The 72089-nt window shown below is 37.4% G+C and overlaps 2 protein-coding genes and 1 long non-coding RNA gene across 3 annotated transcripts; 1 reads left to right on the forward strand and 2 right to left on the reverse strand.

The window, feature by feature from the left end:
• The first annotated feature begins 4204 nt into the window (after positions 1 to 4204).
• LOC135618214 (uncharacterized) lies at positions 4205 to 7047 on the forward strand. Its single transcript, XR_010488943.1, has 2 exons — positions 4205 to 4596; positions 6781 to 7047. It is a non-coding gene; the product is annotated as an uncharacterized LOC135618214 (long non-coding RNA).
• Positions 7048 to 14503: 7456 nt separating this feature from the next.
• On the reverse strand, positions 14504 to 25290 carry LOC103974734 (uncharacterized). Its single transcript, XM_065121228.1, has 12 exons — positions 24838 to 25290; positions 21340 to 22759; positions 20473 to 20583; positions 20352 to 20384; positions 19196 to 19376; positions 18931 to 19112; positions 18338 to 18474; positions 18164 to 18259; positions 16780 to 16849; positions 16567 to 16641; positions 16415 to 16460; positions 14504 to 14824 (listed from the first exon to the last, which is right to left on the reverse strand). Exons 2-12 carry the CDS (start codon positions 22738 to 22740, stop codon positions 14763 to 14765), a joined length of 2394 nt encoding a protein of 797 aa, XP_064977300.1. The 5' UTR covers positions 22741 to 22759; positions 24838 to 25290; the 3' UTR covers positions 14504 to 14762.
• A 32163-nt stretch (positions 25291 to 57453) lies between these two features.
• Positions 57454 to 58948, reverse strand: LOC103973853 (uncharacterized). The gene is made up of 4 exons (XM_018821602.2): positions 58743 to 58948; positions 58539 to 58654; positions 58330 to 58457; positions 57454 to 57666 (listed from the first exon to the last, which is right to left on the reverse strand). The coding sequence occupies exons 1-4, from the start codon at positions 58792 to 58794 to the stop codon at positions 57531 to 57533; spliced, it is 432 nt and encodes a 143-aa protein (XP_018677147.2). The 5' UTR covers positions 58795 to 58948; the 3' UTR covers positions 57454 to 57530.
• Between the last annotated feature and the right edge of the window lie 13141 nt (positions 58949 to 72089).

Below are 72089 nucleotides of genomic sequence, written 5' to 3' on the forward strand. Positions count from 1 at the left end.
AAAATTTGAAGATCCAAATCTACTTCCTTTGCTTGCTGAATTTTTAGATATATTTAACAAACCGCGTAACCTACCTCTTACCCGTCGGCATGATCATTGTATAACGATTCTTCTAGGCAAATCTCCAGCAAATGCTCAGTCATATCAGTATTCACATCTCCAAAAGGATGAAATAGAAAGGATTGTAAATGAGATGCTCAAAACAGGAGTTATTCGGCCATGTTGCAGCCCTTACTCTTCACCGGTGCTCCTCATACGAAAGAAGGATAGAATATGGCGATTATGTGTTGATTACCGAGCTCTCAATGGCATAACCATCAAGGATAAATACCCTATTCTAGTAGTAGATGAGTTGCTAAGGGAGCACAAATCTTCACAAAGCTGGACCTTTGATCCGGGTATCATCAAATACGAGTATGCGAAGAAGACATACCGAAAACCATCTTTTGAATACACAACAACCACTATGAATTTTTGCTTTCTTCAAAAGAAGGTGGAATATCTTGGGCATATCATATCAGAGGAAGGTGTGGCAGTAGACCCATTCAAAATTGGAGCAATGCAAAACTGGCTGACCCCGAGGAACATAAAATTGCTACATGGCTTTCTGGGTTTAACAGGCTACTACTGCAAGTTCGTGAAAAACTATGGAGAGATTAGTGCACCAATTACTTCCTTATTGAAAAAAGATGTCTTCCAATGGTCGGACAGAGCCTCCGCTGCCTTCGACAAACTTAAGATAGCCATGACGACGACGCCGGTGCTAACACTACCAGATTTCAACCGACCCTTCATTATTGAGGCCGACGTATCTGGAGTCGGAATTGGAGCCATTCTCATGCAAGATGGTCAACCACTCACATATACTAGCAAGGCATTATCTCCCTCCCATCAAAATAAGTCAACATATGATAAGGAGATGCTTGCCATTGTGCGTACAGCAACGAGGTGGAGACCCTACTTGATTGGTCGACGATTTCAAATTAAAACCGACCATAAAAGCCTCAAGTACTTTTTGGAGCGAAAGATATCATCCCCTGAGTAGCAAAACTGGGTAACAAAACTTCTTGGATTTGATTATGAAATAACTTACAAAAAGGGGAAAGAGAATGTTCTTGCAGATGCGCTTTCGCAGCTACCCGAGCAAGCTGAAGTTTTTGTCATTTCACTTCCGACCAGCGACTTCCTTGAGGATATTAAGATGGAATGGCAAGATGATTCAGAGACTAGTAAGATTATAAAAAAATTGGAGGAAGCACCAAGCTCCGTAGCTCATTACAATCGGGACTCAAAAGAATTATGCTATAAGGGACGCATTGTGCTTGTGACAAATTCTACTTGCATCTTCAAGAGCAGATTTTGGACAAAGTTATTCCATATGCAGGGTACTAAATTAGAAAGGAGTATGACATATCACCCACAAACCAACAGCCAGACGAAAGTTTTAAATAGGTGCTTGGAGACAGCCCAAAGCCACCCACCAAATATGACTGCCCAAAGAGAACTCCAGACCCAGCCAAGTGCCATTATTGATCGACGGATCGTGACTCAACGACGACGACCCACTAATGAAGTGCTAATACAATGGACGAACCTACCAATAGAAGATGCCACTTGGGAGAACTATGACGACTTGAAGATCAAATTCCCAGAATTCACGAATCATCAGCCTCGAGGACAAGGCTGATTTGAAGAGGGCGAGTCTGTTAGGACTCTAGCTTAGAGAGTCCTAATTGAGAGGGACATTCATGTAAACTATTAGGACTCTAGCTAGGAGAGTCCTAATTGAGAGGGACATTCTGTTAGGACTCTAACTAGGAGAGTCCTAATTGAGAGGGTCATTCATGTAGGAGGTGTTTTCTTAGAGAAGAATTAGGAGTTGTAAGGGAATAGGAGTCTTGACTAGGAGTTGGTTAGAAGTAAGAGTCTTAAATAGGAGTCCTATTTAGAGTTAGGGTTTAGAAGCCCTATAAATAGGCATGTATTCCTTCTCTTTTGATAAGCAATAGATGAATCTTTTCTACAGCCTTTGAGCAGCAACTTGGAGGGAGGAACCCCTATAGAGTTCCAAGGAGGCCGATCCCCTAAAGAGATCAATCCCAAGTTTAGAATCTGCAAGGGTTCTAACAGTGGCACCACCTGGGCTAAGTCTCCGAGCGAGACTGGGCGGTGCAACCGCCCCAGCCAGGAGGTGGCACCGCCTGGGCTCAGTCTCCGAGCGAGACTGGGCGGTGCAACCTCCCCTGACAGGAGGTGGCACCGCCAGAGCTCGGTCTTCGAGCTTTGGCAGGAGGTGCAACCGCCTCAGTCAAGCGGTGGCACCGCCTGAGCTCGGTCTTCGAACTCTGGCAAGAGGTGCAATCGCCCTTGATAGGAGGTAGCACCTCCCAGAGGCTTAGTCTTCGAGCTCTGCCAGGCGGTGCAACCGCCTCAGTCAGGAGGTGCAACCGCCAGATCCCGGAATTTCGGGAATTGACAGTTTTGAGCTCCAAATTCAAACTGGGTTGGGGCCTATAAATACCCCACCCATTCAGCACTGAAAGGGCACTCAAATACACCGAAATCCTGATCTTGTTCTGTAATTTTTAGAGCTCAAAATTGTTGTAAAGGCCAAAAGTTCTTCTCCCTCTTTTCTTCCAAGTTCTGGTCTTTAAAGAGATGAGAGAAAATTCTGTAAGGGTTGTCTCCTAAGCCCGTCAAAAGGAGTGAAACGGTAAAAGGGTGGTTGGCCTTCGCCTATTGAAGGAAGGCCTCTAGTTGACGTCGGTGACCTCGTCGGTGGAGGAAGCCAAAAGTGGAGTAGGTCAAGATTGACCGAACCACTGCAAACCTCCTCAATAGGTTACTGCCTATTGTGCTTTTACGAACGTGTTTCAAAGTTCAATGCTTTCCGAATCGGCGTTTAGACTGTAATATCCCTCGCTTTTAAAAATTATTAATAAAGATTTATTTATAAATCGGAGGACCTATATGTAAATATAGAAATTTTAAAGACTAAACTGTTAAGTTGTAAAAAGAAGTAAATAAAGAAAAACCGAAAATTTCGGTTTTATCCCACCGCCTCCCACGCACTCTCTGTTTCTTCGAGAAACAGAGAGGAGCGGTGGGGCATGAGGAGTGAAGAAAAGAAGAAGAAGAGGGAAAAGAAGAGAGGAGGAAGAAGAGATGAAGAAGAGGGAGAAGAGAAGAAGAAGAAGAAGAGGAGGTGGCTGCAGCGAGGGCTGCAGCGAGGAGCTGTGGGGCGTGGGGAGAAGAAGAGAGGAAGAAGAGGGAGAAGAGAAGAAGAAGAAGAAGTAGAAGAAGAAGAAGAAGAGAGGAGGATAGCTGCGGCAAGGCTGCAGCGAGGAGGTGTGTGGCTTTGGGTAGGAAAAGGGAAGAGGAGAAGAAGAGAAGGAGAAGAAGAGGGAAAAGAGAGGCAGTTGCAGCAGCCAGGGCTGCAGCACCTCTGTTTCCCGCAGGTGGAAACAGAGGAGAGGATGTGTGGGGCGTTGAGGATGAAAAGGGAAGAAGAAGAAGAAGAAGAAGAAGAAGAAGAAGAAGATAGCTGCGGCAAGGCTGCAGCGAGGAGATGTGTGGCCTTGGGGAGGAAAAGGGAAGAGGGGAAGAGGAGAAGAAGAAGAAGAGGAAGAGAAAGAGGTGTGATACCTCTGTTTCCTGCAGAGGAAACAGAGGAGAGGGTGTGTGTGACGCCGGGGAAGAAGGGGCTGCAGCTGCGGCGATGGCAGCTGCAGCTGGAAGAGAAGAAGAAGAGGAAGATGAGCAGGGGAGGAGGGAGAGGTTGCGGCCGTGGCTGCGGCCGCGACTACAGCAGTTGCAGCGGGGAGAGAAGAAGAAGAAAGGAAGGAGAAGGAAGAGGAGAAGGGAAAGAAGTAGCTGCGGCTGCGGTTGTGGCAGCTGCAGCTATGGCAGGGAAAGAGGAAGAGAAAAAGGAAAGGAAGAAGAAGAGAAAGGGAAGGAGAGGAAGAAGGGAGGAAGAGGAGAAGGGGCTGCGGCTGCGGCGATGGCAGCTGCAGCTGTGGCTGGGGAAAGAAGAGAAGGAAAGGAAGAAGAAGAGAAAGGGAAGGAGAGGAAGAAGAGAGGAAGAGGAGAAGGGGTGGCAGCTGCGGCAGTGGCAGCTGCAGTTGGAAGAGAAGTAGGAGAGGAAATAGAGTAGCAGAGGAAGAAGAGGCTGCGGTTGTGGTGGCTGCGACCATGGCTGTGACTGCGACTGCGACTGCGGCAGTTGCAGCTGGGAAAGAAAGGAAAGGAAAGGGGGAAAAAGGGGCTACGGACGGGATTGCGGCCGCAGCGGCAGCGACTGCGTATGCAGCAGTTATGTCTGCGAGAGAAGGGAGGAAGGAAGGTAGTGCGGTGGAAGGGGCTGCGATTGTAGCAGCGGCAACGGCGGCGGCTGTGGCAGCTGCGTTTGGGAAAGAAAAAGAAGGAATGAGAGTAAGAGAGAGCAGGTGACTGTGCCTCGATGTTCAACACGTGGTGTAGTTGCGAAGAAAGGAAGAAAACGGGAGCACAAAACGAAACAGAGAGAGGACACGGAGGAAAAGTAGAAGGATTTGGGCTGGCACCTTCCTTGGATCTTCGGATCGAAATCTTTGAAAGGCAAGTTTCCCACTTGTTTCGATCCTTTCTATTGCAAGTTCTCTGATCGTTTCTCCTATAATTGCTCTGATATGTCTTATTGCAAGTATCCTGATCTTCCTCACTGCCATTTTTATCTCTACATTTGCTTTGAATATGAGGAACTTTGAATTGTTCTAGCCTTGCATTTGTTATATCTCCTGTTTAAACGTAACGATTCGAATCTGTGCAACTTTTGAGATTCTGACCTTTTGATACCGAGCTGCCTATAAGTCTTTGTTGGAAACTCTGATTTGTTCAAAACTGATTTCATTGGAAACTAGACTCGTAGACCTTTCTTTGATATATGGATTGAAAGATTTGGAATCCAAACACCTGCCCAGTTATCTGTTGAATCTGACATTATGAATTCTGCCAATAGAGATTTTGTTCTATGACTCTTGCTTACCAAATTATTTGTAACTCTCTCTGTTGGACAGTTCAATTCATATAAAGCCTGTCTTATCTGAAAATATTATCCAATGATTATTTCTGAGTAAATTGGAGCACGATTGATAGTTTGAATCATTTGTTCAATGTGCCTTCTGTATTCTGCCAGAAATCGAGCTTTGGTCGATTTCTCATATTCTGGTTTCATTCCTTTGGAAATTGATATCCTTTAGCCTTCTTATTCAATTGAGCTTTATATTACTACTTTGAATTCTTGTATGCTCTTGTCCTTAAAATTATTGCATTCTTGAAAACTGTTGTGTAACGTTTATGCTATATCGTATTGACTCATATAGGCACATGTATATCCTATTGTTCCGCATTTGCTTTCGATATGTGCCTATTCCAGTTTCATTCCTTTGGACATTGAATTCATCAAATCTTCTTATTGAATTGAGTTATTTGTGATTGCTTGGATTCCATATGTGCCCTTGCTTTCAATTCCCTTCAAATCTGAATATACTTGTGAAAGATTATTGCTTACTTCGGATTGACTCGTAAAGGCACATGTACGTTTGTTGTTCCGCGTGTGCTTCCGATATATGCTACTTATTGTTGAAACTATCCTTTTGTACTCTGGTGTGTGGGATTGTCTGGACCTTTGCTAGAAATGGTAAAAGGTATGCGCTGATTTGCCCGCTTTGTGGGGTCCCGCTTTGTGGGATATTCTGGTATGCGCTATTTGCCCGCTTTGTGGGGTCCCGCTTTGTGGGATATTGCTTAGAGCCTGCGATGCTCTGCCGGCCCCTTTGACTTCACCTAGACGTGGGTGGATGGAGCTCCCAGACGTGGGAGACTTTTGTCAGGTGGTCATTCAGAAATGGATGAATCACATTCTGACTGAGATCCCACTACACCTTCTGTATGTTTGATATGATATCCAGAGCTTTGGTTATGTGTTTCTGTACATGCTTTGGATAAGATTGATATGTTTGCAACGTCAAAGACGACGTTTGAGCTTCTGTACGATATTTGTTTTCGATATGCTCTGAAATGCTTCATTCACTGATGATATGCTTCGAAATGTTCCATATGCCGTTGATATGCTCCGGAACATTTCATATGCCATTGATATGCTCCAATTACTCTGTGCTCCATTTGCTATGAACTGATATGTTCTGAAATGTCCTATCTGCCATTGATATGTTCCAATTACTCTGTGCTCCATTTGCTATGAACAGATATGTTCTGAAATGTCCTATCTGCCATTGATATGTTCCAATTACTCTGTGCTTCATTTGCTATGAACTGATATGTTCTGAAATGTCCTATCTGCCATTGATATGTTCCAATTACTTTGTGCTCCATTTGCTATGAACTGATATGTTCTGAAATGTCCTATCTGCCATTGATATGTTCCAATTACTCTGTGCTCCATTTGCTATGAACTGATATGTTCTGAAATGTCCTATCTGCCATTGATATGTTCTAATTACTCTGTGCTCCATTTGCTATGAATTGATATGTTCTGAAATGTCCTATCTGCCATTGATATGTTCCAATTACTCTATGCCCCATTCGTTATGGATCAAATATGTTTTGAATGACATGATACGTATGATTTGGTATCTATTGAGATGGTATCCTTGAGAATTCTTGTATTCTGCCTTGCATTATGATACCTTACTCGTTTGAAACCGTTCCTTTTGTTCTGAATATGCTTTGTCACTTGCTGAGCCGTTTTTGGCTCACTCCGTTGTTATATAAATCTTTCAGGTCAGCTTGTCACTCTTCGAGATGTTTGATTTGGGCTGAGGCAGTGGATAGCTATTCAGAATAATGGGCAAGTCTGGTTGGTTATTACGATATTGTTGTATAAGTATGTCTTGTATGTAATGAAATGTTGTCGATGAACCGAAATGGATATACTGTGTCAAAGTGTTAGGAGATCTCTCTTATTTGGAATTTCAGAATGTTAAGTCTAATTTATGGTGATATGAACTTGTGGTGAATAGTTGGAGTTCTGATTGTATAATTTATTTAGCTTGTGGATTTATAAATGTTGTTCATGTTTGTTAAGTTGGCTTGGGTTGCCATAAATGTGAATTATCGAGTGATATGATATATGATTATAAACTGCACAGGTTTTATGGATGTGAATATGAATAGAATGTTTTCAGTGTCCTCAAACGTTAGTTTGGATCCTGGATTGGTCTGTGACGAAAATTTTAAAAATCATGGATATTTTGAGGGGCGTGACATAGACGCAAATCAGTTTTATCGTACAAACGTCGTATTTCAGTTTGCGCTTATATTCTGATTTTCATCATAGCTGCAAACTGCCTTCCTAGATTTACTTTAACATCATCTCGCTTGATCTTAAGTTAAAGTAATCTTAGAATCGGCTTTCACACCAAAATCGCTTTTATCGTTCGAACCTTTTTTTAATCGTAGAAAGATTTCCGCTGCACTAATTCACCCCCCCCCCCCCCCCCTCTTAGTGCTCTTGATCCTAACATAGGTAACAAATCCAACTTCTTTATTGAAGATATTTTATTGGTTGATGGTTTAAAGTATAATCTCTTAAGCATTGTCAATTGTGTGATAAAGGATACATCATTAGATTTGAATCCAATGCTTGTATTATTGAAAAACTACACAGAAACACATCTATGATTGCCTTAAAACAAAATAATATATATACTATCTACATTAATGATCTATGTAATGAAATATGCTTTTCGGTTTTGAATGACGATGTGTGGCTTTGGCATAAGAGATTTGGTCATGATGGTAGCATGAAACTAATCTCTCAAATCTCATCTAAAGAACTTGTAAGAGGAATTCCTCACATTAAGTTCATTAAAGACAATGTGTGTGATCTAATCTATATGTTGAGAAAAGTGTGCATGATTAACTACAATAGCAATAAGACATAAAGCAGGTGTTGTGTCGGAGTCAAGATCGAGATATTGTTGGGAGTTCAAGAGTTCATCGGAAGTCTGGACGTTCATCAGAAGTTCTACCGAAATCAACCGAAAAGTCTAAGAACTCACCAAAGAAGCTCATCAGAACTCGCCAAGAAGATCGTCGTAAAGTTCAGGAGCTTGCTGGGAGTCCGCCGGAACATTACCGAGAGTTCGTCGGATGTTCGCTGAAAGTTCGCTGGAAGCTCGTCGGAAGAGCAATTAACGCACCGGAATAAGAAGAGCTATGATTATGTCTTAATTATCATAATTAGATCATAACTTAAGTTAGGATTGGGAGGTAATCCCACTAACTTAATTAGGGGCCAACTGAGCCCTTAACAGGGCTGAATTGGGCTGAATTGAGTAGCTCATTCAACACATAAAATCTTGCCCAGCGGTGGCACCGCCCGGGAGACCCGTTCTCCCAAGTGGTTTGGGCGATGGTACCGCTGGCAGTTAATGCTGCCAGCGGTGGTACCACCCTTGTCAAGCGATGGTATCACCTGGTGTCAGACGATGGTACCTCCCAGTATCAAACTACAAGTGGTAGTACTGCCCAATAATTGTAGTGGTACCGTCAGTACCCGAAAAATATGAGATGAGACACTTTTTGGCTCCATTTTTGAAGCCATTGGGGCCTATAAAAACCTCACCCTTTCCTGCATGAAAGGGCACGAAAGTGTAAAATCATTCTTGAATTGTTGGGGTGAAAGTGTTATAAAAGTGAGAAAGAGTCCTCCCCTCCCTCTCTTAGCTTTGTAAACATCCAAGAAAGAGGAATGAGGCTTGTAAGGGTTATCTTCTAAACCCGGTAAAAGAAGAAAGAGCTATAAAAGGTGGTTGGTCTTCGCCTATTGAAGGAAGGCCATTAGTGGACGCCGGTGACCTCGATGAAGGAGGAATCCGAAAGTGGATGTAGGCCACAAAGATCGAACCAATCTAAATTCTGGTTTGCTTTTCAATTTGTGCAAGTTACATTACTACAAGCTACATTACCTTCTTATTGTCTTTTCTACACTCCCATATGCTTTCAAGTTGAACTCCTTATGAAATGATTTTCACCGGAATCGATTTTAATCGAAACGAAAACTTTTGAAAGTTTTAATTTTTCCGTTGTACTAATTCACCCCACCCCCCCTCTTAGTGCTGCTCTTGATCCTAATAGCCTCGATGGAAGAGGAATCGGTACAGTGGATGTAGGTCATTATGATAGAACCAATATAAATTGATTTGCATTTCATTTTAAGAAATTTATCGAGTCAGTATTGTGAGCGGTGGTACCGCGAGGACTTGGGAAACTCAGGATGAGACCTTTTTAGGATTTAAGTTTGAATCAACTTGAGGCCTATAAATACCCCTCTCATCCCTAGTTAACCAACACACAACTGAGAGCAAAAAGAAAAGAAAACACTATTGTAATCTTGTGTGAACTCCTCAAACTCTAAAGTGTTAGTCTTACTTAAAGAGGAGTGAAGGGGGTTGTAAAGGTTCTCTCGTGTACCTATCAAAAGGAGAATAGAGTTGTAAGGGTAGTTGATCTTCGCCCATTATAGGAAGATGGTTAGTGGATGCCAATGGCCTCGACGGAAGAGAAATTAGTGGAGTAGATGTAGGTCACGACGACCAAACCATTATAAATTGATTTGCATTTCGTTTTGAGCAATTTACCTTTACTACAAATTGTTTTACCTTCTTATTGCTTTCACTACACTTCCATACTCTTCTAAGTTAATATCTTTACGAAACAATTTTCGTTGGAATCAGATTTTTATCGTACGAAGATTATCAAACCGATGTACTTTTCCGTTGCACTAATTCACCCCCTCCCCCCCCCCCCCCCCTCTTAGTGCCGACTTTTTCCTAATAGGTGGTACCGCCCAGGATAAGCGGTGGTACTACTAGGACCCGGGAAACCCGAGATGAGACCTTTTTAGGCTCCAAGTTTGAATCAACTTGAGGCCTATAAATATCCCTCTCATCCCTAGTTAACAAACACACAAGTGAGAGGAAAAAGAAAAGAAAACGTTGTTGTAATATTGTGTGAACTCCTTAATCTCTAAAGTATTAGTCTTATTTAAAGAGGAGTGAAGGAGGTTGTAAAGGTTCTCTCCTGAACCTATCAAAAGGAGAATAGAGTTGTAAGGATAGTCGATCTTCGCCCATTAAAGGAAAATGGTTAGTGGATGCCGGTGGCCTCGACGGAAGAGGAATCGGTAGAGTGGATGTAGGTCACGACAACCGAACTACTATATATTGGTTTGTATTTCGTTTTGAGCAATTTACCTTTACTACAAACTGTTGCTTTCACTACACTTCCATACTCTTCCAAGTTAATATCTTTATGAAACGATTTTTGTCGGAATCAGATTTTTATCGTACGAAGATTATCAAACCGACGTACTTTTTCCGTTGCACTAATTCATCCCCTCCCCCCCCACCCCCCTCTTAGTGCCGACTTTTTCCTAACAGGTGGTACTACTAGACCGGGTGATGGTATCGTCGACAGTTAATGCTGTCAAGCGATAATACCAATATAGCCCAGTCCCGAGGCTTTGTCAAGCAGTGGTACCGCCTAGATAAGGTGATGGTACCACCCAAATCGGGCAATGGTACCGCCCAATGTCAATCTGTAGGTGGTGATATCACCCAATACTATCGTTGGTATCACTAGTATCTCGGAAACCCGGGATAAGACACTTTTTGGCTCATTTTTGAAGCCATTGGAGCTTGTAAATACCTCACTCTTTCCTGCATGAAAGAGCATGAAAGTGTGAATAAAAATCTTGAGATTTTAAGTTGTAAAAGTATTGAAAAGGTACTAAGTTTCCTCCTCCTTTAGCTTTATGATCATTCTAAGAGAGGTAAGGCTTGTAAAGGTTTTTTCCTAAATCTGTTAAAAGGAGAAAGAGTTGTAAGAGGATAGTTGATTTTCGCCCATTGAAGGAAGACCGTTAGTATACGCCGGTGGCCTCGACGGAAGAGGAATCGAGAGTAGATGTAGGTCACAATGATCGAACCACTATAAATTTGATGTGCACTCGGTTGAATCTTAGATTTTGATGATGAAGTCAATTGTAAATTATTTGATCTAATCTATATATTGAGAAAAGTGTGTAGGATTAACTACGTTAGCAGTAAGACATAAAATAGGGTTTGTGTTGGAGTCAAGATCGAGATCTCATTGGGAGTTCGAGAGTTCGACGGAAGTCCGGACATTCGTCGGAAGTTCTGCCGGAACCAACCAAAAAGTCTAGGAGCTTGCCAAAGAAGCTCATCGAAACTCGCCAAGAAGATCATCGTACAGTCCAGGAGCTTGCCGGGAGTCCACCGGAACATTGTCGAAAGTTCGTCGGATGTTCGCCGAAAGTACGTCAAAAGCTCACCGGAAGAGCAATTGACGCACCGGAACAAGCAGCACTGTAATCATGTCTTAGTTATCATAGTTAGAGCGTAAATTAAGTTAGGATTGGGAGGTGATCCCACTAACTTAATTAGGGGCCAATTAGGCCCTTAACATGGTTGAATTAGGCCGAATTGAGCACCCAATTCAGCCCTTGAATTCCTGATCGACAGTGGCACTGCTTGGAAAGCAGTGCCCCCCAGGATTTTTGGGCGGTGGTACTGCTGGCAATTATTGTTGCCAATGGTGGTACCGCCCCTGTCATGCAGTGGAACCGCCAGAGCTCGGTCTCTGAGCTCTGTCAAGCGGTGGTACCGCCTAGTGTCAAATGTCAGGCGGTGGTGTCGCCCAGTAATGGTGGTGGTACTGCTAGGACCTCAGAAATCCGGGATTATACACTTTTTGGCTCCATTTTTTAAGCCATTGGAGCCTATAAAAACCCCGCCCTTTTCTGCATGAACGGGCACGAAAGCATTGAGATAATCTTGAGTTGTTGGGTTATAAAAGTGTTGTAAACAAGTTCTCGAGTTCTCCTCCTCCCTTTCTAAGCTTTGAGATTATTTAAGAGAGGTGTGAGACTTGTAAGGGTCCTCTCCTAAACCCGTGAAAAGGAGAAAGCGCTATAAGAGGTGGTTGGTCTTCACCTATTGAAGGAAGGCCTTTAGTGGATGCTGATGACCTCGTCGGAGGAGGAATCCGAAATTGGATGTAGGTCACATTGACCAAACCACTCTAAAACTCGGTTTGTATTTACTTTGAGCAATTTACTTTTATAGAAAACTACCTCTCCTCCTTACTATGCTTTTACTACGCCTATGTCTCACATACGCTTTCAAGTAAACACCTTCCGAGATCGTTTTTTTATCATACGAAGATTTTACGAAACCGACGTTTTTCATTTGTGCAATTTACATTACTGTAAATCTCCTTAATCTTCTCTTACACATTTACGAAAAGCTTTCAAGTTCAAATTCTCTCCGAAATGGATTGAATCAAAACCATTTTCATCAGATCGATTTTAATCAAAACAAAGTCTTTCGAAATCGCGAAAGTTTTCCACTGCACTAATTTACTCCCCCCCCCTCTTAGTGCTGCTCTTGATCCTAACACACTCTCATTCTGCTCTTCATTACTATTGTTCTCTATTTTAATTTCTTTTATATTTACTTCAAGTAAAGCATACTTTCAATATCATTTTCGATATGAGCTTTCTCAAAACGATTTTTCTAAATCATTGACGTTTTTATCATAAGCACAAATTCACCCCCGCTCTTAGTATCGATTTCGATTCTAACAGTATACTGGTTACTTAAGTTGATCTATGAACTAAAGTAAGCTTTCCAAAGTTGGAACATAAGATTTGATAAAGTGATCAGATCTTATGACTTCATTAAGAATAAAAATTAGCCTTCTGTATATAGCAAGTTAAGAGGCAACGAAGATGACCCATGTTTATAGATGACTTCTTGATCATTAGGAATGATGCAGGAATGCTCTCCACGGTAAATGCTTGGCTAACTAGACATTTCTTCATGATGGACTTAGGGGAAGCATCTTATATTTTGGAGATTCGAATTTATAGCGATAGATCCAAGAGGATGCTTGGCTTATCCCATCCACGTACATAGACACCATTGTCAAAAGGTTTAGCATAAAAATTTTCAAGAGAGGTGTCATACCAATGAGACATGGGATATCACTTTCTAGGAGTATTGTCTCTAAAGGATCTTAAAGAAAGGGCAAACATTAATATAATACCCTATGCTTCAACGATAGAGTATATTATATATGTTATGCTATGTACCAAGCCTGATATAGCGTATGCTTTAAGTGTCACAAGTAGGTATCAAGTGGATCCAATCTTGGAGAGTTAAAAAGCAGTAAAGTGTATCCTTAAGTACTTAAGAAGGACTAAGGATCTTTTATTAGTATATGAAAGAAGTAGGGCTATATCAACTAAAGTTTCCAATTTGATATCGATAATAACAAGTCTAATTTAGGGAATGTATTCACCCTGAATGGAAGAGCAATATGCTTGAAAAGTTTTAAGCAAGATACTACTATTAACTCTGCTAGTTATAAGTGCTCTATAAGCCAATCACATAAATGATGGGATATATGACATGATATACACTTTGTTTGCTTATTATAATATTTAATATTTTATCACTTTATACTGATTATATCACTTTATATATATATATATATATATATATATATATATATATATATATATATATATATATGTATATATATATATATATGTATATATACATATACATATGTATATATACATATGTATATGTATATATACATATACATATGTATATATACATATACATATGTATATATACATATGTACATATACATATATACATATATACATATATATGTGTATATATATATGTATCTATATGTGCATATGTATATACATATACATATGTATATACATATACATATGTATATACATATACATATGTATATACATATACATATGTATATACATATACATATACGTATATATATATATATATATGTATATATATATATATATATACATATTATATATATATATATATATATACATATGTACATATTATATATATATATATATATATATACATATGTACATATTATATATATATATATATGTACATACATATGTATATATACACATATATATACATATATATATATATATATATATAAATGTATATGTATATATATATATATATATGTATATATATATATATATATATACATATATATATATATACGTATACATATACATATATATATATATGTATATATATGTATATGTATATGTATATGTACATATTATATATATATGTACATACATATGTATATATGTACATACATATATATATATTATGAGGTTTGCCACGTGAATCCTAAGTTGATTGCTGCATGGATTCATTAGAAATATAATGATGTACGAAAAATTGCAACACAACATCACCCAATTGCGAGCAAATCGAAGGAACACTCGGATGCAACAAAGATAGCGATAAGAAGAATGTTCGACATACAACATTTGCAACCGTCCTTTATCAGCCATTGCAGCATTATTGCCCATGTATCATGGATGTTACCAATGATAACCAAAAAATTAGGATGCAAAGCCGATTTACTTGCTCATCAACAATGTCTTTTGATAGCAAAACTAGGCAGCTGGATAACCAATATAGTTGACAAGGAAGGGTTTTTTTTACTAGCAAAGATCATGAATTCACAAAATCATGATGAATGTGCATTCTGATGCAGTCACCAATGAAGACACTCAGAATTTCATGTCGGTCATTGGTTTTTAATCACCTGGAGCAAATTCACAGTAGGGAGAGGAGAAAGAATCTTTCAACTCTGTCGCTTTATATGTACAAAGGTTTTGAAAAGCTTTTCCTGTGCATGCTCATGAACTTCGCTATAAATTCTGCAACAAAGTTAACAGTCATACTTGTGTCATGTATCAAAGACCAGACTACATTGAAAAATAGAATAAATGGACAGCCAAAGAGAATAAAAATAATCAGCAGTGGAATTTAGCTTGTTTCTACTGTCAAATAATTTTTTTTTTTTTAAGTCTCATTTAGAATCATAGGGATGGGTATGGATTGACAGAATCTCATTCAAACTGCTAGGTCTAATCAAAGGGCCTCTAGATCCCAATCAAATTAAAATTACTCTCCACCATAATTACAAAACCCAAACCGCACCCTCAATTGGTCTGGTTAACTAATTAGATTTAATTTTTATTTACATTAAAAGACATTTGTGCTTTAATCTCTATTTCAAGCACAGTTAATAAAACCTGAACGGTTCGCTACTTAGACGGTTGACACTTAAGATTAAAATGCCCATAATTTTTATATATTTAAATTCTCATGGAAATTTAAGTATTTCTCATTTTAAGTTTGAATGAAAAGACGGTTCAATTATATTTGTTATTCTATCATCTTATCAGGTGTCTACTTCGGCCTTATATTATTCATATATTTTATATTTAAAGGGGTAAATTCCCTAGAAAAATCTTAATTTTGAATTTTTCCTACACAGAATGTTGTCTTCATTTTTTTCCAAAAGAGCCCCTATTTTTTAACAAGGATTTTAATTTCGAATAATTACTGCTCGTACCGAGCAGTACTTAGCAATCCGCCAACAGATCAATATGAGAACCGCCTATTACCAGGCGATATCAGCTTGGCTGCGATGAGAGAAGAAGAAGCGTCGAGGGAGAAGAGAGAGAACCGCAACGCTTTCCGATTCGGTGCCACCCTCCCTTGACGATCTTGATCTAAGAGGTAACGAAGAGTCGACGGTTCGGCTTCTTCTTCGCCGAAGGCTAGAGATGCCTGTGGCCTTCGTCGAAGGCCGAAGACGTCTGCGACCTTCGACGTCTTCGCCGAATGCCATAGATAAGAAGACCGCGTTCTTCTCCTCGTTTGATGCAACAAGGAGAAGAAAAAAAGGAGGCGACGTCGTTGAGGCAACGTATGCCTCCTTTTTTTTAATTTTTTTATATTTTATACATTGATTTTTATATTTTTAGTATATATATTTAAAATAATATGTTGTTTTAAGAAATAAAATCTATGGCTTGACCAATTAATTCACCTAAGAATGACCCGAAGGGCTTTTTTTTAAAAAGAAAATGAAAATAGGGGACTCTGCTAAAAACACAAAAAGTAAAATTTAAAAATTTTCTAAGCAATTTAAAATAATATATTTTTTAAAAAAATAATATCTACGGCTTCCAATTAATTCGCCTAGGAAAGACTCGAATGACTCGGGACAGATGTTCGGTTTAATGTCAATAATTATGAGTACAATGTCAATGAAACATGTGTTGTAACCAAAATAAATAATTCGCACAACAGTAGCTGCTAGGTCCCTAACAGATTGTTTTGATAATTGAAAACTTAATTATTGCTTCAACTCAGTTTAAGTGACATTCTAGACTAAATATTTTAAAGCGAAAAATTGCATAGTAATAAAAAAAAAACACAACATTTTAACGTACTACCTTCTAATTTCAGCAAGGCACTTGTTCCAACAGGCAATCTCTTATCCTGCAAAATTTGATCGTATTGATAAATCCTTATAACTTTCTCATCCATGAAATGTCGCTCTCCCCTTCTCCCGAAAGAAAAAACAATACAGTAAAGTGGAACTTACATAATATGCATGCCAATAGTACAGCCCCCTTTTTAGACGAGCTTCGATTCCCTTGAGGAACTGTTCCACAAGTTTCTGCATCGAGGATAACAACATTCAATATGACATATTTCTAGGTCAGAGTTGATATCCTATTTGTGAAACCCTCAAGGATCAAGACAATTAGAAAAAGTTTCAAGAGACATTTATATTATGAAGGGGCAATATATTTACCTGGAGAATCAATCTTGGATGCACAAATTCCACCAGCAACTTCTGTAATTTTCCACGTGTCGAAACTAACCTACATTGTTGATCTCACTATCATGAATAAATTCAAGATTCTGCATTATAATTTGTATACAAACAACAACAACAACCTTATGGTAACTCTGGCAAGCTCAGTTGGGAAAGAAGATCTAGCAGCATAATGCTATCAAGTATAAAGACAAGTAGCTACTTGTACTCTGAACTCGGAGAAAAGCCAGAAAACATGGTGATATCAGACAAAACATGTGAACTTTGATAGATCTACTCCAAAATATAGTTTGGTATATTTACCGAGTCTAAGCCCAACATCATTCTTCATCAACTTTCGTATATGTTCATGTATATATAACATAAACAGAAATGAAAATCATGAAGCTAGCAAATTACACCTTATTCTAGGCTTATGGTTTACAAGTCCCAGGTATTACTTGTGCATCTTCAAACATTGAAACCTAGAAACTTGAGTCTTAGTAAGGTTACTACTGATAAAGAATGAATTTATGATTAAACATCCAAGCAAACCAAAAGTAGTGAAAATCATTCGTGAAACATCCCCCAACAAAACCTATGACCCAATCTTGTCAATAATTATTTAATAAATCAAACTGTCACAACCCAATCCGATAAAACTACTGACCCAATAGCTTGGATACAACAGACATAGACCATATGACCTATAATGCTTAAATCCAAAGTATTGATGATGGTCACAGTTCATACCAGTCCAAATCCACCACCAACTCTTGATATGAGACTATTGGGTTTTGCAATCTCCTGCATGCAAAGGCTTGATGACATCATCAAGATTTAAAACAATCCATAATTATTTGCCGGTCCATGCTATGATGTATGTCTTTCCTAATTAATGACTTGTTTATCCAAGAATATACGAGGCTCAAGGCTCCATGCTATGAGTAACTCCCTTTTGAGGTATATTCGCCATATATTGGTAGTCCAATTTTGAATACACAAGTCATTAACTACTTGGTCCAAAATACATAATTTATCATCAATAATAAGTTCAACAAGCTTTATATGCCCATCCCACATCCAACGTGAAACTTATTAACGTGTCATACAAGTATTGCATGTGACACATATCCCAAGTATCCTACAAGTATTGCATGTGATATATATCAATGCAGCAAATAATTCAGAATATCTGTGTATCATAGAATTTTAGTTAGCTTGTATGCATTTGCTCTGCAGAAAATGTTAGTAAGGGATCATAAATCCAAGAAGATGAAAACAGCAGGACAAAAAGTGGATGAAATCCAATAATAAGGAATTGCAAATGAAAAGAAACCACAAAAGAACAATGAACTTTCTCACAATATTGATATTCAACCTTTTAGGTGATGGATCAGCTAAAATCTCAGCTGCAATTTCCACCAGAACCTCCTCCCAACCAATTGGTATCGGTTGTCCATCAATAAATGGATAGCTGTAATTATGTCATGCACATTAGAAAGGATAATGGTATTAAATGTAAACCCATGCTGTAAGCACAAAATAACCATACTTGTGCACTTTGCATGCTTCAAGGGCCATAATCGCCTTCCTCAAGTTCTGCTTGCATTTAGTTGCAACTCCAGTAGCAAACTTTGCAGGCAATTCAAAACCCTCGTTCATTGCTATCTGAAATAGAACCTCCTTTATCTGAAAAATGTAGTGGAAAAATGATTTACTTTGGATCCTATATTCACTTAGTATGCAATCTTAGTGGAGACATCATAGAAGGAAAAAAGATTTTATCATAAACTTAAAGGTTCATGTAGATTAGTGAGGCATGACTTTTAATTCGAAGAGCTTAATCCAACATAAAATTGAAGAAAATATACCATGGTAAATCCCAAAGCTTTACTATATATTGATACTGCACTAATATTTATTTCTTTTCTAATTAAGAAATCATCTCAAAAGAGTCCATCATAATATGTATTATTTAACACCTATGAAATCACATATTATGGAAATAACTTATTAAATCAAGCAGGAAATTGCATGATCAAATTGATATCTCATGCTTAATTACATCAAAATAATTGAATAGTTGACCAGAACACAAATGAAAGCTAACAGTCTTGCTATGCATAAGTGGATAATAGAGTTTACCTCATGAGTAACTGGGGCATCAACGTAAATAAGTTCGCAACGATTCTTAATGCAGTCAAGGATATCAGCATCATCTTCACAACAGATGATGATCTTGCATGCATGAGTGTAGCATTCCATTATCCACTTTATCAAGTTCTGGACATTTTCTGTAACTTTGTTGACTTCATAAAGAACAATCACTGCATCAATTGAAGGATAAATATTATATATATCATGGGAGTTTGGATAATCTTAAAAAAAAACTGAGTGACAATTTGTTGACCTTTAAAGTCCGTCTTGAAACTTGCATCACTAAATTCAGATGTATCCACATAATTTTCAGTTATCTCCTTGACAATAGCCATTAAAGCATGTCTAGCATTCTTTGCTAGTGACTTTAAATTAAGTTCCAGATGATAAGCACTTGAAGTTAATGGGACTACAATTTGCATTGGGCTGGATCCCTGTGGAGAGATTAGTATATCAAAAGCTTCAGTCTTTTAATTTATCCAAATGCAGGAAATTTAGAAATCAAACCAACTGCAATATGTAGTCAGCCAAAGAAATCTATGCTTGGAATATTGTGAAAGGATTATAAAAAGGATGTCAAACTATTGCCATCAGTTGCCATTGGCAAATTTGCAGAAAAATGAAGGTGCTGGGCTAAAGACTTTGATAGTCATCACTCGAGTCCCACCTTCACCATTTATCCTTTGTAAATAAATAAATTTATGATAGATGGACTTTCGTTTAACAATCTTCTTAACCCAAAAACCGAAAAGGAGGTGATAGTTTAGCATTGGAAAAGCTTATATGGGGCCTAGAACCTGTTAATTGGAACAAAGGTTTTGCAAACCATGCTCGGCACATTCTGGTCCACAGGAGAATGCAGACACCGCCTGATTTCCACTGGTCCACTTGCAAACAGGCTGGTCCAAATTGTTGGTCTACTTGCAAATCTCCTGAACCTGATTTATAGTTGGGTCCAAGCCCAATTCCGGGCTTGGACCGAGCAGTAAACCTGATCTTTTAACTTTTATTTCTAACCCAAAAATTCTTTCTCTCTCTCTCTTTCTCTCTCTCTCTCTCTCTCTCTCTCTCTCTCTCTCAGTCTCTGCCGGGTCCAAGCCCAATTTCTTTCAGGCTTGGACCGAGCAGTAAGCCTTATCTTTTAGCTTTTATTCCTAACCCAAAAATTAAATCCCTCGAGGGATATACTTAATCACCAATTGGACAACAAATATGCGAAAAAAACCATGGAACTAACTAACTTTTTAGTAGTCAGGTCCAGAAATGCACCTCAGAAGTGTATCTAGGACTGAGAATAGATTCACTCCATTGTACAAATATTTAGAACTGCACCTCAGAAGTGCCTCTCAGTTGCCCATTCAAACCAATAAATAAGGAGAATTTTAAGTTAGGTACTAGCTCAAAGTTACCTGAACATGGTAATGTCTTAACTCATGAGAGACCTACAAATTTGATCAAGGTTAGCCATCTTGTACACTAAGAAAAGAAATTCAGAAAGGAATATCCTGAAAATTGTCACTTGCTACATACTTTTGAAGCTGAGTCACCAAATAGTTCATGTAGTAATGCCATACACAATGATTTCTTTCCAGAGCCCATAGGTCCCTTGAAGAGGATATGAGGACACTTGTTACAGGATACCTAGCAGAAGAACAAGCAGTTCACTGAATTAATCCCAGAGCCATCATGTATTTCACAATTGTATAATAAGTAACTTGCTAAATCAATTTGCATCAACATTTCGACAAGGTTGAAGCTGGTAACTAAAAATTCTGTCCATAATTAACCTAAATATCTTTCGTACGTTAGTGAACAATTGATTTGATACAACTACATAGAAAATAAAATGATCAAATACATATCATATTAAAAACCAAATAACAATTAGAAGCTCCATTAGACAATGACTCACAGGTGGTTCAGAAGTTACCACTAAAAGTGGCTAATGTAGAAAAGTGATAACATCCGGTATGAGAGTCAGTTTATGTATCAGACAGTAACTGATCAGAAAACAGTTGGTAGTTATGCAAAAGAGAGGCAGCACAAGAGTTGCAGAAATCACCAAATTAGTCACTAGTTACTGCTATTCTGCTCAAAACTCGAGAACCAGGTATTTATCTTGACAACAACTATCCAAAACAACAAAATCTGAAAGCAAGGCTTTAAACACCTGCCAAAACTAGTTTCGGTAATCCATTGGACTGTCCGAGTATCATTTATTATAATAACAATGAGATTGTGAGTATCAGTATCGAGCTATACAGTTTTTATATCAGTACTTAATCGAAACCAGTAATTCTATATGACACATACTGATCCAAACAGTATTTAAGCACAACTTTTCTTAAAACTCTAAACTAACCAAAAACAATCGAAACATGGGATGGAGAAAATTACTAGCTCTTTAAGATGATGTGCTTGATGTTTATGACAAATGAATCCATCCAATGATTTTGGACGATGTTTATCAGCCCAAAATTGCCTCAGTTCTTCCACAACGAATGCCTTTTCAATCAAAGAAGCCTCGTCAATTGTTGTCTGTTCTGGTGGTTTTGACTTCCTGCAGGAAACTCCCTTCACACATGAAAACCATGCATCTGTTTGGTTTTTCTGTCTGATTATAGAAAACTTCATGATACCTCCATCAAGCTTTCCACTATCGTCGCTAAACTTACTGCTGCGACTACTGATTCCACCATTATTGAGCCGACTGTTAGCAGAAACAAAAATTGTATTTGTCCTACCACTACTAGAATGACAAATGGCAGAACTGGAGCTAGTATTTGTTCGTGACAAAACATTGCGAACTGAAATGCCTTGAGTTTGACCAGAACAACCAGTCCCTCTAGAGTCCTGATGAACAGTAATATTACCCTCTGAAATCACTTGTAAATTTTGGGCAAAGGATTCTGCATTATTGCCCTTATCCATAGCAAAATTCTTCTGTGGAACCAGCCGATTCTGGGAAAAGAAGATATTACCAGGGGAGATTGAGTCTGTGCTCTTCAGTTCATAAGCATCATAAGAGGGAGACTTGGATAACTTATTTCTAGAAATCATATCTCTGATATCAAGGATGGAAGAATCACTTGCATCTGCATGGTCCATTTGATTGTGAATCATGGTTTTGACTAGTGGTGAGAGGATCTGTCCTGCATTACCAACTGTAGGACCAGTGCTGACTTGCAGCTCCTCCTCCATTCGTTGTGGTTTTGGGGCAGACTTTGACCTGTTTCTACTGTAACTTGATCCACTCACCTTTGAGACTAATTCAAATTGTGAATGGACATTATTATTTCCAGACTTATGAGACTTGCTAAGTGTTCTATGGTTCCTCTCCGGGACTGGACTGTGGAGCTCACCATTTAGATTATTTGATTCCTCATGTATGATGTTGTATGAAGAAACTCGTCTGTGATTATCTGAGATCTTCAGAGGACTTGTATTTTTTCTTGAACCAGAACCCACTTCTGAAGTATTACCATCACCAGCACCTCTGACTGCTTTATAAGGAGATCTACTGTGGCTTCTAGAGCTTGGGTTGACTCTAGAAACCTTTACCAAGTCTCTGCTGTTATCTTCCTTCAAAAAACGTGTCTGATTATGATTTAAAGGAGTGACGATTCTAGCATGATCAAGAGTTGTTGGTCTGCTCGAACCCGATATCCCATCATGCCAGGGGCTTTCCTGCCATTCTGATTCTGTGTCAGATGGTTCATAGCCACTTTTGTTGCGTCCAAGTGAAATGTGATGCTGATGAGATCTATTGCGCCTTGAGGCATTATCCATCACTAACATCCGGGTAAGGAGGGCTGGTCTGCAAATTTAGAAACTTGAATAAGATAAGCACAATGTCACCCTCTGGATGGACATTATTAAATTTTAATGGAACAAGACACTAGCTCATAGTTAAAACCATGAGGATTTAGTAATTATCCAAAAATCTTCATGTGATTAGTTTGGTTTACTTATGTGACTACCCATCACCAAAAGCATATAGTAAATATCAGTCAAATCCTATGAGAATAATTGTTAAATGAGGTAATGACTTATATTTGTAACCCAATGTGTTTAAAATTGACATACTAAATACAAGCGTACCTCATATAATAGACAACAATCTCTTAGATAACTAAATACACAAACACTCCAATTTTAAGTTTACCATTGCAAGTGCGTATATGGTTCTTGTTTCAACAGAATTATGCAAATAAGCAGGAGGTCAGCTTAACTTGATAATACTCGATTCCTTGAGGTTAAACCTTATAGACTTTCCTAAATGTTTTAGCGATGACACGCATGTGAATATTTTTAATTATTTTGTACGTAAACCACAAAGGAATGAAGATATTGGTTGTTACCACAAGAAAAATATAAGTATGCAGTTTAGTAATTTCTGACATTCTATACTTTCAAGAGCAGACATTCCATTTGGTTTGACGTTTTGCTTTTTCTTCTTCTTCTGTGAGAAGAAGGTTTCAATTTTTTTCCTCGTATGAGCAAAATCCTCCTCCAAAATTTTCTTTTGGTCTGTATCAAAGCCAATTATATGCTTTGTTCTTTTCTTCATCTAGCTTCCTGACATGGGTGATCAAGATACTGTTGTAACAAAAGTTAAAGTATATGAATTTGATTAAAAAAATAATAAAGTAACAATTTAAAAGATAAAGTTTAAAAAAAAAAACCTAAAGGTATGTAATCGACATATTAAGTTGAAATCTCATCTCTACATGCATGAATTGATCCAAGTTTATAACCCAATATTTAACCATATTCTCTTGTGAGCACTATTGTAAAAGAGATTTGACTTAGTCTTTTCTAGATAATGAAGTAGTAAAACGAAAATAAATGCATAAAATAGGAGGAACAAGAGGAAAATTTTATATTCATCTCAAAATATCTAAATTGAGGCTATCTAGAACTCTATTTGTAGAGCGTAAAATTCCCCAAAGTACGGTTTAAATGAGTATTACGGTTTAAATGAGTATTACCTCAAGGTGGTTATTATAACTTTTCTAATTAATTATATAAAAATTTAGGTTTTTAATAAAAAAGAAATTATAAAATTATTAGAATTTTTATTAAGAACTCAAATGTTTAAGTTAATTGATTAGGCTAGTTATTATTACCACCTTAATGAAAGGATATGTTGTATGAAAACAACACCCATCAAAAATACCTTTCAGGACATTTTAGACTATAAATAGGATATAAACAACACCAATTTAGACATTCAAAGATGAATATAAATTTGTCCTCTTATTCCCCTTATACTTTTTACTCTTTAGTTTTTTTGTTTTGCATCTTGATTCGTTTAAAGAGATGAGATCAAGTCACTCTATCTATGATCATGCGAAGGATCAAATAATATTGATTGAATCTTGGGTGAAAATTATAATTAATTCCTATCCAAAGGGATAAATCTAATTTCATATTGATACTGATTATTATTATTTAAAAAATTCTTTATTTTTTTGAAGGACCAAAAAAATTCTTTTTTAAACTCTATCTTTTACTATATTATTTAAAAAATTCTTTAGTTTTCATAGTCATGTCCGTATACTTAAAAGATTTCACCCCAGCAAATCCAACTCCCACGGAAGCAGCGTCTGCGTTTGCTATCTAATATTTGAATTAGTGGAAGCCTCGAACACAGCACAGCCCCTTGTCTATCCTTTGTAAGTTACTAATTTTACCAACATTTTTGGCCTCGATAGTAAGGTAACAGTTTTTTTTTTATCCAAATACGATAGAATAATCAGAAGTTTAGAGCCTGAACCATCAGAAGATATTAAAGTTTCCACCATTCATCGAAGCTCTCAGCGACAAGAACTCGAGAACGCAGGATTATGAAAATTTAATGAACTCAACATTGATGAAGGAAGGATAACACACCTTAGGAACTATAGTTATGGACAGAACGCCCCGCCAGCGCCAGTATGCCACATCAAGACACCCCACTCTGGAATCCGATTTCCCCGAGGAGGCGCGGAGACACGGTTGTGAGGGAGAGGGGGATACGAGAAGCGAAGAGATCTGGAAGCAGGGTTCGCGACCCATCTCGGAGAGAGGGGGGAGGAACAATATAAAAGACGCAGAAAGCATTGTCGATGAGGACGAGAAGGGGAAATAGAACCAAGGAAAAACCAAACAAGAAGAGAAGAGCCGTCGATCTCGTCCGCATCGCTCTTGTTCTGGATCAGCCGCAAGAATCCTGTCGAGGAGGCGGAGGAGGTGCCGGAGGATGCGACGAATTCTCTTGCGTCCCTTCCTGCAATCCCTAAGCCCTGTTCCTGGACACGGTCGTGGTTGTCGTCCCGACCTCTTCCGCTGATAGTGCTGCCACTTGTCCTCTTTCGAGTTACGTGAAATCTCAGCCCAATAACGATCTAGCATATTCCCATGCAGCAGATATCATAATCTCGTGTGCGTCAGCGATGACGGGCTCGGTCGCTCCCTGGAATCTTTGGGATGAACGTAAAGCGACATATGATGTCGAATTCTTATAAAAGGACATATGATGTTGATCTTAAAAACTCGAAGCAGGTATGACATATCTATAAATTCTAGCATCTCCACTTAAACACTTGGAACAGTTAGGAAATGATATGATACATCTTTGAACAAGACTTAGATATGCTGTGTAAATCTAAATGAGAAACGGATATTGCATGTGTCAAGATTGCAACTCATGATACGGTGTCATATCATGTGAAAATGATTATTAATTCTACGAGTAGTCATGGAGATAGCATTTCCTGTGATAAAAACGCGAGTCATTCTCACAGTATGACCAAACATCCTCAATAGTTATACTATCTAATGATAAGTATATTATTATTAAATTAGATTTAAATATTTTGAATCTATGATTTAGACTCAATCAAATCAATATACATCTATATATAGTTTTTATATTAATTACTTGACACAACTAATTTTCTTATTACAGAATGAGAACCAGCTGAGCTTTAGTTTCTACTTTCTGCCGGTAAAACCTTCTCAAGTTAAGAATCAGCAGGTTGTTAGCATAAAACCTATCTTTTATATCAGAATTGAAATCAAATAATTTGATTTGATTTTACGATGCGTAACTTTTGATGTCATCTGAAAAAAAAATCTCTATTTGATCTATAAGGGCATCATCTTTAGATCCAAGATCACTATCAATCTGCAAAGAGGAACTAGATCATTTTCCTCTTTTTCTCTCCTTTTATAGAACCACTTAGATGGATGGTTAAGGAGAAGAGTCGAGAGAGATACTTTAGCCCCTCAACTATAATCTTTATTTTTTTTCATTAGTAGGCCAGAGCAGTCGAGGATTTGATTTTCCTATTGGCCAATATGTGCCATCAGAATCTAATTAGTTATATTATATATATCTCATCCAATTATAAAGGGCCATTAATTGATAAGATATCAAAAGGATATTCAAAATCAAAATAAACAAAACAAAAATTGTTTGAAAATAATTTTATCTAATTGGATTCCAAAAAATTTTGAAAAGTATTTTATATATGGCTATGAATTTTAAAATAAGCTAATAAGTCTAACAAACATAATAATATTATATTAAGTCCAACTATCAATGTGAGTCATAGTGGTTGTATATCATCAATGTCATACTCCCTTCTATATACCATAACATTGTTAGTTTTTCCTAATATAGTCAATAATGACCCATATAATTTATCTTGTCAAGACAATTGTGTTATTATATTTAACTATAATATGCACAAACATAAATGTAAACAGGATAGTAAAAATAAATAATTTTAATTAAGTAAGAAAAATATCAATAATAGCATCCACCTAAACATGCATCACCATATCTTTTATAACTTGCTCATAAGCCTCGTTCTAAGAATATGTTCTTTAAATATTTTACACTGTAAAGCTTTTGTTAATGGATCAGTAATCATCGTAGTGGTGCTCAAGTTGTCAATTGACACTTGTTGTTTTTGGACTCTTTCTCTAACCACCAAGTACTTTATTTCGATGTTGCTTGGAACCACTATAGTATTTGACATTCTTAAAAAAGAAAACTGCTGCGATGTTATCACAAAATATCTTGAGCAGCTTGGCAATTGAGTCGCATACACCAAGTCCTGAGATGAAATTTCGTAGCCATAAAGCTTTATTTATGGCCTTAAAGCATACCACAAATTTAGCTTCCATTATTGATGATGCAATAAACAATTGCTTTGCACTTTTTCAAGAAATTGCCTTACCAACTAACATGAATATAAATCCTAAAGTGGACTTCTTACTATCGAGCCAATTTGCAAAATCAGCATCCGAATATCCTATTATTTCAAGCTGATCTGGTCTCCTATATGTAAGCATATAATCTTTCGTCCCCTATACATATCTCATTATTTTCTTTATAGCTTTCCAATGTTTTATTCCTAAGTTGCTTTGGTATCTTCCCAACACTGCAACTGCAAAACTGATATCTGGTCTTGTATAGGTTTGAGCATACAATAGACTTCCAACTGCACACCCATAAGAAAGATTATTCATTTGATTCTTTTCTAAGTCATTTTTTTAGCACTGGTTTTGGCTGAATTTTTCACCTCTAGTAATAGATATATCATTGGCTAAGCAAAGCAGCATATTAAATCTCTTCAAGATATGATTAATATATCCTTTCTAAGATAATCCTAATAATCCTTGAGATCTATCCCTGAATATCTCAATGCCAATAACATAGGCTGCCTCATTCATATCAACCATCATAAAATTCTTGTTAAGAAATATCTTGGTTTCGTGCAATAAACCAAGATCACTACTAGTAAGTAAAATATCATACACATATAAGACCAATAAAATAAACTTGCTCCCACTTATCTTCAGATATATGTATTGATCAACAGTATTTTCTTTAAATCCGAAGGAAGTAATGGTATTATAAAACTTTATATACCATTGTCTAGAAGCTTGTTTAAGGTCATAAATGGATTTCTTAAGTTTATAAGCCCAACTTTCTTTTTCCTTTTCTATGAATCCTTCAAATTGTTCCATATAGATTTCCTCATCTAAATCCCCATTCAGAAATATTATTTTCACATCCATCTGATATAACTCAAGATCATAATGAGCTACTAATGTCATGTGTTAGGAACGAGTCGGCACTAAGAGGGGAGGGGTGAATTAGTGCAGTAGTAAAATCACGGATTCAAATCGTTTCGTTTTGAATAAAATCGATTCCGATAAAAACCATTTCATAAAGATCTTAACATGAAACACATTCGTAAATGTATTGAAAATAGTAAGCAAGTAAAGTGGTTTGCAGTTAAAGTAAATTGCTCAAGACAAAATGCAAACTAGATTTTATAGTAGTTCGGTCATCGTGACCTACATCCACTCCACCGATTCCTCTTCCGTTGAGGCTACCGGCATCTACTATCGGTCTTCCTTCAATAAGCGAAGACCAACCACCTTTTACTATTGAAAAATCTTCGGGGCGACATCACATGTGTTGGAAAATCTTGGGGGTGACATCACATGCGCAATGGAAGAACAAGAAAACAAAATCCCCGATTCCCAAAGAGATGTTCGTCGTTGTGCGAAGATTGGTGCGCAAAATCCGCGAAATTTAAAACTGTGTATAGAGTAGATTGTGTTACCCACGGAGTTCGTATTATTGAATCTCAGATTTTGATGATGAAGTCAATTATCATTTGTTATCTAATCTATATGTTGAGATAAGTGTGCAGGATTAACTACGATGAAAATAAGATATGCAGCAGGAGTTGCGCCAGAGTCAAGACGATAATCATGTTGGGAGTTTGAGAGTTCGACGAAAGTTCGGACAGTCGTCGGAGGTTCTGCAGAAACAAATCCGAGAAGTCCATGAGCTTGCCAAAGAAGCTCGTTGGAACTCGCTAAGTGGATCGTCGCAAGTCCAGGAGTTTGCCGGAAGTCCGCAGGAGCATCACCGAGGGTTCATCGGATGATCGACGGAAGTTCGTCGGAAGCTCGCCGGAAGAAGCAATTGACGCACCAGAGTAAGTTGTAGTAAATGTCTTAGGGAATATCATAGTTAACACAATGATTAAGTTGGAAATGGGAGGTGATCCCATTAACTTAATCTTGGGGCAATTGGGCCCCTGAAAAACCCAAATTGGGCCGAATGGATCAACCCATTCGGACCCTGATTTTTGCCAGGCAGTTGAAACGCCCAAGCCAGGCGGTGGCACCGCTTGGGCTCAATCTCTGAGAGAGACTGGGCGGTGCAACCGCCCCAGCCAGGCGGTGGCACCGCCTGGGCTTAGTCTCCGAGCGAGATTGGGTGGTGTAACCACCCCTAACAGGAGGTGGCACCGCTTGAGCTCGGTCTTCGAGCTCTAGCAGGAGGTGCAACCGCCCCTGACAGGAGGTGGCACCGCCTAGAGGCTCAGTCTTCGAGCTCTGCGAGGCGGTGCAACCGCCAAATCCCGTAATTTCGGGAATTGACAGTTTTGAGCTCCAAATTCAAACTGGGTTGGGGCCTATAAATACCCCACCCTTTCAACACTGAAAGAGCACTCAGAAACCATCGAAATTCTGATTTTACTTTGTGATTTTTAGAGCTCAAAAGTGTTGTATGAGTTGAAAGTTCTTCTTCCTCTTTTCTTCCAAGTTCTAATCTGTTAAGAGAGGAAAGAAAATTCTGTAAGGGTTGTCTCCTAAGCCCGTCAAAAGGAGTGAAACTGTAAAAGGGTGATTGGCCTTCGCCTATTGAAGGAAGGCCTCTAGTTGACGTCGGTGACCTCGTCGGTGGAAGAAGCCAAAAGTGGAGTAGGTCAAGATTGACCGAACCACTCTAAATCTCGGTTTGCATTTACTTTGAGCATCTTATCCTTATTGTAAATCTCCTCAAAAGCTTACTGCTTACTGCTTTCTGCGCATATACGATCGGGTTTCAAGCTTTGCACTTTCCGAATCGACGTTTAGATGTAAATCAGTTTTATCGTACGATCATCATATTTCACTTTGCGTTGATATTTTGATTTCTATCATAACTGCAAACTGCCTTTATATCCTTTCTTTAACTACATCTCGCTTTATCAAGTGATTTACAAATCAGTATTTAGACGTAAATCAGTTTTTTCGTACGAATATCATATTTTAGTTTGTGCCTACTATCTGATTTAAACCATAACTGCAAACTGCATTTATATCTTTGCTACATCTCGCTTAATCAAAAGTTAAAGTGATTTACGAATCAGCTTTCTTATCGAAATTACTTTTATCGAACGAACGTAATTTTTTTTATCGTAGAAGGTTTTCACTAATTCACCCCCCCCCTTTTAGTGCTCTTGATCCTAACACATATATCCCTGTTTCCTTGCAGATATTTAGGAGAGAGTGAAGGAGGTCAAGCGTCCTCCTCTCTAGCGGTGATCCACATAACAGGGTTGCGACAACGCTCCTCAAAACTCCAGGCCTGCTCTGAGGTGGAGAGGGGGAGAAGAATAGGAGAGGCAAGCAAAGGCTCTAGCCTATGAGGCTTTGAATCCCTCCTATTTATAAAGGTCCCCTGTTAAACCCTAATGGATCCTCCCCTAGTGGGTATTGGATCTGCATCCAATAACCCAACCATTTTAGATTAGTGGATCTCTATCCAATAATCTCTCATGGGCTCTTATTGGATCTCGTCTATGGGATCCAATAATTCAGGGGCTTATTGGATATCCAATAAGATAAGGGCTCCGTCGGATATCTCATATCCGAACCTCTACTCATCGCAATACCTACCATATGTGTGTGACCCTCTAGGCCCAATATCGAGCTGGCCGTGAGTCATACCTGTCATAACTCCTTCTAACTCAGTGAATTATTATCTATGTAATAATTCACTTGACTCATCGACTATAGACGTACTAGGCCACTACTCCGTAGTCCCCAAACGATACAGGGGAATCCAATCCATTGGACCTATCTGTCCTTAGTTACCGTGTACCTATAGTCCCTCATCCATCTAATATCCCAAAGACCGTATATTGAGCATGGTGCTATCAGACCCATACGGTTTCTACTCGAGTCTCGCTCTAATCAGATTCTGCCGGAGAACTCTTTTTCTCTCAACCCGAATGACCCTGGCCAGGGATTTGTTTGAGCAAGAACACATGGGATATTCCTCTCATGACGCCGAGAGTGGATGATCCTCTATTGACACTCAATAGCCCTCATAAGGTCGACTACCACTTCCAATGGCCAGCTGTACTAGATCTGGGACAACCAAACCTATAAGTCTGATATTAAAGAGTGGAGCACTCATACAAGACATCTTTGGTGTCTCAAGTCTAAGGACCAAATACACCACTAGGACTACAGAATCGCTGTCTGACAATAAGGCATCATCAATCATCCAGCATTCCGTAAGCGGATCAATTAGTGAACTCATTCTCCAATGAGCACCTGTACTGTATCCCTAGTGTTCCTACACGAGCAGCTATGAGACCAGTTGCATCCATCATATGGACGGGTATACAGCACACCAGTCTATCTAGTTATTACGGTGTCCCTCTCGAGTAACCTATGATTGGAATTATTTAGGATATGTATTTAAAGGTGAATCAATCTCATTATCGTGATCTCATCATGATCCGATTCCCATTGCATAAATCCAAAGATATCACAATATATATATATATATGCAATAGTTATAAAGTGATATATGCCAAAATATAATAAGCAAAAAGATTCTATATCAAGTCACACGTGCCATCACTCACGTGATTGGCTTGCTGGACACCTATAACTAGCAACATGCGTAGTAGAAGAATAAGAAAATAAAATCCCCAATTTTTGAAAATGATGTTCGTCGTCATGCGAAGATTGGTGCGTAAAAATCCATAGAACAAACTGCGTATAGAATATATTATGTTACCTAGGGAGATTGTATATCCCTATTTCCTTGCAGATCTCTAGGAGAGGGTGAAAAAGGTTAAGCATCCTCCTCTATAGCGGTGATCCACACAGCAGGGTTACAATAACACTCCTCAAAACTCCAAGCCTGCTCTGAGGTGGAGAGAGAGAGGAGAATAGGAGAGACAAGCAGAGGCTCTAGCCTATGAACCACTGAATCCCTCCTATTTATAGATGTCTCATGTCAACTTAACTCTAATGGATCCTCCCTTAATGGGTATTGGATCTACATCCAATTACCCAAGCCTCTTAGATTAGTGGATCTCTATCCAATAATCTCTCATGGGCTTTTATTGGATCTCGTTCATGGGATCCAATAATTCAGGGGCTTATTGGATATCCAATAAGATAGGGGCTCCGACGGATATCTCATATCTGAACCTTTACTCATCGCAACACCTACCATATGCATGTGACCTCCTGTCACGCCCCTCGAATTTAATTCTCATTCAGGAGGTGTGAACCTAACTTAAAATTGATAATATTATAATTTAACAAACAATCCAGGATCCAATCACACATTTGAGGTTACTAAGAAAAACATTCAAGTTATTCACCTCTACAATCCACAATTCACAAAACCTGTGTAGTTTATAATCATATATCATGTCACTAGATGATTCTTAAAATCCAAAGGTAACTTAACTAAACCATAACCACATCATAAATTCATAGTTGTGAGAATTCTATACAATTACAAAACCAACATGTACCACATGTTTATATCATTAATTACATAATTTTAACTTAGCATTCCCAAAATCCTAACATGAGAGGTACTTTTCAAATATTTACAAGATACATCAATCTAGATTTGTCGTTGATACACACAAAAGGAACATATACAACATCAACATATCAAGTATAAAAGATTTGCCCCAAAATCTTCTAGCTTCCCACTGCCTTAACCAAAACTACATATTTTAGCGAGCGGTAAGCTATCCTAAAAAATTTATATATCAATAGGGTGAGCATATAAAGCTCAGTAAGCGACTAACATATCCATAGCAAAGAGGACAGTTTTTTCAAACAAATAAGGTATCAAAAATACAAAGCAGAGATACAAGATGAAACAGAAGCATGTGTTGTTTGAATGCAGAATTATGATGTTATTTCATTCGAAGCATGTTTTATTCATATAATTGAGGAAGGGTAATTGGAGCATATCATTGACATAAGGAGCATATCCATGGCATATGGTAATTTCAAGGTATAACAAAGACTTATAACATTTCGAAAACATATCAAAGAACAAACCATGAATAGAAGCTCAAATGTCACATGACGATGCATTCATTTCATTCTTATCCAAAGCATGCATAGAAACATAGCCAAAGCTTTGGATATCATATCAAACACATAGAAGGTGAAGTGGGATCATAACATAATATGGTCCATCCATTTCTGAATGACCACCAAACATAAGTCTCCCATGTTTGGGAGCTCCATCCACCCACGTTTGAGTGAAGTCATAGGGGGTCGGCAAAGCATCGAGGGCTCTAAGCATAACTCCCTTTACCATTTCTAGCAAATGTTCACATTTATCCCACAAACATCAGAGTACAAAGGGATAGTATGAACAATAATATTAGCATATATCGGAAGCACATGCGGAACAACAAAATATACATGTGCCTTTCGAGTCAATACGATACAAACATAATCTTTCACAAATGTATTCAGATTTGAAAGGAAACAAAAGTAAGAGCATACAAGGATTTCAAGAAATCACATATAACTCAATTAAAATAAGAAAGTTAGATGAATTCAATGTCCAAAGAAATGAAACTGGAAGAGGCACATATCGAAAGCAAATGCAGAACAATGGGATGTATGTGCCGAATCATTACAATGCAAACATGAACTTTAGATGATAGCTGCAGATGTACAAATAAATAAAGGATAAAAGTATACAAGAATTTAAAGTAATAATATAAAGCTTAATTGAAGTAAGAGTTTTTGCCGAAATCGATTTCCAAAGAGAAGAAACAAGAAAAGCCGAAATCGACCAAAGCACGATTCTAGCAGAATTTGATAGGAACATTGTATGAAATATTTGGATAACCAATTATGCTCCAATTTATACAAGATAGGTGTCATTAGAAAGCTTTGTCAATATAATTTTAGGCAAATCAATTTTACAAGAGTTGGAATTTACAATAGGGAGTTACAGATAATTTCGTAGCGAAAGGTCTGAAAATATTAGCTCTATTTTATTGAATCTATAGGGTTGATGAAAGTAGATGTTTCAGTTAGTAATTGTACTCCAAAAATTTTAAATCAGATATAAACAGAAAGCATTTTGAGTCTAACTTTGAATAAATCATACTTTGTATGAATCTGAGTTCATAGTAGAAAGTTATAAGTAGTTAAGCAATAAGAGGTCAGAAATTTCAGTCCCTATTTTGCAGAATCTATAGGGTTAATTTAAACAGAATTCTTAGTAGGCATTTAAATTCTAAATCATTCTATCTTAGTATCAAAATAAATATTTTTTTGTCTACTTTCAAATGGAATAGGTTTTGTCTAAATCATAGTTTATTATAAAATGTTATGATCGAAACATTGCATAGAGGTCAGATTACCGAAAAATTATAGATTCATGACTTTGTATCAAAACGAAAAAAAGGTCTGGTTCTCAGTTAAAATCTCTCAAATTTTGTAGAATAAAAACAGAAACAGAGATTAAGATTACTGTGGGATGGGGTTAGAATACTTGCCTTAAAATTATTTGAATCCAAATGTGAAAAAATTATTGAAAAACATCAAGCTCTTCTTCTTCTTCTTCTTCTTCTTCTTCTTCTTCTTCTTCTTCCCTTCTCTTCTCAAACTCTGGCTGCAACTCTTCATGTTTGTTTTCTTTAACCTTTCATCTAATTCTTTATTTTTTTTTGGGTTTTGGCTAATGCAAAAGTTGCAAGGTGTCATGCATGCATAAAAGAGGCTAGGTGCCATCTTTAGAGTAAACATAAGTGGTACCATTAGGTTAGCTAGTGACACATGTCCACTATTATTTTTTTAACTTAAATATGGATCTTTCATAAATTATATCAAACTTCTAATATTTACTCTTAGGTCCCTAGCCATAAACTTTTAATATAATATTATTTAATATAAAATAATTATTAAATAATCCTTATTTTTATAAACAAATCTTTTACTAAATTTTCAAAAATGGGGGATGTTACAAGGCTCAATATCGAGCTAGCCGTGAGTCATACCTGTCAGAACTCCTTCTGACTTAGTGAATTATTATCTCCATAATAACATTATTTTTTTTTAGAGTAATTATAGATGTTTTTTTGTGTGATTTTTCTATAATACAAGTATTAGATTCAAATCTAACAATATATCTTTTATCACACAATTGACTAATGCTCAAATGGTTATGTTTTAAGCCATCAACAAACAATACATCTTCAATAAAAAAAGTTGGATGTGTTACCTATAGTTTCTTTGCCAATGTTTTTACCCTTGTTGTCTCCGAAGGTGACATATCCTTCGTCTATGTTAGTGAGCTTAGATAATTGAGATGGATCTCCGGTCATATGCCTTGAGCATCCACTATCAAGGTACCATCTCTTGCTCCTAGCTTATGATGGTATACTACCAAAATTTTCTTGATTAAATTGGACATCCTTGCTGTCATATAAACTGAGATTTTGCTATCAATTTCTTTCTCAAATTTATCAAGTTTTTAGTAGATATTTCATCAAGAAACTGATGTTTCTTCGACGACAATTCTGCTCTTACAAGACAACACATACCTGCAGCAACTTCCATTGATTTCTATCATACCCTTGCTGCCATTTACCACAAATCTAAAATTTTAATCCATAGCCCTAAAACTCCACCAAACCACACCCTCAAACTGCACCCAAAACAACTACAAAACAAGCCTAAACCGTAGCCTACATCCATCAATCCACCAACCCTTTCGACCATCACTTTTCTCAACCTATACATGCCTTTAACCCAACAACAAAAGAGATACCTTAACATCACATATTTGGAGGCATATACTATGGCATCTGAGGAGACAATCAATGCTAAATTTGAAGCATTCGAGGTGCGAATGGAGGATAAGATTCGGACGCTCTTTACCAAACTCAGATTGGGCTGACCACTAAGCCCGAAGAAATCACATCAAGGAGAGAGCTTTGCCCAATTACACCAAGCCCAAAGAGATGACTTCCAAGGGAGGGTATGCTCTATGACCAACCCCAACTATCCACGCATGAGGGTGGACTTCCCTATATGGGAAGAAGGAGACCCGATTGGTTGGATCTCATGCGCGGAGCGATATTTTCGGTACCAGAAAACCGTAGACGCATCTATGGTGAAAATTACGGCTATACATCTTGAAGGGGATGTCATACAATGGTTTGACTAGTTTGAACACACTCATGGAATCCTCTCATGGCGACAATTCAAAGAAGGACTACTGATCCTCTTCGGACCAATCGATTACGAGAACATTGATGGGCAACTAGCAAAGATCCGACAAACCTCCACCATTCAGGAGTACCGAACCAGGTTTGAAAGGTTATCTAATCAAACTCATGATTGGTCTCAAAAATAGCTATTGGGGACCTTCATTGAGGGCTTGAAGCCAGAGATCTGGGGAGAAGTTAAAACGCGACAACCGTAAACGCTTATGGCAGCCATCTCTTTCGCACGATATCAACAGGAGCGATTGAACCATGAAGCTCAGAGGACTAGGGTCACTCCTTGACCAGCAATACTGAAGCCCTCAACCCCCCCTATTATTGACCGAGTCCCTACATCAAAAAGGTTGACAAGAGAAGAGCTTCGGGAGCGATATTCGAAGGGGTTATGTTGGTATTGCGATGAGCCATAAAGTCATGAGCATCGCTGTAGTAAAGGGAGACTTCTTATGATTAAACTGCTAGTCATAGGTGCTCAGCAAGCCAATCACGTGAGTGATGGCACGTGTGACTTGATACAGAATCTTTTTGCTTATTATATTTTGGCGTATATCACTTTATAACTATTGCATATGTGCATATATATATTGTGATGTCCTTGGATTTGTGCAATGGGAATTGGATCGTGATGAGATCATGATAATGAGATCGATTCACCTTTAAACACATATCATAAATAATCCTGATCATAGGTTACTCGAGAGGGACATCGTGATAACCGGACAGACTGGTGTGCTGTATACCCGTCCATATGATGGATACAGCTGGTCTCATAGCTGCTCGTGTAGGGACACTAGGGATACAGTACATGTGCTCATTGGAGAATAAGTTCACTAATTGATCCGCTTACGGAATGCTGGATGGTTGATGATGCCTTATTGTCAGACAGCGATTCCGTAGTCCTAGTGGTATATCTGGTCCTTAGACTTGAGACACCAAGGATGTCCTGTATGAGTGCTCCACTCTTTAATACCAGACTTATAGGTTTGGCTGTCCAAGATCTAGTACAACTGGTCATTGGGAGTGATAGTCGACCTTATGAGGGCTATTGAGTATCGATAGAGGATCATCTACTCTCAGCGTCATGAGAGGAATATCCCATGTGTTCTTGCTCAGACAAATCTCTGGCCAGGGTCATTCGGGTTAAGAGAGAAAGAGTTCTCCGGGAGAATCCGATTAGAGCGAGACTCGAGTAGAAACCGTATGGGTCTAACAGCACTATGCTCGATATATGTGTTGAATCTCGTATTTTGATGATGAAACCACTTGATATGTGTTTATGATTTAATCTATGTTTTGAGTGATACAAGTCTACTCGATTAGGATTAGACAGTTAACGCAGGAGGAATTGACATTGCGCCGGAGGAGATCACGTTAGGATATTGGATGACAGAAGGCTTCGGACGTCAGGCATCGGCCTAACCAATGACGTGCCGGACAACAGAATGTCAATTCGCGTTGTAATAATTGTCTAGATCGGAGTAGAGTTTTGGCTTGTGTGTGCAGGATTAACTACGATAACGATGAAGACATAAAGCGAAACAAAGTGTCAGAGTCAAGCGCAAATGATTTGTTGCGAGTTCGAGAGTTCGACAGAAGTCCGAAGGTTCATCAGGAATGCTGCCGGAACTAGCCGAGAATGAGTAGGGAGCTTGCCGAAGGGTTTTTCGGAAGCTTGCCGGAAGGTTCGTTGGAAGTTCGCGAAGCTCGCCGAGAAAGATCGGAGCTTGCCGAAGAAGCTCGTTGGAACTCGCCAAGATCAAATCGTGAAGTCTAGGAGCTTGCCGGGAGTCCACAGAATGGTTTCCGAGAGTTCGTCGGAAGACCGTCGGAAGTTCGTCGGAAGCTCGCCGGAAGAAGTCTTGACTTGCAGACTTTGTAATAGCTTAGGAAATGTCTTTAAATTCATAGTTAGCATATTAATTAGGATTATGATTAAAAGATAATCCTATATCCTGGTTATGGGCCAACTGGGCCCAAAATTAGACTTAGTTTGGGCTAAATTTAAAGCCCAACTAGTGAACCGAAGGGTCTAGCGGTGGCATCGCCAGATTGGGTGGTTGCACCGCCCAACACCCGAGAGCTGGGCGGTGGCACCGCCAGTCCACTGTCAGTGTCAGACACGTCAGCGATGGCATCGCCAGCATCGGGAACCAAAGAGAATTCAAATTTTGGAGCCCAAATTTGAATCCTCTTGAGGCCTATAAATACCCCTCAAATCTCAGCTGAGATTACAACTTTTTGAGAAGCAATTAATTGAGAGAAAGGTCTTAGAAAAGTCTTAGCTAGTCTTGTTTTCAATTTGCTAGTGTTCACCTCCTTCTTTCTTGCTAAAAATCTATAAGAGAGTGAACCGCTTGTAAAAAGTTGTAAGAGAGATATTTACCCTTCCCCTTCAAGAGATTTGCTAGTAGAAGGTGGGAGCCTCATCGAAGAGGGGCCTCGCAAGTGGATGTAGGTCATTTGACCGAACTACTTTAAAATCGGCAAGATCTCTGGTTTGCATTTTATTATTGCTATTTACATTACTGCAAACCTTCGTACGTACTTTATTTCCTCATTACCTTTGCTGCATATCTTTATGAACACGCGTTCAAGTTAAGCACTTCCGAGTTCGATTTTTATCGTACGAAAGATTTGTTAAAATCGACGTTTTAATCCGCTGCACTAATTCACCCCCCCCCCCCCTCTTAGTGTCACTCCGATCCTAACAATATGGTCTCTAGGATATTAGATGGATGAGGGACTATAAGTACACGGTAACTTAGGACAGATAGGTCCAATGGATTGGATTCCCCTGTATCGTCTGGGGACTACGGCGTAGTGGCCTAGTACGTCCGTAGTTGATGAGTCAAGTGAATTATTACAGAGATAATAATTCACTGAGTTAGAAGGAGTTCTGACAGATATGACTCATGGCCAGCTCGATGTTGGGCCTAGAGGGTCACACACATATGGTAGGCATTGCGATGAGTAGAGGTTCGGATATGAGATATCCGACGGAGCCCTTGTCTTATTGGATGCAGATCCAATACCCACTAGGGGAGGACCCATTAGGGTTTAATAGGGGACCTCTATAAATAGGAGGGATTCAGAGCCTCATAGGCTAGACCCTTTGCTTGCCTTTCCTATTGTCCTCTCCCTCTCCACCTCAGAGTAGGCCTAGAGTTTTGAGGAGCATCGTCGCAACCCTACTATGTGGATCACCGCTAGAGAGGATGACACTTGGCCTCCTTCACCCTCCCCTAAGGATCTGCAAGGAAACAGGGATATATGATCTCCCTAGGTAACACAATCTACTCTATACGTAGTTTTAAGTTTTGCGGATTTTGCACACTAATCTTCGCACGACGACGAACATCTCTTTGGGAATCAGGAATTTTGTTTTCTTGTTCTTCCACTGCACATATGATGTCGCCCCCAAGATTTCCCAACATAAACCAGTAGAAGAAGATGTCATTAAACATCTAGAAACAAGCCTTGAACATGAAAAAAAAGATGTAGAAGAAGAGCCACAACCGACCGAAGTTACCGTACATGCACTAGTCGGCTACTCAAACCTACAAACGATGAAAGTTAGAGGCCTTCTCAAACAACAATCGATCACTGTTCTCCTCGACATGGGCAGTACTAATGACTCTCTAAATAGTAAGGTTGCTGTCTGGATGGCCTTACCTATCGAGAATTGCAGTAAGTTTGACGTTAAGGTCACCGATGGATGGATTTTGAAGTATGATTGTAGTCGCCCGCGAGTGAAACTGTTGTTGTAGGACCAAGAGATAATTGCATATTTCTTCCTCCTCCCTCTTGATGATCATGAGGCCATGCTCAGAATTAAATGGTTGATGACATTAGGTGATGTTTCTTGAAATTTTATGCAACTAATTATGAAATTTTACAGTAAGGAGAAACATGTGATATTGCACGGGAAACGTAGGGCCGACGTAACGATGAATTGCACACAACAAATGGAGAAGGTTTTGCATAAAGCATGCAGTGGCTTTTTGGTATAACTTGAGCAGCAAATTAAGGAAGAGCCAATAGAATTTGAAGATCCAAACATACTTCCTTTACTTGCTGAATTTTCAGATATATTTGATGAATCGCACAACCTACCTCTTACCCGTCGGCATGATCATTATATAAGGATTCTTCCAAGCAAACCTCCCATAAATACTCAGTCATATCAGTATCTACATCTCCAGAAGGATGAAATAGAAAAGATTATAAAAGAGATGCTCGAAATAGGAGTTATTTGGCCAAGTTGCAGCCTCTACTCTTCACCAGTGCTACTTGTACGCAAGAAGGACGGAACATGGCGAATATGCATTGATTACTGAGCTCTCAATGGCACAACCATCAAGGATAAATACCCTATTCTAGTAGTAGATGAATTGCTAGATGAAAGGAAGCACAAATCTTCACAAAGCTGGACCTTTGATCCAAGTATCATCAAATATGAGTGTACAAAAAAGACATACTGAAAATCGCCTTTCGAACATACAATGGCCACTACGAATTTTTGTTTTCTTCAAAAAAAGGTGGAATATCTTAGGCATATCATATAAGAGAAAGGTGTGATGATGGACCCTCCAAAATAAAAGCAATGTAGAATTGGCCGACCTCAAGGAGCATAAAATTGCTACGTGGCTTTCTGGGTTTAATAGGCTACTATCATATGTTCATGAAAAACTATGGAAAGATCAGTGCACCACTTACTTCCTTATTGAAAAAAGTTGTCTTCCAATGGTTGGACAAAGCCTCCATTGCCTTCGATAAACTTAAGGCAGTCATGACGACGACGCTAATGCTAGCACTACCAGATTTTAGCCGACCCTTCATTATTGAGGCCGATGCATTTGGAGCCAGAATTGGAGTCATTCTCAAGCAAGATGGTCGACCATTCGCATACACTAGTAAGGTATTGTCTCTCTCCCATCAAAATATGTCAACATATGATAAGGAGATACTCGCCATTGTGCACGCAGCAACGAGGTGGAGACCCCTCTTGATCGGTCGACGATTTCAAAGTAAAAGCTACCATAAAAGCCTCAAGTACTTTTTGGAGCAAAAGATATCATCCCCTGAGTAGCAAAAATGGATAACAAAACTGTTAGGATCAGAGCGGCACTAAGAGGGGGGGGTGAATTAATGCAGCGAATTAAAACTTCGATTTTGGTAAAATCTTTCGTACGATAAAAAACTGAACTCGGAAGTGCTTATCTTGAAAGCGTGTTCGTAAAGGTGTGCAGCAAAAGTAATGAGGAAGTAAAGCACATATGAAGGTTTGCAGTAAGGTAAATAGCAGTAAGGTAAATAGTAATAAGTAAATGCAAACCAGAGAACACACCAATTTAAAGTGGTTCGGTCAAAATGACCTACATCCACTTGTGAAGCCTTCTTCGAAAAGGCTCCCAACTTCCACTAGCAAATCACTTTGAAGGGGAAGGACAAATACCCCTCTTACAGCCTTTTACAAGTAGTTCACACTCTTACAAATTTTGAAAGAGAAAGAGGGAGGTGAACACTCAAGCTATTGAAAACAAAAACTTGCTAAAGGCTTTGCTAAGACTTTTATCTCAATCTCTTGCTTCTCAAAGGTTGTATTCTCAGCTAAGAATTGAGGGGTATTTATAGGCCTCAAGAGGATTCAAATTTGGGCTCCAAAATTTGAATTCTCTTTGGTTCCCGATGCTGGTGGTGCCATCGCTTGTCAATGGCGGTGCCACCGCCTGTCAGTGTCTAACACTGACAGTGTACTGGCGGTACCACCGCCCAGCCAAGCGGTGCCACCGCCTGACTCTCGGGTGCTAGGCGGTGCCACCGCCTACACTATTTCAGCTCACTGGTTGGGCTCCAAACTTGGCCCAAACCAGTCCGAACTCGGGCCCAATTGGCCCCTACTTGGGTTATAGGATTAACACCTAATCCTAACCCTAATTAATGTACTAAATACGAATTTAAAGACATTTCCTAAGCTATTACAAAGTCCGCAAGTCAAGACTTTTTCCGGCGAGCTTCCGGTGAACTTCCGGCGGTCTTCCGACGAACTCTTGAAAACCATTCTGCGGACTCCCGGCAAGCTCCTAGACTTCACGATTTGATCTTGGCGAGTTCCAATGAGCTTCTTCGGCAAGCTCCGATCTTTCTTGGCAAGCTCCGTGAACTTCCAACGAACCTTCCAGCGAGCTTCCGAAAAACCCTTCGGCAAGCTCCCTACTCGTTCTCGGCTAGTTCCGGCAGCATTCCTGACGAACCTTCAGACTTCCGTCGAACTCTCGAACTCACAACAAATCCTTCGTTCTTGACTCCGACACTTTGTTTCGCTTTATGTCTTCATCGTTATCGTAGTTAATTCTGCATACACAAGCCAAAACTCTACTTCGATCTAGACAATTATTATAATGCGAATTGACATTCTGTTGCCCGACACGTCATTGGTTGGCGCTTCGTTCGATTCTTCAGCGCATCGTCCTCTCTTGTGGCTTGTTGCCCAATCGGTAGTTGACTTCCGCAACCCCAATATCTTTGGCGCAATTCCGCTCTTGGCCTGATGCCCGACGTCCGAAGCCTTCTACCATCCAATATCCTAACGTGATCTCCTCCGGCGCAACGTCAATTCCTCCTGCGTTAACTGTCTAATCCTGATCGAGTAGACCTGCATCACTCAAAATACAATTAAACATCTAAACACAATCAATTAGTTTCATCATCAAAATCCGAGATTCAACAATCTCCCTCTTTTTTATGATGACAACTAATTGATGACTAACGGAGTTAACCTTAACTCCCCGGAGTTTAACCAAACTCCCCCTATCAATATGCGATTGATAGAACACTTGGATTATCCCAAATCCAAGTAACATTCATCACATGTTATGAAAAATATTTAAACCATCATGCAAATATATATAAAATATTCAATTAAATGCATGAAGTCATCAATATATTTCTCCCCCTATGTCATCAACAAAAAAGGAGAAGTAGCTCTAGCTATCTTAAAAGATATGCAAGTTTTTGCAACATGAAGCTATATTTTCATCACAACATATAAGCACAAAAGCATAGCAAGATTTTTAAGTTTAATCATGGCAATTCAACACTTGCTTCTTGTGCAAGATTGTCCTTTGCTTTTCTTTGCATGTTTTAACTAGCAAAATCTTTCTCCTCTTTGTTTTTGTCGAAAAGAAGAGAAGAGTACAAGCTAGCCAGCATTTGCCTCGAGCTAGCAATCTTTCTCCCCCTATGTCATTGCCGAAAAGAAGGAGAGGAACCAATGATTTAGACTTTTACATAAATTATGAATTTGCATCAATCAATATTTCAATCATCACATGATATATACAAGACAAAAATGCAAAGAAATCATGTCATGAAAGACATCAATTGTTAAACATGATATGATAATAGTCTCAAAATTTTCAATTTGCGAAACATGTGATACATTGCGATACTAAAAAAATTTAATGCGATACTTTTAAGGATGTCAACCTATTTTTGATACAAAGCATGGCAAGAGCAATTATATTGCAAGTTTTCTAAGTTTTGCATTTTTTGCTTCTTTCGAGATAGCAATTCTTTGTTTCTCTATAGGCTAGCAACTTTTACGATATGCAAGTTTTACTATATACAAGCTAGCAAATTTAAAGATATACAAGTTGGCATATTTGCTTTTCTTTGCAATGTGCATGATAGTATTTCTTTGTAATGTTCAAGATAGCAAATTGTACATCATGCTAGCTAGCAAATTAAAGATGTTCAAGAAAGCAAGCTCTTTCTTCTCTTTTGAGAAGTGTCATTTTTGCTTCCTTAGCAAAATACCAAACTAGCAAGGGACCATGTTTTACATGAGGCAAGCAAACAATTTGGCAAGTGTTACATTTGTATCTTTTCTTTAGATGTGCAAGAAAGTAAGCAAGTTTTTACATTTTCTTAACTTGTGCAAGGTAGCTAATTTCTCTTTGAGATGACCCTTTACATCAATTCAAGATAGCATATTAGCAACTCTTTCTATCCCTTTGTCATTGGCAAAAAGAAAGGAAGATTCAAGTTATGAATATCAAAATAATAATTTTATCATGAATATTTCATCACTGCATGCATCATTATTGCATGCATAATACCAAATCATCATATATATTTTCAAAACATATAAACTCATCATTATATGCATGATTCTAAATCATCATTCATATCATTTCAATCATTATTTCAATCATCACTATAACTCATCATGCACAAAATGTAAAATCATCTAACATGATACAAACATTTATTTTCAAAATATTTATCACTATTTTCATGTATGATATAATTTTTCATATTTAATATATCATCACAATAAAAAGCAATTGCATGCAAAATTTCAAATCATAAATGTTTCAAATCATGATGGTATTAACTTGTCAAATTTCATCCTACCATTCATAATCATAACTTTTCATTTGTATGCATCAAAATAATATCAAGAGTATTTCATGCATAATTTTATATCACCACATAAGGAATATCAAGAAGAAAGTAATTGGGTGATGCGATAAACATTTTATGAATATAAGGAATTGCATAAAAATCATATCATGAAAGATTAGAACATGTGAATACCAAAACACATGATTTCTTTTTTAAAAAACCTACTCATAATTAATCAAAAGAAAATCTTAGGAGATCGATTAATGAAAAAATCTTGATTCATAATAAATCTTAATTTGTAAATATCATGGAATCAAGATCATGATTTTGGATAAAACTCATTCAAATTCAAATCACCAAAAATCATTTTTATGGTTCACAAAATTTGTAACATAAGTAGATTCATGATTTCATTAATAATATATTTTCCCTTTTTTAGGTATTTCATTTTAAGTGATTGATTTCATGTTAGCATGCTTTTTCATTTATGTTAAATAAAAAAATGCATCAACGTTTAGGATCGAAAAATGAATTTTATTATAAAACCATCAAGATCAATAGATTCTCAAAAATGAATTGTTAGGATCAAGAAAATCCGAAAATAAAATTTAACACTTTCATGCATTCGGACATGGTTTTGCTATAGATTTTCAAATTCAATCATGAAGTTAAAAATGCTCATGATCATGGATATTTTTGTATCCAAAACACATAATTTCTAACATGTTATTAAGGCATGTAATAGTGTAAAATCATCAAGATACACATGCATGGATTAATCCTAAGTACTATCACATATTGTATAATTATCATCCCTAATGTTGCATACATCATTCAACATTTCAAAACATAACATGCATGAAACCTTAGCAATATACTTTTCATGATCAAATTTTTAATTTTTCAAAGATGCTAAAAAGAAAAACATGATATAATTTTTAAAAAATAATTTTTTATTTCCTATTCTAAATTAAGCACTTAAAGACTTCAAGTAATTTCAAAATAATTCAAGAGAGTTGAGTTACTTATCTTGTAGTCGAAGCCCGTCAAAGCCTAATTCGCCGTTTCACCTTTGGAAGTTCTTGATTCATCCTTGGTTGCCTTCCTCTTCTTTGGCCTCTTCCTCCGTTCAAGTTCATTGTTTATTTTAGATTTTTGTTTAATGAACTTATTAAGATTTAGTGTTCGAAGTTCAAGTTCATCATTGTCCTCATCACTTGAGTCATTGCTCAAGTGGTATTTATTTGTCCGGAGTTCCAAATCCTTCCTATTCTTTAGAAGGTGATTTCATTCATCATATTCATCATATGCATTGTGCACCATTTCATATGTCATTAACAAACCAATTAGTTCTTCGAGTGGAAAAATATTTAAATCTTTTGTTTCTTGTATTACGGTTATTTTAGGATCCCACCTTTTTGGAAGGGATCTTAAGATCTTGCTTACGAGATCAAAATTCAAAAAAGATTTACCAAGAACTCTTAGATTATTGACGACATCCGTGAAACGGGTGTACATGTCGCCTATAGTCTCGCTTGGTTACATTCGAAAAAACTCAAAATCATGCAATAATATGTTAACTTTCGAGTCTTTGACTCTACTAGTTCCCTCGTGAGTGATTTTAAGTGTTCGCCAAATATCAAAAGCCGTTTCGCACGTTGAAATCCGATTGAACTCATTTTTGTTCAAAGCACAAAATAAGGCATTCATAGCCTTTGCGTTTAAAGAAAAATATTTCTTCTCCAAATCCGACCATTCGTTCATTGGTTTAGAGGGAAGTTGAAAACCGTTTTCAACGATATTCTATAAATCCAAATTCATAGAAATCAAGAAAACTCTCATTCGAGTTTTCCAATAAGTGTAGTCCAATCCATTAAACAACGGTGGACGAACAACCGATAAGCCCTCTTGAAAGCCATGAAGAGCTATTTCTCTCAGGTGTAAATCCAAAATGAGAAATACCATGCTCTGATACCAATTGTTGGGATCGGAGGGGCACTAAGAGGGGGGGTGAATTAGTGCAGCGGATTAAAACTTCGGTTTTGGTAAAATATTTCGTACGATAAAAAACCGAACTCGGAAGTGCTTATCTTGAAAGCGTGTTCGTAAAGGTGTGTAGCAAAAGTAATGAGGAAGTAAAGCACATATGAAGGTTTGCAGTAAGGTAAATAGCAATAAGTAAATGCAAACTAGAGAACACACCAATTTAAAGTGGTTCGGTCAAAATGACCTACATCCACTTGCGAAGCCTTCTTTGAAGAGACTCCAAACTTTCACTAGCAAATCACTTTAAAGGAGAAGGACAAATACCCCTCTTACAACCTTTTACAAGTGGTTCACACTCTTACAAATTTTGAAAGAGAAAGAGGGAGGTGAATACTCAAGCTATTGAAAACAAAAACTTGATAAAGGCTTTGCTAAGACTTTTTTTCTCAATCTCTTGCTTCTCAAAGGTTGTATTCTCAATTGAGAATTGAGGGGTATTTATAGGCCTCAAGAGGATTCAAATTTGGGCTCCAAAATTTGAATTCTCTTTGGTTCCCGATGTTGGCGGTGCCACTACCTGTCACTGGCGGTGCCACCGCCCAGCCAAGCGGTGCTACCGCCAGGCTCTCAGGTGCTGGGCAGTGCCACCGCCCAGCCAAGCCGTGCCATTGCCTGGCTCTCAAGTTATAGGCGGTGTCACCGCCTAATCTGGTGGTGCCACCGCCTACACTATTTCAGCTCACTAGTTGGGCTCCAAACTTGGCCCAAACTAGTCCGAACTCGGGCCCAATTGGCCCCTACTTCGGTTATAGGATTAACACCTAATCCTAACCCTAATTAATGTGCTAACTACGAATTTAAAGATATTTCCTAAGCTATTACAAAGTCCGCAAGTCGACTTTTTCCGGCGAGCTTCCGGCGAACTTCCGGCGGTCTTCCGACGAACTCTCGAAAACCATTCTGCGGACTCCCGGCAAGCTCCTAGACTTCATGATTTGATCTTGGCGAGTTCGAACGAGCTTCTTCGGCAAGCTCCGATCTTTCTCGGTGAGCTCCATGAACTTCCAACGAACCTTCCAGCGAGCTTCCGAAAAACCCTTCGGCAAGCTCCCTACTCATTCTCGACTAGTTCCGGCAGCATTCCCGACGAACCTTCGAACTTCCGTCGAACTCTCGAACTCGCAACAAATCCTTCGCGCTTGACTCCGACACTTTGTTTCGCTTTATATCTTCATCGTTATCGTAGTTAATCCTACACATACAAGCCAAAACTCTACTCCGATCTAGATAATTATTACAATGCGAATTGACATTCTGTTGCCTGGCACATCATTGGTTGGCGCTTCGTCCGATTCTTCAGTGCATCGTCGTCTCTTACGGCTTGTTGCCCAATTGGCGGTTGACCTCCGCAACCCCGATATCCTTGGCACAATTCTGCTCTTGGCCTGATGCCCAACGTTCGAAGCCTTCCGCCATCCAATATCCTAACGTGATCTCCTCCGGCGCAATGTCAATTCCTCCTGCGTTAACTGTCTAATCCTGATCAAGTAGACCTGCATCACTCAAAATATAGTTAAACATCTAAACACAATCAATTAATTTCATCATCAAAATTCGAGATTCAACAAAAACTTATTGGATTTGATTATAAAATAACTTACAAAAGGGGAAAGAGAATATTGTTGTAGATGCGCTTTCGTAGCTACCCGAGCAAGCTGAATTTTTGGTCGTTTCACTTCTGACCAGTGACTTCCTTGAGGATATTAAGATGGAATGGCAGGAAGATTTGAAGACTAGTAAGATCATAAAAAAATTGGAGGAAGCACCAAGCTCCGTGGCTCATTACAATTGAGACTCAAAAGAATTATATTATATGGGACACATTGTGCTTGTGACAAATTCTACTTGCATCTTCACGAGTAGATTTTGGACAAAGTTATTCCATATGTAGGGTACTAAATTGAAACGGAGTACAACATATCACCCATAAACTGACGGCAAGACGAAAGTTATAAATAGGTGCTTAGAGACAGCCCAAAGTCACCCACCAAATATGACTACCCAAGGAGAACTCCAGACCTAGTCAAGTGCCATTATTGATCGACGAATCGTGACTCGACGACAACAACTCACTACTAAAGTGTTAATACAATGGGCGAACCTACTAATAGAAGATGCCACTTGGGAGAACTATGACGACTTAAAGATCAAATTCCTAGAATTCATGAATCATCAGCCTCGAGGACAAGGCTGATTTGAAGAGGGCAGGTTTGTTAGGACTCTAGCTAGGAGAGTCCTAATTAAGAGGGACATTCAAGTAAAACCTACCTAAGCTGACCCCTATTAAAGAGGTGAAGAGGTCGGCTAGGGTTAGGAGGTTGTTTCTTAGAGAAGAATTAAGAGTTGTAAAGAAATATAAGTCTTGAGTAGGAGTCCTATTAGGAGTTGGTTAGAAGTAGGAGTCTTGAGTAGGAGTCATATTAGGAGTTAGGGTTTAGAAGCCCTATAAATAGCCATGTATTCCTCATCTTTTCATAAGCAATAGATGAATCTTTTCCGTAGCCTTTTAGTAGCAACTTGGAGGGAGGAACCCCTATAGAGTTCCAAGGAGGTCGATCCTCTAAAGAGATCAACCCCAAGTTTAGAATCTACAAGGGTTCTACCAGTTTTCCTCCAACCCAACAATTCTTCCTGCTTTAATTGTCTCATCCTGATCGAAGCATCCTGCGTCACTTAAAACACATATCAAAATATAAATACTATCAATTGGTTTCATCATCAAAATCCGATATTCAACAATCTCTCCCTTTTTGATGATAACAACCAATTGATGATGGAGTTAATTAACTACTGAAGTTTAAACAAACTCCCCCTATCAATATGTCGTATTGATAGAGACTCTTGCATTCAAAAATCCAAGCAAACATGTCATGATTAAAATCATGCATAAAATCCACATACTTCTCCCCCTTTGTCATCAACAAAAAGGAGAAGTCCAATTCTCATGTGTTTAGAGATATAACATTTCAAATCATTGTAATATAATCTTCAGTTTTATTATCATGTAGGCTAGCAAGTCTTGGTGATGTTCAAAATAGTAAGTTCTACATCATGCAAGCTAGCAAATTTTAAGATGTTTAAGAAAGCAACTCTTTCTTCTCTTTTGAGAAGTGAAAGCTATCAATTTTGAATATGCAAGATAGTAAAATAGCAAGTTCTACAACATACAAGCTAGCAAAAAAAAATTTCTATCATACAAAATAGCTTTCTTGTTGAAGTGTGCAACCTAGCCATTCTTACTTCCTTTAGCAATGTTCAAGTTGCGAGTTTTACTTCTTGAGATAGACAAGCTAGTGATGTTCAAGACAGCAAGCTCTTTCTTCACTTTTGAGAAGTGTCATTTTTACTTCTTTTGTAAAGTGCAAACTAGCAAAATTTTATATTATTTTTCAACATGCAAGCTAGCAAGATACAATATTTTACATGAAGCAAGCAAATAATTTGGCAAGTGTTACGTTTGTATCTTCTCTTTAGATGTGCAAGAAAGTAAGCAAGTTTTTGCATTTTCTTGACTGGTGCAAGCAAGCTAATTTGCTTTCTAGCATGTTTTGCTCCCCTTTTGTCATTGTCAAAAAGAAGGGAAGAATAGAAGAATATAATGTTATAATTTTTTTCCCTTTTTAACAATTTCTAAATCATGACAAAGATAAGTATCAATCTTATTTGTGTATCATTATATATTCAAATTAAAATATGCACAATTTCAAAACCTTATATTTCATTTTTCATGCACGATACCAAAAAATAAATCAATCATCATTATGAGCATATCATACATGATACTAAGACATTAAAATTTTTAAGCATCAAAACACTATCATGAGTATCTCATGCATTCATATAATCACTTTAGCAACAAATCATAGTATTTCAAATCATGATGGTATCTAAATGTTAAATTACATCCTACCATGCATGATTATAACTTCTCATTTGTATACAAAATAATAGTATTTCATGCATAATTTTATATCATCACATGAAAAATATCAAGAGAATTTTGATGATGAGATACACAAATAATGAAGATAAATTGTGAAAATCAAGAGACATATTATGATTCTTTTTTAATAACTCAAATAATAAGAAGAAAGAATCATAGTAAACAATCTTGATTTGTAAAAAGAATTCTCAAGTTATAATTTCAAGAAATCAAGAGATACCATGATTCATTTTAACAAATCTCCTCTTAAATAAAATGACGAAAAGAATTCTTAGAAGATCATGAAAAATCTTGATTCATAAAAGATTTTCAAGTTATAATCAATTCATGAATACCGAAAGAACATTCATCATTCATTTGGATAATTTTCCTCTTTAATAAATGACAAAAGGAAGCATAGGAGATCAAAAACCAAGATCTTGATTTATTAAAAAAATTTCAAGTTATAAATCTAAAAAAATCAAGATAAACTCATTTAAATTCAACTCGTCAAATCAAAATCATTTTTAAAAGATTCACAAAAGTGATACAAATAGTCTTCATTTTGGAAAAATTGATAAAGTAGAGAAATTTTTCAAGGAGAAAACTTTCCTCTTTTTAGTTTGTTTCATACAAGCATGCCTTTGTCCTTTTTATGCCAATATATATATATATATATATATATATATATATATATATATATATATATATATCATCAATCGTTTAGGATCGAAAAATAAATTTCGTCATAAAAACCATCAAGATCAATAAACCATAAATTACTTAAAAATCATCATGATTAATTTTGAAATTTATTAAGTGTGATCATTATGCATGACATCAAGACATGGTTTCAAAATATTTAATATTTTTATTACATAATTACATCATTATGCATCATCGGAATTGATTTCATAAAGCATTTTCCATCAAGATCATTTTGTTTGTTGTAGTCATGCATTTTTCTTTCTAGGTGAATCTAACTTTTCATGCTTAGTTTCCAAACAAAAGCCATGCATCAATTGTTTAAAAACCGAAAAAGAACTTTCATTGCAACAAAGATCAATAAGCCAAAAATCATCATGCATAATTTCAAAATAGAAACTCATTAAGCATGATCATTATGCATTAAATTATCAAGCATGATTTCATTAAAAATGAAGCATTTTTAATCACAAGGAATATGAAAATTATCAAGATATACATTATTTCTTAAACACATATAGCATCGTTTCATAAGGCATTTTTAATCAAAATCATTTTGTTTGTTTATCACAAAATATAGAATTTTCAAGAAAATTAATTCTAAACTAAATTAAAATAACTCATGAAAGGCATTATGTAATTTTGAAATAAATTAAAAGCATTTTGATTACCTCATCGTCGAAAACCGTTAAGCCATAGTTTGTCACCTCGCCTTTATTGGATTGTCCTTCTTCTTCGGATGAGCTTGTTTCCAAGATTGCTTCCTTCTTCTTACGTTCATAGCAAGTAGTTGCGTTCTTTCTAAGTTTATTTTTATTCTTCAACTTTTGTTTTATGAACTTTTTAAATTTCATAGTAATGAGTTCAAGTTCACCATCACTTGAGCTTATGCTCAAGTGGTCTTTATGTGTTCTAAGTTCGAAATCCTTCTTGTCCTTTGGAAGGTAGTTCTCATATTCATCAAATGCCACATTAGTCATTTCACAGGTTATCAAAGACCCAATTAGTTCTTCAAGTGGTAGGTTGTTTAGGTTTTTAGCCTATTGTATTGCGGTTACTTTCAGATCCCAACTCTTATTAAGAGAATGTAAAATTTTGTTTATAAGTTCAAAATCCGAAAAACTTCTACCTAAGTGCTTTTAAACCATTGACGATATCTGTAAAATCGGTGTACATATCAACAATGGTTTCAGTTAGCTTTATTCAAAAAAAATCAAAATCATGCATTAAAAAATTAACTTTAGAATCCTTAACACTACTTGTGCCTTTGTGTATGATTTCAAGAGTGTGCCATATATCAAAAGTCATTTCGCAAGTAGAAACCCGATTAAACTTGTTTTTGTCTAAGGCGCAAAATAGAGCATTCATAGTTCTAGCATTTAAAGAAAAAGTCTTATTCTCCAAATTATTCCAATCTTTTATTGGAAGAGAAGACCTTTTAAAACTGGATTCGACAATGTTCCATAAGTTCAAATTTAAAGAAAGTCAGAAAACTTTTATTCGAGTTTTCCAAAATGAGTAGTCCATCCTATTGAAAAAGGGAGGACGAATGAGAGAGTGACCCTCTTGAAAGCTGAAAAGAGTCATTTCTCTTTGGGTGTTAAACCAAATGAGAAAACAAGGCTCTGATACTAATTGTTAGGATCGGGGTCGGCACTAAGATGGGGGGTGAATTAGTGTAGCGGTAAAATAATATCAAAAAACCTTTCGTTTCGATAAAACCGTTTACGTTGAAAATCGATCTTGGAAATATCTTAACTTGAAACACGTTCGTAAATGAATTGAAGGCAGTAAGAAATTAAAGAGGTTTGCAGTAAGATAAATTTCTAAATAAAAATGCAAACAAGAGGATACGCCAATTTATAGTGGTTCAGTTGTCGTGACCTACATCCACTCCGCCGATTCCTCTTCCATCGAGGCCACCGATATCCACTATCGATCTTTCTTTATAGGCGAAGATCAACCTCCTTCTTACACCCCTCTTCTCCTTTTACCGGGTTTAGGAGACAAACTCTCCTCTCTAAACAGAAATCTAAGTTTAAGCTCGAGGAGGGATTTCTCAAGTGATTTCTATAGTGTTTTTTCACTTTCAAACTCTCTGTGCTTGTGTGTTTTAACCAGGGATGAGAGGGGTATTTAAAGGCTTCAAGTTGATTCAAACTTGGAGCCTAAAAATATCTCATCTTGGGTTTCCCAAGCATAGGCGGTACCACCGCCTGTTTTGGGCAATACCACCGCTAGTGTCAGTCTCACATTGGGTGGTACCACCGCCTAGTCTAGCGGTACCACCGCTTGAGATGCTGTGCTGGGCGGTGCCACTGCCCAGACTGGCGGTACCATCACTTGGCACCCTGCCAGGGGTGATACAATTGCCTAGACTAGCAGTACCACTGCTTGACATAGTCTCGGAGACTATGCCACGACGGTGTCACTTCTTAGGACATTGTTTGAGCCTCTCATTGGGCCCAACACAGCCTTTACATGGGCCTAGTTGACCCCTAATTGGGTTGGTCCAAATCCAAACCCAATTACGTGCTAACTACGATTCCTAAGATATTTGCTAAGCTAAACAAGTCCCTTATGCCTTGGTTTCTTCCAGCGAGCTTCCGGTGATCTTTCGGTGAACTTCCGACGAACTCTCAGCTATGTTCCGATGGACTCCCAACAAGCTCCTAGATTCACGACGATCTTCTTGGTGAGTTCTGACGAGCTTCTCTAGCAAGCTCCGAGACTTCTCGGCTGGTTCCGATAGAACTTCTAACAAACGTCCAGACTTCCGACGAACTCTCGAACTCCCAACGAAATCGTGTCCTTGACTCCGGGACTTTATTTTGCTTCATGCCTTACTATCGTAGTTAATCCTGCACATATAAAACATACTTCAATCTAGACAATTAATACTAAGCATTAATCTTGTTGTCCGATATGTCATTGGTCTCTCGATGCTTCATTCGATTCTTCGGCGCATCGTCCTCTCTTGCGGCCTATTGCCCAATCGGCCAGTTGACTTTGCAACTCCGATATCCTTAGTGTAATATCTGCTCTTCTTGGCCCGATGCCTGAATCCATAGCGCTAAACCTTTTGTCGATACGTCGACCAATCCTCCGACCCGACGTCCAATCTTCTAACATGTTTTCCTCCGGCCCAACACGATTCTTCCTGCTTTAATTGTCTTATCCTGATCGAAGCATCCTGTGTCACCCAAAACGTAGATCAAAACATAAATACTATCAATTGGTTTATCATCAAAATCTAAGATTCAATAACTTTGGTGGCTATAAGACCAATACAATAATATAAAATATAATTTAAAAATATCCTATAAATGATAAAACTTGTATTGTAATTCACATCACAAAAGTCTATCATTCTAAGCCACTTTGGCAACTATAAGTTAGATAAAACTTAGGGAGATGAATTACAAATAATATTCATCAAATTTCTTCAATTTAATTTATGCTAAGCAGTTCAATAATAGAATAACAACCAAAATAATTATTGAACATTAATAGTAAAAGATAAAAAACTCATATTATAATCATGCCTTCATGTGAAAGATGAATATTATTTCATAATTTCAAATATATACATGTGAATAACCAAATGAATATCCAAGAATAATAATTAGATTTTATTTATCACATGTAAAAATATAATCAATAATTTATATTAGAAAACTATAAAAGTAAATCATAATTTATAGTTTTTTAATTAAAATTAAATCCAATCAAATATTCAAAATATAATCATGATTAAATTCAATCATAATTATAATAAATCATATTTATCAATTTTATAATTAAGAATATAAATTAGAAATTCTCAATTTTATAAGGGTAAAACTATAAATATTTGATAGGATATAAATTGAAATTATGAGATTTATAAAGGGTAAAACTATCAAAAGAATTAAAGGATATTAATAAAATACAAAAGGGTAAAACTATAATTTGTCCAAAGGGAAACCCTAGGGCAAAACTATAATTTTTGCCAAAGCCTTACTATGCGTCGACGCCGTCGCCTGCGCATGGGGTGCTGCCACTGCCGCCACCTACATGTGCGGTGCTACCGCTGCACGCGCATGACCGTTGTCGTTGCCGCTGCCCGCGCGCGACCGCTATCACTGCTACCGCGGGGCTACCTTTGTGTGTCCGACGTATGGACGGGTTCTACCTACGTGCGACCATCGCATGGGCGTTGTGATTTCCGTGTACGACTGTCGCCTACTGCGTTGCTGCGCACACGCTGCCCAGCCCGCCTTTGTCACCATTACTGCTTCGCGATCATTAGAGAATAGGGATCATTCATGCATCGTAAACAAAAATAATAGATCTAATGTATTTGATCTCAAGAACCTGGTTCTGATACCAATTATTAGCATACAATCTATAATATGCTATATGAAATATGAAAACAATCTTTTATGCTAGGATTGAAATCAAATAATTAGATCTAGTTTTACGATGCATACCTTTTAATGTCATCTAAAAAAGAGATTTTTGTTTGATCTACAAGGGCACCGTCTTTAGATCCAAGATCGTTGTCAATCTGCAAAGAGGAACTAGATTTTTGTCCTCTCTTCCTATCCTTTCACAGGACCACTTAGATTGATGGTTAGGGAGAAGAGTTAGAGAGAGACTTTAACCCCTCAACTATAATCTCTATTCTTTTTTATTAGTCCCTAAAAGTTTTATCTATTTATAGGTGAGAACAGAGAATCTAGAATAAGTAATTAGAAGAGTTTGTCCTATCAAAATTATCTTCTAAGAAATCCTATTTTAAGTGGACTTCTTTTCTATTGACCAATATATGACATCAGAATTTAATTAGTTATATTATATATATCTTATCCAATTATAAAGGGCCGTAAAATCTAGCAGAATATATAAAGCATACTATATCAAGCCAGAGAGGTATTTCTTGGTTCTACTAATTAACACATTTCCTACTATGTAATTAGTGAGGAACTCGAAGGGTAAGATGACAGTTTTCTAGTTCTATTTCATCTGATTTAACTAAAGTTTTCCATAATCTATTATTCAAACTTCTCAGGCTCAAGATTTGGCATCACCATGCTGCCAATTATTAGTAGAATCAACGAGCCTGAATACTAAACTCGACTATGGTGATGCGATGCCAGAAGTCAGAAGTAGTGCCTTGTTGAAGGAAGAAAGATTATGGCAAACTTGGATTCATCTTGTGATTTGCTTTAGGCATTCATCTATTATGATTGATGCTTTTAAAGTAGTCACAATCGTTAATCGATTTGGCATCCTCATGAGTACTGATGTATTGGAAAAGCCTGGAGAAGAGATAGACGAGGACATAAATTAAATATTAGTCAAATTTCAACTCAGAGTAGAAAAACATCCAGCCTCTAAAATACCTTTGAATCTCAATTCTTTTTTTGTATCTTAGTGTTCAAACGTATCGTACCGACAGGCCACCTCTAGATCTTAGCTTGGGAGACATTCTGCATGATATTGATTAGTGATAGTTGTTCAAGGGTCGCATGATATTGATCGTATGTCTTTTGAGTTTTGTAGACCTTTATGACTCGTTTCTTCTCTACGCTTTCACGTTGTGAAAGTGCTGCTACGTTATACTATCTTTTTATTCATCTCAATAGTATTCTTATATTTTATGAAATAAATACTAAAAAAATTAAAAATATCACTAGAGAATTTACATATAACTTTTTTGCTTATTTTATCTAAAGAAGTGCTTTAAGACGATTGTTTCCATTAAACACTTTTAGATAAATTTTGAAATAATTGTGTTCGCACTATACATCCAGAAGTTTGGACTCTGGTTATTTTGTCGAATGCAATATCCACAAGTGGTGGATATTGCTGGAGTAATAATCTACAGGAACCAGATAAGTGAAGATGAACGATCCGCCAACAAATCAGCAACACCACCAACTAGCACATTTAGAATATGCTGATAAACACAACACAGCTTTCGTACAGGGACATATGTACAGTAATCCAAAAGTTGTACCGCAAAATCATACATGCCGTTCTTTTCTACACTACCAGAGGAGTTATATCTACAAGCAGTACACTTTTCATGTTCATTGTATCATCCAAACACACACCACACCCACCACCTCGTTAGTGACCTACAAAGTAGTTGTCTAATAATATGTATAGGCTGCACGGTTTGCTAAGCATAAGTCTGACGCAGGGTACTGTGACGCATATTTGTAAGAAGGACCTTCCATGGACGTTACAGGAATTGCATTTAGAAACGCATAACTGCTCCTTGTCCACCTGTTCATTCACAATGTACATATATTAGTGGAAAAAGGCTCGGATTCTCGAAGCAGTCTGGAGCTTGAATTCCATTGTTGTCGTGTTATTGATGTTTCTGTAAGATCTCATACCTGGTGACCTCTTCAAACAAGTACTGCTGATGCACAGGCTCATGTACACGTGTGTATATATTCATGTGTCACACGGCTATTAGCTTAAGAGTGTGTTCTACAGCGAAAAGGTGTAGGATAGCAAGCAATGGATCTTTCGGAATCCATAAACTATCATGAAATGAGTTACTACATTTTTTTATGTCCTAAATTATATTTTGAGATTTCAGATGGTTTGAGCTACCAAGTTTTCACTGTCAATTGGTCAACGGGGAGTGCTCGTCTGACTTGATTGTTGTGTGAAATTGCAGAATTCAATACAACTGATTTATACTCAAAGCATCAACGAGTTCAGATCAAATTATCGATAGTTTAAAAATCTATAACTTCTGGAACAGTTTCTTAGCATCTTCAAATCCAGAATGTCCTTTTTCTGAGTTGAAGATGGCCCAGACTTCAGACTATGTACGAGTAGACAAAGAGGTGAAGATTATATATATATATATATATATATATATATATATATATATATATATATATATATATATATATATATTTATCATAATCATACCAGCAATTTGTCTTAAGGATGTCAGCGTCGGATTTGGAGCTACTGTTCAGAATGCTCTGCTTCCTATCACGCAGTGGCAGATCCCCTGATGGTTGTAGCATTTCGCTGGACCCTATGTTTATGTTCTCCTGTAACAAAAACAAAAACAAAAACCAGAGATGGACATAACACCACTGCTATGCAAAATGGTTATAAGATACGTGTGCTACCTGATTACTATCCACAATACCGTTGACTGCGCCCACATATTCTTCCTTGGACTTCTTTTCTTTCCAGAATGCATCGATCTCTCCTCTGGTGAGTGATCTGTTCCTCTGAACCTTGACTGTCAAGACAAACGGAGGGTAAGATATAGATCGACGGTCACGTCGTCGAACAGCCCAACTCGACATGAGTGTCACCGACAAACATACCATGGTTAGGATCCTGAAACGGAGAACTCCATCCTGCCATCAGAGAACCCATGGTTGTTTCTTTTGCGTGCAGACACTGCAGCGCATGCTTCTTAATGAGGTAGGGCGCCGCAGCGTACGCTGGTCATCGTCTCCGTTCTTATCCTCGCGCGAGAAGGATATGCACGAAGGTAGCATAAAATAAGCTTTTAGGTTGGAGAGGAAGAGTAAGGTGAATGCTTTAGCGGCTAGGTGGCGCACGGCCAGGACGACGATGCCATGGTTGATTTGTTGTTTCTTAACGCTGGTAGCCACGGTGGATCTTCGCATCCGCGGCGCGGATTTATCTGTTGTGTTATCTGCTGGGAATAAGGGAATGTTATTTTAATACGAAGCTCGACAGTCTCCTCCTGTACGAGAAGCGTAGACAGGTGCGAAGTTCAATTTCGATGAATCCGAGCCAAGCGCCATCGTATTTCACATATGCAGAAAATTTAACAACCCAAGTAAGATCGAGTAGGGGAGCGTATGCTCTCAAACGTCTCTAAAATAATAATGAATTAAGAATCATGGTTGGATGAAGAAGTGATAAATAAATTTTTTTTTAATTGTCAGTAATTTTTCTCTATTACTATTACTTGCATAAAGATCATCACCACTTCTATGTTATTTTTCTAACATGGACTTGATAATAGAAAAAACAAATTAATTGCTTAATTATGATAAAGATTTTTTTTTATAAAAACCAAATAACAAAACCAAAATCCAAGCTTAAAACCTTAATGATAAATCATAAAGATCTTTACCAACTATATTTTCACCGCAAGAAAATTAGAACATGATTTTGCCACAGCTTCAATCATTTCCATCCTGGAAAAGAAAAGAACTCTTAACAAAATTCACTGTTCGGTGAATGATTTGTGTAGGAGAAACTGCAACAGTCCGTCATAAATGGACGATTAACTTTTTTCGTCGAGCCACAAGTTGGTTCCTGCTTTTGCGAAATAATAGCTCAGAGAGATCTGCTCTTGTTTTACTAACAGTACCAACAGCATGAAATATGGACATTTACCAAACCTGCGACTATTTGTGTATACATTGAAGTCAGCAGAATGCACAACGAGAAGCACGACGAGAATACTGGAATACATGTGGATGGGCACAACATCACACCAAGTATTCCACCAAAACTACAATAGCTTTACAGAAATCAGCTTGTAAGTAATGCCTGTCTGTTACTTGTCAGGCCTAAGGAATATCCAAGAGCGGCACTAAGAGAAGGGGGTGAATTAGTGGCATCGAAAAACTTTTTCGATTTCAAAAGTCCTTGTTTCGATTAAAATCGATTCCGACGAAAATTGTTTCGATACAATATGTTTCGGAGAGAAATTAAATTTGAAAGCTTTCGTAAAAGTGCAAGAAGAAGATTAAGAGGTTTGCAGTAATGTAAATTGTACAAATAAAAGCAAACCAGAATTTAGAGTGGTTCGATCGATGTGACCTACATCCACTTTCGGATTTCTCCTCCATTGAGGTCACCGGCGTTCACTAAAGGCTTTCCTTCAATAGGTGAATACCAAACACCTCTTTACAGCGCTTTCTCTTTTTCCCGAGTTTAGGAGATAACCCTTACAAGCCTCACTCCCTTTTCGTGGATGTTTACAAAGCTAAGAGAGGGAGGGGAGGACTCTTTCTAACTTTTACAAAACTTAACACCCTAGAGATTCAAGAATATGTTAAACACTTTCGTGCCCTTTCATTCAGAAAATGGTGGGATTTTTATAGGCCCCAATGACTTCAAAATTAGAGCAAAAAAATGTCACATTCTCGGATTTCGAGGTGCTTGCGGTACCATCGCCATTACTGGGCGGTACTACCGCCGTTGATCTGACACTGTGCGATACCATCGACTGACAGGGGCGGTACCACCACTGGCAGCATTAATTGCCAACGGTACCACCGACCAGACAACCCAAGACATTGTCTTCCAAGCGGTGCCACCGTCGGCTAAGATTTCAAGTGTTGAATGGGCTACTCAATTCAGCCCAATTCAACCCTATTAAGGGCCCAATTGGACCCTAATTAAGTTAGTGGGATTATCTCTCAATCATAACTTAATTTACGATCTAACTACGATAATTAAGATATAATCATAGTATTTCTTGTTCCGGTGCGTCAATTGCTCTTCCGACGAGCTTCCGGCGAACTTCCGATGAACATCCGACGAACTCTCGGCAATGTTCCAACGGACTCCCGGCAAGCTCTTGGAATTTACGACGATCTTCTTAGCAAGTTCCGACAAGCTTCTTTGGCAAGCTCTTGGACTTCTCGGTTGGTTCCGACAGAACTTTCGACGAACGTCCGAACTTCCGACGAACTCTGGAACTCCCAACGAGATCTCGATCTTGACTCCGGCACAATACTTGCTTTATGTATTACTGCTATCATAGTTAATCCTGCACACTTTTCTCAACATATAGATTAGATCAAACAATTTATAATTGACTTCATCATCAAAATCTGAGATTCAACAATCTCCCCCTTTTTGATGATGACAATCAATTGATGACCGAGTTAACTTTAACTCCCCTATCTATATGTCATACTTGAGAAAAGACATTCTTGAATTCAAAATATTTGAATTCAAGAAACAAACTGATAAGATAAGTTCATTAAACTTATCAATATGCACATCATGACTCCTATCATGATCTAACATTCTCAAAATACGATTCCAAGATTTTATCAAAATGATGTCAAGGCATGACATCCATTTTCAAGCATGATATTTCAAATATGAAAGATGACAAAGATAACAATTCATCATTATAGCAAGATATCAATTGTAAAATAGCAAGTTAAGCTCAAGATATCTTATCATAATGAAAGAAATTTATCAAGCAAACATTTCAAGTATATATGATGAAATACATTGCATACATTTATCATCAATTTACCACATTTTGGTATTATTTCTCCCCTTTTGTCATCAACAAAAAGGAGAGCAATTCAATAAGGCAAGTGTGGTTAAAAAATTCAAGCAAGTTCCACACTCAAAAGTTCTCATCATTAAATGTTATCAACATTAAAGCGATAGATTCCATCAACTTCTCCCACTTTGTCATCACAATTTTGCATTAAGGAGAGAAAAGAAGGTAAGGAGTGAATCCATTATGAACTAAATTTGTGAAATGATTTGAATCAAGTCAAAAATGATAAATAAATTTTTGTTAAAACATGCTTTCATTTTGACAAAAAGGAGATTTATGAAAAGGATCGAGATATCTATATAAAATCAAATCCTCAATCTTGCAAATAATTATCACACAGAAAATTCAACTTTCAAGGATTAAGATATTCATTGAAATTTATTCATTTTTCATGAGAAGAATAAGAAAGAATTCATGAGAGAGGAGTATCACATGGAGAAATTCACGAATAAAACTTGATAGTGAGAAGAGCATTACATCAAATTCATTTCTCATTAAAAATTCATAAGAGTGAAATTCGTGAGAGATGCATTTGTCAATGACTTGCATGTATCAAACATCAAGACATTTAAATGCACAATCACTTTATGTATGATAAAATGTTTCGGCACAGTCTTTCATCACTCTTTGCATGAAATATCATTATTACTACATTATAGCATTCAAAAGTTCACAATATTAAAAATCCGATAATACATCATTTGTATGATAAAGAGATCACAATATCGCATAGAGTTTTGACATCAAAGTAAGAGTTATAACATCGAAGTAAGCATTTTATTGTCATGAAGCACACAACCTTATTTACATCATTATATAAAATTCACATCATAAGAGGAGAAGATTCGTACTCAGACATCATATAAAACTCGTATGAGAAAATGCAAATGACTCATTGCGCATTCTATAAGATCATGATTTAAGTGAGTGATCCAAGGAATCAAGAAAGTCCGAAAACAAAATTTAACAAATTCATGCATTCGGACAAATTAACATTCCTAATTCTCTTCTAATAAAATCAAATTTTTCTACACTTAAAGCTTTGTAAAAATATCAGCTAATTGATGTTTCATATTAATAAACTCTAAGATTACATCATGATTATTAACATGATCTCGTATAAAGTGATATATAATATCAATATGTTTAGTTCTAAAATGTGTTGAATGAGATCTTTTGTTAAACATATTGCACTTGTGTTATCACATTTTTTGGAAATATTTTTAAGATGAATCTTATAATCCTCTCAAGTGTTTTTCATCCACACAACTTGTGCACAATATGCACTAGCTGCAATATACTCAGTTTCAGTTGTAGATAATGCAATAGAGTTTTATTTCTTGAAAGACTAAGAAACAAGTGCGTGTCCTAAAAATTGATATATTCCAGATGTACTTTTTCTATCTAATCTACATCCAGCAAAATCCGTATCAGCATAAGCAATTAGTTCAAAGTTTTCAGATTTTAGATACCATAATCCTAGATTAGCGGTACCTTTAAGATATCTAAGAATTCTCTTAATTGCTTTAAGATGAGATATCTTATGATTAGATTGAAACCTAGCACAAAGTCCTACACTAAACATGATATCCGGTCTAGTTGCGGTGAGATATAGTAAACTTCCTATCATATCTCTATAAGCTTTTTGATTAAAGCTTTCTCCACTTTCATCAATGTCTAACTTAGTGAAGGTACTCATAGGAGTATTGATAGCCTTTGAGATATCCATATTAAACCTTTTTAGCAAATCTAAAACATATTTTGTTTGACTAAGAAAAATACTATTACTTAGTTGTTTGATTTGTAAGCCTAAAAAGAAAGTTAATTCCCCCATCAAACTCATTTAAAATTCAAGACTCGTACTTTTAGCAAATGATTCGCATAGAGAGTCATTCGTGAAACCGAAAATAATATCATCAATATAAATTTGAACAATAAAAAAATTATTTTCAAAATTTTTGATAAACAATGTAGTATCGACCTTGCCTTTAGAGAAGTTATTTTCAATAAGAAATGAGCTAAGTCTCTCAAACCAAGCCCTTAGGGGCTTGTTTCAATCCATAGAGAGCTTTAGTCAATTTAAACACATGAGTAGGGAGATTATCATTCTCAAATCTAGGAGGTTGTTCAACATAAACTTCTTTGGAAATAAATCCATTAAGAAAAGCACTTTTAACATCCATTTGAAATAACTTAAAATTGTTACTACTAGCATAGGCAAGGAGCATCCTTATGGCTTCTAATCGTGTCATAGGTTTCTTCATAATCAATACATTATTCTTGGTTGAAACCCTTGGACACTAATCTAGCCTTGTTTCGAACCACGATATCAAATTCATCTTGCTTGTTTCTAAAGACCCATTTAGTACCAATAACTAAATGGTCATTTGGTCTAGGAACAAGCTTCCACACCTCGTTTCTCTCAAATTGATTCAACTCTTCTTGCATTACGATAACCCATGAATCATCTTTCAAGGCCTCGTCAATGCATTTATATTCAATTTATAAGAGAAAAGCAGCGTTGGCACAAAAATTCTTTAGAGAAGAACGAGTTCGAACCCCTTTTGATGTGTCTCCTATGATTAGCTCCTTACGATGAGCATCTATATACTTACATTCCTTAGGTAAGGATGTTTCGGAAGAAGATGCATCCAAGTTGCTAGATGGAGAAGGGGTTTCATTTAAATTCAAAGCTTCAAAATTAACATCATCATCAAAATCATTTTTCTTGACTTCAGAAACTTCATTGAAAACAACATAAATAGACTCTTATATAATTAAAGTTCTTTTGTTAAAGATACAAAATACTTTAGAAATCGAAGAATAACCAAGAAAAATCCCTTCATTGGATTTAGCATCAAATTTTTCTAAGGCATCTTTTTCATTCAAGATAAAACACTTACACCTAAAAACTTTAAAATATGAAACATTGGGTTTTTTGTTGTTCCACAACTCATAAAGAGTTTTGGCGAGTAATGGTCTTACTAGAACTCTATTCATGACATAGCATGTAGTATTTACGGCTTCAACCTAAAAATATTTGGGTAGGCTATGTTCGTTTAACATAGTTCTAGTCATTTCTTGTAAGTTTCTATTTTTTCTTTCTACTACTCCATTTTGTTGAGGATTTCTTGGAGTAGAGAAATTATGATTGTATCCATTAGATTCATAAAATTCTTGGAAATCACGGTTTTGGAATTCACCACCATGATCATTTCAAATTGATGAAATCATAAAACCTTTTTCATTTTGAACAAGTTTACAAAACTTAGAGAAATACCTAATGCAATCACTTTTGTGTGCCAAAAAGCAAGGTTCGCCGTACCGTACCGTACCGGCGTTTCGACCCGGGCTCGGTACCGGTACGGTACGGTATACCGCTCGGTACACCCAGGTGTATCGAGCGGTACACTCATGTGTACCGAGCACTGTACACTGCTACAGTGTTACTGTACACTGCTACAGTGTCGGTACGGTACGGAGCGGTCCGCGTACCGCTGACATGTCGGACCGATACGTACCGCCCGTACCGGGCGGTACTGTCCGGTACGGCAAACCTTGCCAAAAAGTAAGTCCATATGTATCTACTATAATCATCTACGATGACAAATACGTATTTGCTACCTCCTAGGCTTGATGTAGCAATTGGTCTAAATAAGTTCATATGGATTAATTGTAACGGTCTAGAGGTGCTTATTCACAAGTTCTTTAGATGAAATTTGAGAGATTAGTTTCATGCTTGCATGACCTAACCTACTATGTCAAAGCCAAGCATCGTCATTCAAAACCGAAAAACACATTTCATTACAAAGATCATTAATGTCAATAGTGTATATATTGTTTTGATTTAGAGCAATCATAGATGTGTTTTTGTATGATTTTTCAATAATGCAAGCATTTGATTCAAATCTAATGATATATCCTTTTTCACACAATTGACTAATGCTTAAACGATTATACTTTAAGCCATCAACCAACAATACATCTTCAATATAAAAGGTGGATTTATTACCTATGGTTCCTTTGCTAATGATTTTACCCTTGTTGTCTCCGAATGTGATATATCCTTCATCTATGCTAGTGAGCTTAGAGAATTGAGATGAATCTCCTTCCTTTGAGTTCTTGGCAATCCCAAAATGAAATCAATACTCATTTCCTCCGATGGAGCATTTGGCACAAGCAATCGAGTGTACAATTCAGAATTTTGACTTCTTGTTTTTGCCAAATGACACATTCGACATTGTTTTACATGTCTTTCCACAACTCTAAACATCTTAGGCCAATATAAGTTTGATTGAATAAGAGTTAAAGTCTTATTTCTACCGAAATGTCCACCCAAAACACCACCATGAGCTTCAGCTAGAATTACTTATCTCAAAGAACAAGATGGAACACATAAAGCATTCGCTCGAAAAAGAAAACCATCAAGGATAAAAAATTATTGAAAGGAACCTGATTTGCAATTCTACCATATTGAGCCGAAATCCACATCATTCTCATAGAGATCTTTGAACGTCTCAAATCCAATAACTTTGACTTCCATTGCTGATAAGAAATAATGCTTTCTGCTCAATGCGTCAGCAACCACACTTTGAACACCAGATTTGTGCTTAATTGTAAAGTTATAAGATTACAAAAACTCCACCCAAGCTGCATGCCTCTTGTTTAGCTTGTGTTGGTGATTTATGAACTTTAATGCTTCATGATCTGAATATAGCACAAATGGCTTAGCAAGAAGGTACTGACTCTAATGAGATAAAGCTCGATATATGACATAAAACTCCTTATCATAGGTAGAATATTTCCTTCTTGTATCATTCATCTTCTCGCTAAAAAATACAATCGACTTTCCGTCTTACCTCAAAACAGCACAAATTCTCATATTAGATGCATCACATTCAATCTCAAACACATTGTCAAAAAAAGGTAGAAGTAAGATAGGAGCTTCAGTCACCTTTCTTTTTAAAAGCTCAAAAGCATCATTAGCCTCATTAGTCCATTTGAATTTATCATATTTCAGATATTCGATAATTGGAGCGACAATAGAGCTGAAATTCTTAATAAATCTTCTATAAAAAGAAGTTAAGCCATGGAAACTCCTCACATCATGCAATGAAGCAGGTGTTGGCCAACTGAGAATAGCTTCTACCTTACTTTGATCCATCATGATTCTATCTTTTGAAACAACATACCCCAAAAACACAACACTAGATTTAAAGAAATCACATTTCGTTAGATTAGCATAAAGCTTTTGCTACCTCAAAATAAGAAAGATTTCTTTCAAATGATTCATATGCTGCTTTTCACTCTTGTTATACACTATTATATCATCAAAGTAAACTACAACAAATATTCCAATGCATGGCTTAAGTATGTGATTCATAAATCTCATGAAAGTGCTAGGAGCATTAGATAGCCCAAATGGCATAACCAACCATTCATATAAGCCTTCTCTAGTTTTAAATGTTGTTTTTCACTCATCTCCGGGCCTCATTCTTATTTGGTGATAGCTACTCCTCAAATCAATTTTAGAGAAAATAGAAGCACCACATAATTGATCAAGTAAATCATCTAACCTTGGAATAGGAAAACAATAATCCACTGTGATTTTGTTGATGGTGCGGCTGTCAACGCACATTCTCCAAGAACCATCTTTCTTAGGCACCAACAAGGCGGGAACTACACAATGACTCATGCTCTCCCAAATTAACCCCTTTTTCACCAATTTATCAACTTGCCTTTGAAGTTCTTCATGCTCCTTGGGACTCATTCTATACGTTGCCTTATTAGGTAGAACAGCCCCCGGAATAAGATCAATGTGATGTTGAATGTCTCTCAAAGGTGGAAGGCCATGTGGAATCTCTTCCGGTATAACATCTTGAAATTCCTCTAGGATTGGTTGCATGATTTCCGGTGTCTCCTTATATTGTTCGTTCTCCTCTACTACCATTAGGGCCAAAACATGACCACCCTTATTTAATTCGCATTTGCATTCACCATAAAATATAAAAGTACTTACTAACTTCCTTTTTTGGTGCACTGATTTCAGAAGGTTGTAATGGAGCTAAGATAATCTTCTTTCCATTCACCTTAAAAGAATAAGTATGTTTATAACCATCATATAACACCCTTCTATCATAATGCCAAGGTCTTCCCAGCATCCATAGGAGCAACATCAAACCACACTGTCTTTATAATACTTGCCAATAGAAAATAAAACTAAATATCTTTTAGTTACCTTGATGTTATTTCATTTTTGCAACCAACATAATTGATATGGATGTGGATGATGAATTGTGTCCAACTTCAGCTTTTGCACCATCTCCAAAGAAACCACATTCTCAAAACTGCTGATGTCGATGATCACCAAGCACACCTTGCCAAGAGAAGTTTATTTAATGTGAAACATATTTTTTCACACCCAACTTTCATCATCGACCATATAAGACACTTGCAAGCTACATTGCAATACAATAGACAAACCATGATCTGCAAAGTAACCTCTTCCTCATCTTCATTATATTTTGGTTCGTCGTCAACTTCGTCTTCTCCTCCATCACTATGATCTTCAACCAAAGTTACAATCCTCCTATTTGGACAATCTGAAGCAATATGCCCAAAACCATGACATTTGAAGCATTTTCGGCCACTTGGGGTAGAAGAATTAGGCCTTTTTTTGCTGCCAGCAAATTTTTTACCCTTTTCTTGCACCTTCGATATCACCTTGCTTTGGTCAATAGGCTTGGAACTTCCAACTTTTGTATAGCCTTCTTTTGAGCCGTACCAAGAACTCTTTTCAAACTTCTGTTGCTTTTCAACTTTCAATGCCAGTTTGCTCACATCATTTAAAGACCAATATGGTTGCAGTTGAACAACTTTAATAATCTCATACTTCAGACCTCCTAAGTATCTTACAATGGTTTACTCTTCCGATTCCACAAACTCTCCTTTTAACATCAAATTATCGAATTATGTAGTGTACTCCTCCACACTAAGATCTTTTTGCTTCAAATCATGAATTTTGAGAAATATCTCTTGCCTATAATTGGGAAGTAAATATTTTCTCTTCAGCTCCCTTTTCATTTTTTCCCATGTCACGATTTTACTCTTCCCCTCACGTTCTCTTTGTTTTTTCATATTTTTCCACCAAAATGATGCATTCCGTCTGAGTTTGAGTGCCATAAGTTTGACCTTCTTTTGTTCTTGTGGTTCATGAAAATCGAAAATTCTTTCTATTGTATTAAGCTAATCGATAAAGTCATCAACATTTATTTTACCTTCAAACTCTGGAATCTCCAATCTTGGGTTATATTTATTCTGTCACTCATCTTGGATTCCATTTCTTGTCCGACATTTTCTCGACTCCCTTAGGAGAGGAGATGTATCTTCATGAGAAGTATATTCATGGACATCATTTTCATGCTGGTTTTATCTACTTTGAAGTTCTTCGATTATTTCATTCTTTTCTTATAGACTACGCAACAATCTTCGTAGCTGCAATCTCAATGACTCAGCATCATTTTCATGGTCACTACCTTCTCCAGCTACATCTTTTCCATTCCGTCTTGCCATGATCTCTAGCCTTTAGCTCTGATACCAAACTAATACCGGGGAGGGTAAAATGCAGAATGGATTTCGAAAGGAAACCGATGCAATAGTTTCTCATATAGAAAATATCACAATAGACAAAGAACAAACTCAAAAGTTGCATACAATTGTATTTGCTAAAATGAGTGTTTTGAATAGAAAAGGCACAAACTCACGGTAAAACTTAAAGAAGATCGAAAAATAGTTCACCACCAAGTTAAAATCACAAAGGGATACAGAAATTCACCACCCCAAGGATTATAAACGAGGATCTAGAATAGAAATCAAAAGACTCACCACTCAAGGACGCATCCAAGAGATACAGAGTTTAAGGGAGTTCTCCAAGAAAGTTTCTACTAAGATATTATCAGTTTCTAAAGTTCTTTCTAAGTCCTAAACACCAAAATAAATACTAGTGCATGAAACAACCCTTCATGCATAGGGAATTTCGAAATTAAGTGTTTATAGTTGCTAACCAACTCCTTTAATGCATTCCTTGGTCATGAAGATATGTTTACAGCTGCTAACCAACTCCTTTAATATATTCCTTTGTCATGAAGAAAAGTACCTTGAAACAACTTTAACTTTGTGTAGGAAATATGCTTATGAGCTATCATATTTGAGTGGGTGAGTTAAAGATTATGAGACATCATTGTTGGCTAAAAAAAAATATCATATCATAATCAATGTTTATATGATCATATTGTAGTAAATTAGACACTCCCGTGTCATAGTTAGCATCAGATGAGATAAATGATGCATTCTTGTGTTCAACAATACAGTGGCTCAAACTCCCATCTAAAAGAGCCACAGCTACATCCATCAGACTTGATATAGAACGTTGATGTCATGTATTACCTATCTATGAGGTTATTACCTATCTATATAACAATGTCATGCGAGGGTTCCATATGGCTATATAACATTTATGACATTTATGACCTGGTTATTTGTCAAGCAATTTGTCATAAATGGTTATGGTTCCATAATTGGGACAAAGATAGGCCCTATCTTTAAACAGAAATAGGGCCTATCTTTAAACAGAAATATATTATCAGACGAAGATAGGCCCTATCTTCAAGTTGTTATATAGTTATATAGTTTCTGCCTTGATGGAATCCTTATTTCTGTTTAAAAATAATACAGAACTTCGGGTTGAAGGCAACCGCATCTCAGAAGGCACAAACAATATAATAAGTAATATCCCGAACCCGAAGGCAACTGCATCTCATAAGGGCCTATCCTGTATTGTCTGATAATATATTTCTGAGGGGCCTATCCTGTATTGTTTGTTTTATATAATGGAAGCACGCTTATACAACGAAGATAGGCCATATAACTTATTATATTGACAAACTATTTTTAAACAGAAATAGGGTCTATCTTCGTCTGATAATATGGCTATATAACAATGTCATAAATGAGGTTCCAATCTATGCACGCTTATTACCACCTAGGTTATTACCTATCTTCGTCTGATAATATAAAACACAATTTCAGTAAGGACCCCCTTACTGAAATTGTGTTTGGAAGCACGCTTCTTGTTATATATAATGGTATCATAAGCACGCTTATGATACCATTATATATAACAAGAAGCGTGCTTCCAAACACAATTTCAGAGATAGGTAATAAGAACTAGAAAGAAACTTACAGACTCTGATCTTGCACTTGGGACTCAAAGTAGAACTCAAAGTAGAACTTCGGATGTCTTCCATGTGTTCTGCAATGAGCTGATCTAAGGCTTATATAGAGAAACAGAAAGAGGATCAGGTGGTCATTGGCCCCCATCGACATCCTTTTCCTAGTTTTCTATTTTGCCTCTACTTAAAACCAAGGGCGCAAAACTGCAGGCGCCGGTGGTTTTTATTAAAACCAGGGGCGCAAAAAGGCGCCGACACTAGGTTCCAATCTATGCACGACTCCCCGAGGCTCAATGCAAAGAGAGGTACTCGCCTTTTCTCAAAGGCAGAAACTATTTATCCTTTGGGCGGAATCTTCGGTGAGTGTTAGCGCCCTTTCCAACTGTTGTTGTTGTTGGAGGATAGTTGGCAGCCAGTCTCTGTACCAATTATCCCTTCCCCCACTCCTCCTTTGGTACTCTCTTGCTTTTGCTGAGTGAATGTCGTGGAAGCAGCGTAGTGCTTTACAGGCTTGTCGGGCGGCCTCCTTCTGAATGGCTCTGAGCTCTCCTTCGGTGGCCTGGATCTGGCTGAGAGGGGTTCCTCTCTGCATCCCTAATCTGAGCTCATCCAGTTTCTATTAGTACTGTTGGACAGGGTCTTCAATAGTCGGTTGAGACATGTCGTTGCCTTCGGGTTCAGGTTTATTTGAACTTCCTGAGTGGCTTCCAGTAGTAAAAACGCTTGCTCGTTTGGCCATCCTGAAATTAAAATATTTATTAGTCTGGATAAAAAATCGGTGAGGATATTACTTGTTCCTTCGATGTGCTCGAATTTTATCTCTACGCCGCTTCCTGTTATATAGTCTACGAAAGCCATCCACCGTACCCTGGAGGGTTTGTTCTAGGCAGACTTATTGAAGAAGCTGATAATTGCTTGACAGTCTGTCCTGATAATGATTTCCCTTTTATCCAGAAAATATATTTTTAAGAATTCCAGAGTCTTCATGACCGCATGCATCTCTGCATCAATAGTGGACTTGATGGGACTGAATTTTCCGCTGGCATATGCACAGACCTTCTCAGTGTTTCGGGGGTCATTTTTATGTTTTTTCCATTTGCATACCCCGCCCCATCCTTCCATACACCCATCAGTTTCGAGGATGATAA

This window comes from Musa acuminata, chromosome BXJ2-8 (assembly GCF_036884655.1).
Source record: "Musa acuminata AAA Group cultivar baxijiao chromosome BXJ2-8, Cavendish_Baxijiao_AAA, whole genome shotgun sequence".
Classification (NCBI taxonomy): domain Eukaryota; kingdom Viridiplantae; phylum Streptophyta; class Magnoliopsida; order Zingiberales; family Musaceae; genus Musa; species Musa acuminata.

What these genes read in the sequence shown, in the direction of transcription:
- LOC103973853 (XM_018821602.2), bottom strand. Translation starts at nt 58,794, where the DNA reads ATGGGTTCTCTGATGGCAGGATGGAGTTCTCCGTTTCAGGATCCTAAC. An exon ending in GTTTCAGGATCCTAACCATG is followed by an intron (nt 58,655 to 58,742) that starts GTATGTTTGTCG and finishes TTGTCTTGACAG; the next exon opens with TCAAGGTTCAGAGGAACAGA. An exon ending in GTATTGTGGATAGTAATCAG is followed by an intron (nt 58,458 to 58,538) that starts GTAGCACACGTA and finishes TTTTTGTTACAG; the next exon opens with GAGAACATAAACATAGGGTC.
- LOC103974734 (XM_065121228.1), bottom strand. Translation starts at nt 22,740, where the DNA reads ATGTTAGTGATGGATAATGCCTCAAGGCGCAATAGATCTCATCAGCAT. An exon ending in CACATCATCTTAAAGAGCTA is followed by an intron (nt 20,584 to 21,339) that starts GTAATTTTCTCC and finishes TTCTTCTGCTAG; the next exon opens with GTATCCTGTAACAAGTGTCC. An exon ending in TTGGTGACTCAGCTTCAAAA is followed by an intron (nt 20,385 to 20,472) that starts GTATGTAGCAAG and finishes TCAAATTTGTAG; the next exon opens with GTCTCTCATGAGTTAAGACA.